General features: G+C 33.1%; 2 protein-coding genes, 1 long non-coding RNA gene and 7 other non-coding genes across 10 annotated transcripts; 4 read left to right on the forward strand and 6 right to left on the reverse strand.

The window, feature by feature from the left end:
• Positions 1-198: 198 nt before the first annotated feature.
• On the reverse strand, positions 199-270 carry TRNAQ-UUG (transfer RNA glutamine (anticodon UUG)). Its single transcript has one exon. It is a non-coding gene; the product is annotated as a tRNA-Gln (tRNA).
• Positions 271-929: 659 nt separating this feature from the next.
• TRNAQ-CUG (transfer RNA glutamine (anticodon CUG)) lies at positions 930-1001 on the forward strand. The gene has a single exon. It is a non-coding gene; the product is annotated as a tRNA-Gln (tRNA).
• A 338-nt stretch (positions 1002-1339) lies between these two features.
• On the reverse strand, positions 1340-1456 carry TRNAL-CAA (transfer RNA leucine (anticodon CAA)). The gene is made up of 2 exons: positions 1419-1456; positions 1340-1385 (listed from the first exon to the last, which is right to left on the reverse strand). It is a non-coding gene; the product is annotated as a tRNA-Leu (tRNA).
• Positions 1457-5489: 4033 nt separating this feature from the next.
• On the reverse strand, positions 5490-5561 carry TRNAQ-UUG (transfer RNA glutamine (anticodon UUG)). Its single transcript has one exon. It is a non-coding gene; the product is annotated as a tRNA-Gln (tRNA).
• A 659-nt stretch (positions 5562-6220) lies between these two features.
• TRNAQ-CUG (transfer RNA glutamine (anticodon CUG)) lies at positions 6221-6292 on the forward strand. The gene has a single exon. It is a non-coding gene; the product is annotated as a tRNA-Gln (tRNA).
• A 338-nt stretch (positions 6293-6630) lies between these two features.
• Positions 6631-6747, reverse strand: TRNAL-CAA (transfer RNA leucine (anticodon CAA)). Its single transcript has 2 exons — positions 6710-6747; positions 6631-6676 (listed from the first exon to the last, which is right to left on the reverse strand). It is a non-coding gene; the product is annotated as a tRNA-Leu (tRNA).
• A 9046-nt stretch (positions 6748-15793) lies between these two features.
• Positions 15794-16218, reverse strand: LOC136983151 (uncharacterized). Its single transcript, XR_010881988.1, has 3 exons — positions 16154-16218; positions 16022-16076; positions 15794-15901 (listed from the first exon to the last, which is right to left on the reverse strand). It is a non-coding gene; the product is annotated as an uncharacterized lncRNA (long non-coding RNA).
• A 2862-nt stretch (positions 16219-19080) lies between these two features.
• Positions 19081-37501, reverse strand: LOC136983264 (probable acyl-CoA dehydrogenase 6). Its single transcript, XM_067279972.1, has 8 exons — positions 37164-37501; positions 31109-31229; positions 25432-25561; positions 24940-25046; positions 24625-24792; positions 21732-21902; positions 20004-20165; positions 19081-19459 (listed from the first exon to the last, which is right to left on the reverse strand). Exons 1-8 carry the CDS (start codon positions 37344-37346, stop codon positions 19200-19202), a joined length of 1302 nt encoding a protein of 433 aa, XP_067136073.1. The 5' UTR covers positions 37347-37501; the 3' UTR covers positions 19081-19199.
• Positions 37502-42889: 5388 nt separating this feature from the next.
• On the forward strand, positions 42890-61154 carry LOC136983231 (beta-1,3-galactosyltransferase 1-like). The gene is made up of 3 exons (XM_067279919.1): positions 42890-43027; positions 53090-53233; positions 59374-61154. Exons 2-3 carry the CDS (start codon positions 53177-53179, stop codon positions 60379-60381), a joined length of 1065 nt encoding a protein of 354 aa, XP_067136020.1. The 5' UTR covers positions 42890-43027; positions 53090-53176; the 3' UTR covers positions 60382-61154.
• A 10793-nt stretch (positions 61155-71947) lies between these two features.
• Positions 71948-72064, forward strand: TRNAL-CAA (transfer RNA leucine (anticodon CAA)). The gene is made up of 2 exons: positions 71948-71985; positions 72019-72064. It is a non-coding gene; the product is annotated as a tRNA-Leu (tRNA).
• Positions 72065-72089: the final 25 nt, after the last annotated feature.

Below are 72089 nucleotides of genomic sequence, written 5' to 3' on the forward strand. Positions count from 1 at the left end.
TCATAATGAACAGTTTTGATTGCGTGCAATACGGTTGACATAGAGACAGACAGGCACTGTACGCTATCCTGCAGCAGGTTTTTCTGCATATGTTGCAAATGCCGCTTGTAAATGGCCAAAAAATTCCGGAAAATTCAAAACACGTTCAAGACGTCATAATCGCATAGGGCACGAGCTTCGACGACAGAAAAAGACAAAAGGTCTCACCGAGATTCGAACTCGGATCGCTTGATTCAAAGTCCAGAGTGCTTACCGTTACACCATGAGACCTCCGCACGAGGCACTTCTCAAAAGACTATTTAAAAGCCAATCAGCGTGCCAACAGACATTATTGCATGCAACGGAAATTTGAGCGTCGCAAAAGACTTATCGTCATCTGCGCAGGACGAAACAATCTCGCCTTTCTTCGCGTTATCTAATTTGATGGGCGTCGTTCAACGATTCGGCTGAAGTATTTTCGATCTCATGCTGTCTTTCGCTGCGGAAATCGCCGACTAACAATTGCATTGCACGATTTCGTGCAATCCAAGCGTCAGTTGGTGACAGTATCGTGCCTCTGTCGTGACCGCTTCCGATAAAAACACGTAGTACGCTCGAAACGAATAAATGATTCGATTATTTACACACCGATCGGACAGCCATCGACAATTTACTATTTATTTGCTAAACGGTCAATTTACGGTCTACATGACGAAACGAAACACGTTTCTTAAATTCTTTTTCACCCCGTTCAATGACAGTAACCTTCATTCTCTTCGCGACAGCATTCTTCTGACAGATTTGTGGCAACAGCTTCGCTTTTTAACGGAAAGTGCAGACGGAGAAATTTCCATTATCGGCAACAACAGATGCGGCGATATCTTTACGCGATAGTCGATAAGGCAATCTGCAATGCATTAAGGTGATATGCGACATGCGGGTCTGTGTGAGGTCCCATGGTGTAATGGTTAGCACTCTGGACTCTGAATCCAGTGATCCGAGTTCAAATCTCGGTGGGGCCTTTTTTTCTTCTTCGCCCCTGTCATCGTTTGTGCAAATGAAGGCAACAGCGACAGTAGAATTCGGAAACTTCTTTTGCTTTGAATTTAGAACAATAACTCTGCTTCGCGCGTGTGTGCGAAGCAGAGTTTCTGTTTGAGGCTTATAAATGTTTCAATAACTTTATTCTACTTTTGCCATGGCCTCAAAACGGAATTCAACATGTTGCACGCTTCTGACCAAATTATCATTAAAATTTCGAACCAAATGAATTACAAAATGTCTTCCAGGCGCTGAATCCAACTTCACACTAAAATAGACATTTTCGATCGACCGTACATAAAAATAGAAAAAAAGTACATGTCAGGAGTGGGATTCGAACCCACGCCCACTATCGTGGACCAGAATACACGGTCCTGCGTTATACAGGAAGAGTCTATCTTGAGTCTGGCGCCTTAGACCGCTCGGCCATCCTGACGTTAGTCACGGATCCCGATTGATGCCTAATCAATGGTGAATGTTCAATTCTCGTTACATTCAAGTAGTTTTATGACAGGCCAACGTTTAACTAACTAAATGATAAATGATGATTAGATTGCAATTGTTTAGATTAGAAATTCTCGCGTACGGAATTTCGAAAAAGTTATAACATGTTTTCTCTTACCAGAAATGAAATATCCTCTGACTGAGTGATGACGTCTACGTTAAATTACGAGTCGATTTTCCATTTTGACACCAGAGTATTGGAATTTCTTTCCTGTCTCTCAATGCAGTGGTCTTCAACTCTCAATCCGTAGATCAAATGGTACGGGTCCGCCCAAGGAACATTAAATTATTTCCATTTTATTTACTGTGGTGTATTTCTCTAGGGTTTGTGCGACATTCAATAAACAAGAAATTAACCCGGAGCTGAAAGACGTCACCTAAACCCGTGAGTTAAAATATTAAATTACTTTATATTCGTGTTTTGGTGTAACTGTCTTTTATTTTAAAGGCATGTCTAAATACAATTAAATTAAAATTATTAAATCAAAACAATTTAAAATATAAACAATCAACGTCCCGCCTCAGCGGGCCGCGGTAAAATTATCAAACGTTGATCGGTCCGAGGCGATAAAAAGGTTGGGGACCGCTGTCTTAATGTACAAACTGTTCGTCATTATTATTTGTTTATTTAATAATTTTCGGAATTCGTTTATGATAAACATCTGTATCCAATGAAATGAGTGACGAGTCAATTCTTTTTCCTATATCCTGAATGTTAATAAGTAAAGTTGTTTTGTGCTATGTTCTAAACATATATTGAATAAACGTGAGAAAATGATACGAAACGTGTCGGAGAACAAAAACATTGCATCGTCCCGCCGAATAAATTCATGTCATTTATTTTTAAAAAATTATAGTTTTCATTTAATTCGTTACCTTGTGTATAATTTCTGTTTCTTCGGCTGTTATTACCGAGGGAAAGTATCCGGCGGTCCGGGAAAATGACCCTCTCAGATTTTTATATTTTTGCACTCAAGACACCGTGAAACGTCGCGAAATGAAATATACTTGTATATATATATTTATATATTTGGGGTAATTTCAATATGTATAGATATTAGTTTATGTGCGAGGGGACACGAATTTGTTCACTCTATTTGAACCTTAATAACGCCTGTGACTTTAGTCGAAAATTCCTGAAATTTTGCAGGGAGGTTTGTTTGTTTATTCAGGGCCTTGATGTCATCAAATCTTGGTAGTTAGAGGTAGGTCGATGGGTGAGGAAATGTGTAACTCCAGTAGAATTAGCACTAATAACGGTCATACTCGTTATTAGAATTTCGATCTTCTTTAACTATAAAACTCATTCCTACTCTGAAAATTAAGCTCTATAATAGTTTAAAAATATTTTATTTTGAAAACTTATATATGATAAGAGATGGCGCCACTAAAATTTTAAATGTGACTGGAGAAAGTGCAGCTACTCGTTGTTGGTTTATTCTTTGTGTAAAAATATAAATAATAAAAATTTGAATAAATATAAATATTCGATTTTATATTGTAAACTTCAAAAGCACATTGAACATCTACAGTGTATTGTTATATTATCGCAGTAATTATTAAAAAAACAAATTATATTTTGAAAAATGGTCATTATTTTACATTTCTAGATAATATGGGCATTGTTACACTTTTACTCAAAAGAACATTTTTTAAATTCCCACCATTTACATTTGTATCCACTAAGGGGCGCTTCGAACGATTTTCATTTACACGCGCCAATCTTTACCGATAATATCGACCCCGCGTTGATCCGATCGATCTGCTAATATTTTACGTAGATTATAGAACATGACAAGTATTTATAAACATAGAAAAATCCGAGTATCGTTTACTAGATCACGTGATGGCTTATTTGCAGGGGCGTAGCAGTCGAAAATGGCGCCTAGGGCACGCATTAAAGTTGCGCCCCTTCGTAAATTATTTTAATATAAAAAACAGATGCACTAAATAAAACCGTCCGTTTGGCCAACTCCCCTTTTCCCACCAAAACTTTAAGCTTTTATACGGATTGAAGTTAAGTTTGATTAATTAACCAATTAGTGCTACCTAGCTCTGTCGTAGGTCTGGCTATGGTCCGATGATCCTCGGCCAATCAGCGATCGTGGATTCAAAACTACTGGTCGTTTTCCAACCGACTTCTGCAGCGTCGACTAATTTGAAATAAAATAAAAAAAAACAAGAAAAGGCGGGAATCGTACGTCCAGACGATTCTATCTCGACACTGACAATTAGGTAACAAATCAAGTAGCTTCAATAACTCTCGCTCGCTCGGGATTATTCAAATCAGAATCACAGATCACATGTAAACAAAATAAACAACTGCGCGAGAAGTGTCGAATTCGAACGAGCAAGTGCACTCATTTCCCTTCGCTCATTCGCAAAGCGCGTAAGTCGCGGACGAGATTGTTTGATATGAATTGGTTTATTTTGATTTTTGAATTTAATAATTGGCGATTTTGCGCGTCTCCCTTTGAAAGGCGCCCGGGGCACGTGCCCCACTTGCTCCACCCTAGCTACGCCACTGCCTATTTGTTGTTTGCGGTTTTGGCACGTGGAAAAGTTTCGTACCTTTAAAGATTTCAAGGCCGAATTTTACTAGTGTATAGCCTTTGAATACGTACTCACATAAGAACGAACTATATGATACTGATCAGAAACTTGTTTGTTTGTTTAGTTATGGCAACGCAACACTTGGGCGATCTGCCTAGGGAAATGCCTACCGAAAACTCTTTTTAAAAGAAACTGGGCCCTATCTACAGACGTGGAGAAAACCCGGAAAACTGCACGTGGCCGGGCGTCCACGTCCGAACGAGGTGCGAATCCACGACCGAAGTCCCAGTGTTCAGGGAACAAAGACCACTTGGCCACTGGTAAGCTCTGCAAGCAGGAACTAAAGAACTAAATTGAACTAAAAAACTAAAAATGTGAGCAGTTGTAAACTAGTTCACTCCGGTAACTTGAGAGAATCTTCTCGAACTGTTGTTTCTATATTGTTGTTGGGCTGCAATTTGAAACCATTGTAGATCTATAAAAGCCCACCGTCATCCGCCTTTCTGGCCTTCCTTATTCTCGAGAACGCAGTTAGATAGATGAAAGTCGAGATCAGATATAAAAAGATTAGGGGGCGGGAGGCCACGATTAACTATATATGAACCTGCGATGAAAGCCAGAAATCACTTTATTTCAATTCAAATCTATTTTTTTGAAAAGAGTTAAATAGATGACAGGCACGACTCTGTTGATAACGGAAAAGTATTATGTACCGGGGCGAGACACTACAGAACTGATTTGAGATTCAGAAGATCTATTCTAATTTAAATAAATTAAAAATTTTCGCCCGGCATTGTGACCGTGTCACCATCAATAATTGCTGGTTATTTTTTTAATTGCAACTCTAAGAATTTTGAAAACAAATGGCTTATAAATAAATAATATATATTTTTTTTCTCGTTTCTGTGCTGGTGATTTAAATATTTCTTCTACAAGAACTTACGATATTTGTCTTTCATGTGAACGAAACTTACAGATTTTTAATGTTTTTGCTTAACACGCCAACTGTAATTAAAATTACGAATCATCATCAGCATTAAAATCGAATAAATTCGCTACATTAAACTTTACGCGATTTTAACACTTATTTGATATGTACACGAAAAAAAGAAAGTATAAAACGTTTTTCTATTTTGGCAGCGACTACAACGATAAGGCTAGATATTTATTGGTCAAAAGTTCTTGGCTATTGTAACACGATTACACAATAAATATCATAATGAACAGTTTTGATTGCGTGCAATACGGTTGACATAGAGACAGACAGGCACTGTACGCTATCCTGCAGCAGGTTTTTCTGCATATGTTGCAAATGCCGCTTGTAAATGGCCAAAAAATTCCGGAAAATTCAAAACACGTTCAAGACGTCATAATCGCATAGGGCACGAGCTTCGACGACAGAAAAAGACAAAAGGTCTCACCGAGATTCGAACTCGGATCGCTGGATTCAAAGTCCAGAGTGCTTACCGTTACACCATGAGACCTCCGCACGAGGCACTTCTCAAAAGACTATTTAAAAGCCAATCAGCGTGCCAACAGACATTATTGCATGCAACGGAAATTTGAGCGTCGCAAAAGACTTATCGTCATCTGCGCAGGACGAAACAATCTCGCCTTTCTTCGCGTTATCTAATTTGATGGGCGTCGTTCAACGATTCGGCTGAAGTATTTTCGATCTCATGCTGTCTTTCGCTGCGGAAATCGCCGACTAACAATTGCATTGCACGATTTCGTGCAATCCAAGCGTCAGTTGGTGACAGTATCGTGCCTCTGTCGTGACCGCTTCCGATAAAAACACGTAGTACGCTCGAAACGAATAAATGATTCGATTATTTACACACCGATCGGACAGCCATCGACAATTTACTATTTATTTGCTAAACGGTCAATTTACGGTCTACATGACGAAACGAAACACGTTTCTTAAATTCTTTTTCACCCCGTTCAATGACAGTAACCTTCATTCTCTTCGCGACAGCATTCTTCTGACAGATTTGTGGCAACAGCTTCGCTTTTTAACGGAAAGTGCAGACGGAGAAATTTCCATTATCGGCAACAACAGATGCGGCGATATCTTTACGCGATAGTCGATAAGGCAATCTGCAATGCATTAAGGTGATATGCGACATGCGGGTCTGTGTGAGGTCCCATGGTGTAATGGTTAGCACTCTGGACTCTGAATCCAGTGATCCGAGTTCAAATCTCGGTGGGGCCTTTTTTTCTTCTTCGCCCCTGTCATCGTTTGTGCAAATGAAGGCAACAGCGACAGTAGAATTCGGAAACTTCTTTTGCTTTGAATTTAGAACAATAACTCTGCTTCGCGCGTGTGTGCGAAGCAGAGTTTCTGTTTGAGGCTTATAAATGTTTCAATAACTTTATTCTACTTTTGCCATGGCCTCAAAACGGAATTCAACATGTTGCACGCTTCTGACCAAATTATCATTAAAATTTCGAACCAAATGAATTACAAAATGTCTTCCAGGCGCTGAATCCAACTTCACACTAAAATAGACATTTTCGATCGACCGTACATAAAAATAGAAAAAAAGTACATGTCAGGAGTGGGATTCGAACCCACGCCCACTATCGTGGACCAGAATACACGGTCCTGCGTTATACAGGAAGAGTCTATCTTGAGTCTGGCGCCTTAGACCGCTCGGCCATCCTGACGTTAGTCACGGATCCCGATTGATGCCTAATCAATGGTGAATGTTCAATTCTCGTTACATTCAAGCAGTTTTATGACAGGCCAACGTTTAACTAACTAAATGATAAATGATGATTAGATTGCAATTGTTTAGATTAGAAATTCTCGCGTACGGAATTTCGAAAAAGTTATAACATGTTTTCTCTTACCAGAAATGAAATATCCTCTGACTGAGTGATGACGTCTACGTTAAATTACGAGTCGATTTTCCATTTTGACACCAGAGTATTGGAATTTCTTTCCTGTCTCTCAATGCAGTGGTCTTCAACTCTCAATCCGTAGATCAAATGGTACGGGTCCGCCCAAGGAACATTAAATTATTTCCATTTTATTTACTGTGGTGTATTTCTCTAGGGTTTGTGCGACATTCAATAAACAAGAAATTAACCCGGAGCTGAAAGACGTCACCTAAACCCGTGAGTTAAAATATTAAATTACTTTATATTCGTGTTTTGGTGTAACTGTCTTTTATTTTAAAGGCATGTCTAAATACAATTAAATTAAAATTATTAAATCAAAACAATTTAAAATATAAACAATCAACGTCCCGCCTCAGCGGGCCGCGGTAAAATTATCAAACGTTGATCGGTCCGAGGCGATAAAAAGGTTGGGGACCGCTGTCTTAATGTACAAACTGTTCGTCATTATTATTTGTTTATTTAATAATTTTCGGAATTCGTTTATGATAAACATCTGTATCCAATGAAATGAGTGACGAGTCAATTCTTTTTCCTATATCCTGAATGTTAATAAGTAAAGTTGTTTTGTGCTATGTTCTAAACATATATTGAATAAACGTGAGAAAATGATACGAAACGTGTCGGAGAACAAAAACATTGCATCGTCCCGCCGAATAAATTCATGTCATTTATTTTTAAAAAATTATAGTTTTCATTTAATTCGTTACCTTGTGTATAATTTCTGTTTCTTCGGCTGTTATTACCGAGGGAAAGTATCCGGCGGTCCGGGAAAATGACCCTCTCAGATTTTTATATTTTTGCACTCAAGACACCGTGAAACGTCGCGAAATGAAATATACTTGTATATATATATTTATATATTTGGGGTAATTTCAATATGTATAGATATTAGTTTATGTGCGAGGGGACACGAATTTGTTCACTCTATTTGAACCTTAATAACGCCTGTGACTTTAGTCGAAAATTCCTGAAATTTTGCAGGGAGGTTTGTTTGTTTATTCAGGGCCTTGATGTCATCAAATCTTGGTAGTTAGAGGTAGGTCGATGGGTGAGGAAATGTGTAACTCCAGTAGAATTAGCACTAATAACGGTCATACTCGTTATTAGAATTTCGATCTTCTTTAACTATAAAACTCATTCCTACTCTGAAAATTAAGCTCTATAATAGTTTAAAAATATTTTATTTTGAAAACTTATATATGATAAGAGATGGCGCCACTAAAATTTTAAATGTGACTGGAGAAAGTGCAGCTACTCGTTGTTGGTTTATTCTTTGTGTAAAAATATAAATAATAAAAATTTGAATAAATATAAATATTCGATTTTATATTGTAAACTTCAAAAGCACATTGAACGTCTACAGTGTATAGTTATATTATCGCAGTAATTATTAAAAAAACAAATTATATTTTGAAAAATGGTCATTATTTTACATTTCTAGATAATATGGGCATTGTTACACTTTTACTCAAAAGAACATTTTTTAAATTCCCACCATTTACATTTGTATCCACTAAGGGGCGCTTCGAACGATTTTCATTTACACGCGCCAATCTTTACCGATAATATCGACCCCGCGTTGATCCGATCGATCTGCTAATATTTTACGTAGATTATAGAACATGACAAGTATTTATAAACATAGAAAAATCCGAGTATCGTTTACTAGATCACGTGATGGCTTATTTGCAGGGGCGTAGCAGTCGAAAATGGCGCCTAGGGCACGCATTAAAGTTGCGCCCCTTCGTAAATTATTTTAATATAAAAAACAGATGCACTAAATAAAACCGTCCGTTTGGCCAACTCCCCTTTTCCCACCAAAACTTTAAGCTTTTATACGGATTGAAGTTAAGTTTGATTAATTAACCAATTAGTGCTACCTAGCTCTGTCGTAGGTCTGGCTATGGTCCGATGATCCTCGGCCAATCAGCGATCGTGGATTCAAAACTACTGGTCGTTTTCCAACCGACTTCTGCAGCGTCGACTAATTTGAAATAAAATAAAAAAAAACAAGAAAAGGCGGGAATCGTACGTCCAGACGATTCTATCTCGACACTGACAATTAGGTAACAAATCAAGTAGCTTCAATAACTCTCGCTCGCTCGGGATTATTCAAATCAGAATCACAGATCACATGTAAACAAAATAAACAACTGCGCGAGAAGTGTCGAATTCGAACGAGCAAGTGCACTCATTTCCCTTCGCTCATTCGCAAAGCGCGTAAGTCGCGGACGAGATTGTTTGATATGAATTGGTTTATTTTGATTTTTGAATTTAATAATTGGCGATTTTGCGCGTCTCCCTTTGAAAGGCGCCCGGGGCACGTGCCCCACTTGCTCCACCCTAGCTACGCCACTGCCTATTTGTTGTTTGCGGTTTTGGCACGTGGAAAAGTTTCGTACCTTTAAAGATTTCAAGGCCGAATTTTACTAGTGTATAGCCTTTGAATACGTACTCACATAAGAACGAACTATATGATACTGATCAGAAACTTGTTTGTTTGTTTAGTTATGGCAACGCAACACTTGGGCGATCTGCCTAGGGAAATGCCTACCGAAAACTCTTTTTAAAAGAAACTGGGCCCTATCTACAGACGTGGAGAAAACCCGGAAAACTGCACGTGGCCGGGCGTCCACGTCCGAACGAGGTGCGAATCCACGACCGAAGTCCCAGTGTTCAGGGAACAAAGACCACTTGGCCATGAAACGTGAAGCTTAAAAGAATGTAATTGAGTAGAAAACAAATAGTCTTGGATACGTGTTCGTCTATAAATAAATTACTAATTTGAAATATTGTTTCTATTAATTCGGCAAAAATAATATTCTCTGGGTATGAATAGTTCATTTATCGAACTCAGAGTGTAATATTATTCCTGTTTAAATTTTATAGTAGGTTCTCATACTGTTAATATATACTTTTTATATTAATAAGTAGTATTTTATTATCTTTTAGTGTGTTAATGTTCATAAATATATCATCATTTAAAGTATATAGAATGCAGTATATAGAAATAAATACCGATTGATCGATACATTATCTGTTAGCGAAATTATTACGCTTAAATACAGATTGATGTAACATTAATTAGCGAATATTTGGAGAAAACGATAATCTGATAACTGAGTAATCTGTTAGCACAATAAAAGAAGTCAATGATATCCAAAGATGATCACGATCAGGCTGATAAGAGTCGTAAGAAATGTCCAGATGTCCAAACATACTAACAAGACTGCAGCCAAGAAGAGGTAAGAATGGTGCTGGAACCAGCAATGGGTGGCAATGGTGAAAGTTCAACTTAGCTTTCGCTTAGTTCGACTTCTACCATTGCCACCTGAAAAGAAAAATATTTGAATTTTAACAAAAAAGCATGCATATTAAAATAATTCAGCTTTAAAATTAATGAAATTATATAATTTAATTTATTATTAATATATTTTTTTAAATTGAAATTTGCTTTTGTTTGCTAATTAAAAGATGTAAGCAGTTATTTAACAGTTCTTGACAGTCCTGTAGATCAGTGGTTTTCCAACTGCAGATTACTGATACTCCATGAAGACATACATAGTCCTTTACAAACCATTGCTCAGTAGAAAGTTTTTGTAAAATTGTTCTCATAATTTATATGCTTTTCATTAATGTAGACAGAGGCTTACCTAATTATATACCTATACACTTACATGCATATATTGTTGCTCTACAGAAGTGAGAAAACACCAAAAGTGCTCTGTCACTAACGAAACTAGCGGCATCTCGTGGTAAAAACCAGAACTACGGCTACGGAATCGTTCTGTAATTAGACGCCATTTTGAGATCGAAGGTTCGGAAGATCAGATGGTAAGTTGGAATGCGATAAGATAATTAGTCCCATTATGCATTAGCCTTTATAGTACAAGATGGCGACTTACCCGCACTTTTAAATTATATAGTTTAATTAATCAAGCGTTAAGCTTAATTTCAGCCCAAAAATCCGTCATTCATATTTTTCGATAAAAATGCCAGGCTTGATTATGTCTTGTGTACATATATAATGTGTGTTTCTTCTCGAACGTCGATTGAATTGAACGTTTAATAAAGACAGAAAAGATTTTCTTCAGTTTCTTGTCTTTTCTATAATTTAAAAATTCGATTTAGCGATTAACAAACGGAATGGCTATTTTCGGAATTATTTGAATTTTTAGAGTTCTTAGCGATTTTTCATAGCCGACAGTTGACACTGGTGAAGCGAAAATTATTAAATTGTGTGAATCGATAAATATTACGGAAAACGACGTTGTCCGTTACAAGACAAAGTCCATTAAGTTTACATAGAACTTTGTTAACTTCAGTTTCATCAACACTCAATTTTTTGCTGATTTTAAAATTCGTTTATTTTTACAAACGTTTTCAACCTATTTATATAGGCCATCGTCAGGTTTACTATAAATGTTCCAATATGGAACGTATTGGAACGTATTTTTTAAATGTTTTCGAACATTTAAAAAAAAATTGATAGAAGTGTGTATATTAAATAAATAAACAAATAAATAAACAAACATAGTAAACAAAGCTAACTATGAAGAAACATGATTTAAGGGTTTTTGTTCAATTATTCATATGTTTTCACGCTGTTGGAAGCGCATTAGCATTCCTAGCATTTAGGCAACGGTCTTTCATTTTACTTTTATAAATTTCCAGCTTTTCCATCGCCAACGCAATGGATGGAGAGTGCACCGTTTTAATGACTTTCGCCTCTTCCCATTTTACATCCGCTCTTGCAGTCAACCATAATCGCTACTATCGTATTGTGTCCTTTTTTTCAACGTTGTATCTATGCTTTCGCAGACGTACCGCCAGGTTTCTTCTAGTCACACCCACATAATCTTTTTCGATTCCTAATTGTTGATTTTCAAATGATATTTTATATACTCCAGCTTTCTCTTCCTTTTTTACTCCATCTTTATCGTTCCGCAGTAAGCTATAGATATTGGGTACTCTTTTATAGACCATTCTCGAATTTTTATAAGAAACTAACTTATTCGCCACACCTCCTAAATGCCTATTGTATGTGAATTTGTTAATTCCTTCTGAGCTATTATCTTTTTTTGCCTTTATTTTCTGTTACCTTTGACCAGCCCTTCAATTGTTGCGGTTTTGTAACCCAAAGTTTTGCAAGACTTTTAATTTTATTAATCTTTTTGAGACGGCCCTGCACGTTGATACAACATAAAAATGCTCTTCTGATAAGTGCTTTAAATGCTGATAATTTATATTTATACGAGTCGTTGGACCAAGATGGCATGTAGAGAGGAGCATGTGTGGGTTTTAGATACACACCCGTGTTTATATTTCCTTGTTTAAATCTTGTATCAATGTCCAAAAAATGAAGATGAGTATAGCTTTTTTGTTCTAGTTTTAGTTTTAAACCAAGATCATTATTATTGATTGCAAGTAAAAATTCTTGAATTTGTCGGTTATTATTTCAAATTATAAAAATGTCATCGACATATCGTTTGTAAATTATAATGTCCTCGACGAAATCTTTGACGATGTCTTTTTCCAGCTCACGTAGCACTAGTTCGCACAGGAGTCCTGATAGAACTTTCCATTGGGACACCTTTCTTTTGTTTGCATGTCATCTCGCTGAATCTAAAAAAAAGGATTGGTAGCGCATCAAGTCTGCTAGATTCAGCAGGGTGACATTGATTGAAAAGTTGAATATTTTATTAGAAAATCTTGATTATCAGCAAATTTTATTCATGTTTTTCTTTCTCTGTTTTACAGGAAAATGAGTGATGGCTGGCGAAACTGTGAAACGAAATTTGCATCTGCCTCCGAGTATCAGCCCCGCGATCGTTGCCAAACTCATCATTCAGATTTTAGAATGTAAGAGATCATCCTGTAAATGTGAAACCAGCAAAGAAATATTGCATTTTGCAATGAAAATACTTCTGAGCGAAGACGACTCTTCTCTTTATTCGGACCATAATTTTCGAACGATCACCAAATTTTTTTCGTGCGCAGGCACGAAGAACGTTGCCACACAAACAAGAAGTTGGAAACGTAATTCTTGTACCATTCAGACTGACTTAGAAACTGTGATACCAAAGAAATCTATTTCTGTACATACCGAAAAGACTCGATTCAAGCTCCTTCAGAGCAAAATCAAACAGCGAATTTCGAATGGTTCTACAAAATCAGTTTCCACGCAAGCTAATTTATTAGAATTTGTAAATGTTGCTAATGAAAAAATTATCGAAAACATATCCAAACTGCAAGATGATAAGCAAACTGCAAGTCACGAAGTGAAAGCAAAAATGCTAGACGAAGAGTTCTACGTAGTTAATTTTAACAAAAAAAATCTGTGTAAAGATTTACGACTTAAGGGGGAAAATTGCCTTTATAACAGTAGCAACAGCAATAGTAATGTTTTGGCAGCAACGAATAAATCGAGCAGAGTCACAATTACAGAAGGAATGCCATTACAAGAAATCTCTTCAGAAGCTCAAAAGATTCAATATCTCGACGAATGTTTTTGCAACTGGGCACCTAGACAATCTTGTCCGAGTGATCCGAGAATTAAGCTTCAGTGTGGAAACGTGAATTTAGATTATCGAAATCCGAAAAGGGACATCTCTTCACAATAATGCAGAATTACCTCTTAAGAAACAGAAAATCGACTATTATCCAATGGAGAACGAACTATTTTCGAGTAGAAAAGCCGAAGAAATTCGAACGCCTCAGAGCGCCACTCCAGAATACTCGACTGCAAGTATCGAAAGTATGTACGATTCTATAAAACTCCAAGAAAATAATATCAATAGAAAATTGGAGAAAAACTCGTGTTTTTACGAGACTGTTTCAGAAGCTAGTTACGCTTACAACGAAAAGACGAATCATATACTAAGCAACAAAGTTTTTGATTCGACAGAGCGCCAGAATCTGAAGCTCTCTCCTGAACGTTTTAATAGTCCACCAGTCTCTACAATAAGTTCTATACCCCTCAATCAACAATCAGAAAATTTAAATAAATTTAAGGAGTTTGATTCTAAATGTTCAAATTTTCACAAAAACGAAAGTTCTTTCAATGAAACAGCATTCTCTTTAAAAGAAGCTAACTTTATAAATGTCGAGAATGGTGAAAAGACTCAATCCATGCTGCCATACATAATGGAATATTGCGTTAATTTGTGCAAATTAGATAAAAACACAGCAAAAGTCCAGAAAGAAGTTACCAAAGATGCCAGTTCTGATGATTATTCGCAACGTGGCATCTATTTAAATGAAAAGCACGAATCTGAGCAAACTTTACAAAAGGAATGCAGTCCGAAAGATGTAAACAAAGTTTCGTATCAGAAACCCAACAATCTTAATTGCAAAAGAAATTCTCACGATTTTGGAATATCAGAACACAACGTTCTGGATAAAGAAAGCATCGAAGTGTACTCACCAACTGACGAACTGAGTATGTGTAGCGACATGGAAGTGTCGTATACTCCACCGGTCCATCCGTCATCGCCGGATAGACCACCTTTATTGAACTTAAATTTTGATAAAAATGCTGCCGCTGATGCTGAAAAGCATCAGCGGCACTCTACGGTCTCGAGTAAAGAATTACACAATTTTGATAAAATTTCTGAATATACCACTCAAGATATCATCGAATCTGCAAATGCGAAACCGGATCAACAGAAAGAATCCGAAATGATTCAGAATTACGCGTTTATGAACAACTGGATGAAGACGGTAGCGAGATGTCTACAATGCACTACCAGACATTTTACCTGTTTTACTCAAGCAATTACTTATCGGAAACCTTGGTGGAATGGAAATGCAGCCGGATGGCATTGACGAAGATCCGTACACTTTATAATGAGGCTCATATTTCACATTCGTGGCACACTGTGACATTTGTACAAATCATTTTACTTTGCTCAATCATTTATTGTGATATAGCTTAGATATCATCGAGATCATAAGAATTGTTAAAAGGTATCAACAAATTATTCTGTACGAAAAAATATTTAAAGAGGGGTGTACAGAAACTTTTTATATTTTGCTACATGAAGGAGTTAGAAGAATTTTATCAGACAAGAACAGGCACTCTTAGCTTCTTTATTAAAAATGTTTTTAAGAAAAATATTTCAAGAAAAATTACTTTCTGTAGTTGTAGTTTAGGAGTAATTTCACCTTCGTTCGTTTCGTTCGTTTTTGTAATCCAGTTTCTTATCCTAATGTATAGGCCTACATAACAGCAGATATTGTATTCATTTGTACTAGTCATCAATTTCGCAACTCTACCCATCAGATTTTCATATGCAATGTCGTAAATTCGATATTTAAAGTAACATTGATCAAAATTAGATAACTAATTGATTTTAAAATGATTTTCTTTTATTAAAGGTATAATATGCTTATTAAATTATTTTATATTATTTGGACTTGTTGTCAAATACTTTTCTATTATTACACGACGAAGAATATGAACAACAAAGCTCAAAACGTACCTGTGCAAGACAAAAGCTCTTCCTCTCGACAACTTTCAAAGCCATTTTTTCGTCAGAGTTTTTTAGAGCGAGCCAAATAAACAGTTCCAAAAGTGCCCTTTCCAATTTTTTGAAATTCGTAGTCATTAAATAATTTCTTTATTATGTTTAGAAGTGTCAACTCCGAATTGAGAATTTTCCGATTGACAATTCTAAAATCGCAGAATCATTTAATTGTAAACTTGGTGAGTGAAGCATTAAGTGTATACGAAGAACGAGAACTTACCCGTGAATCGGAAATATCTGCCAAATTACAACGACAACAACAGAGTTTATAGAATACGTTTCTACAGAATGCGATAAATTTTCCTGTTTTCTTTAAGATTCTTGCCTCGGAACTGCGAATTCTCTTTCTTTACGGGGAGACACTTTGTTCCATGCAAAGTTTCGTCATTCTAAAAAAAGTCAATAATAAAAATCATCTATTATCAGAAAAAATATTTTTAAAAATCGCTAATAACTGAATATTAGTGACAAATAACTTCGATTTCTCTAGAAAAATAGCAATATCTTACCTTTATGAGATATTCATTATCTCGCTGACCATCCGGTTCAGCGTTATTCTCTCTCCTGGAAAAAAATTCGATTATTTTCGAATGAACATTAAATAAGTGTTAATAACAGATATAATTAATGAGGATATTTACTTCTTTCGCTTCTCCTTATCACTCAACATTTGCAAAAATATCTTTCTTACGCTTCGCATCATTTTCGCTCAGCAATTTTCAACAATAGAATATTGTTAAAAGCAGCTTATTGTTGTAATTTATTATTATGAAATTACATTTCATATTGAATCACGTAATTAAATATCTAAAATTCTCTTAGCGGATATATTTCGGAATTAATATAGAAATTTGTAATTGTCACTTTTATTTTCCTGTAATGTTAGCTTTTATTAGAACGTATTGCACTTAGATGGCTCCACTCAAAGATCTGTTTAGGTTGTCTGGAGGAGCAGACATCTCCGGAAGTAGTAATGTTGTAACACCAGGAAGCGCGAATAAACAGTAAATCCACGAAAAAACAAATTCAATCGTTCTTAACGACCTGGGAGTGAGCAACACAACCAATGAAGATCGCTTTGATTGTCACGATTAAACAAGAACCAACAGTTGTTTCGCACTTATAATAGCTTAGAGATTCATTAAGTACTTTTTAAAGTATTGTTTTTATTCTAATAACTTATTTTCTAAAATTATTGTAAATGCTTAATTGAGAAAATACAGCATTCTGTATTTGTCTAGTTATGTTAAAAAATGACTATTAATCAGTTATAGTCATTTGCTATAAATTTATTCGATATTTAAATACAAAGAAAATAGATTATTTGCCGCTCTCTTGGTTTATCTATAAACTTTCATAAATTTCATAACCATTCTCGCCTTTTTTCAATGCAAAATTGTTCATTTTGTCTCGAAAAGGGGCGAGTATGGTCAATTTGGTTATCAATAATTATATCATCAACCCAAAGATCAACTCTATTTGCACCGATTATCCACAAGTTTCCAGAAAAAGTTCGTGTATTTTCCGGTACTGTCGTGCCGCCATTAAGATTCTGCAAGAACTAGGGAACTTCAGAACTGTAGGTTTGAGAATATAATTGATTTTGAAATTCCTAATAGAAATTCGTTCGTAGCGGCCACTTTGTAATTGTAAGGGTTTTTATATTTTAAATTATAAAGAGAATATTTTCAATCGTTTTTACACGAGTTTAAATTTTTTTTATAACGAACAGAAAATTTACGGAATTCTGTAGAAAAACATATAAATTCTGTTGTTTTCGCTGTACTTTAGGCGAAATTGTAATTTCTCATTCATCATATAATCATTCAATTAATTTACCGATGTTAACAATTAAATGATTCTGCGATTTTAGAATTTTCAATCGGAAAATAAATTCTCGCATTCTAGTGGAATTGATTCATCAAAACATAAACAAAGCATTATTAACAGTCTTCTTCTCTGTGGATTATTTTTACACTTTTTTTCATTGATCGTGCATCCAAACCTGCTGCAGTGATTTGTTACATTCAAGTCTAATTGCTGCTTCGTGTTCTTTTATTCTGGTTCTGAATTGCCTTCCTGTTTCTCAAACGTATATTGCTGATTTTTTACACGTACATTTTATCTCATATACCACTCCTGCTTCGTTTAGTATTTCGTTATTTTCAATTTTATTGCTATTGAGGTTGTTTTTAATTTTATTTTTTAGTTTGGCTGATAGTATAACGCCATGTTTTCTGAAAACTTTTCTATATTTTTCAAATGTTTCTTTAATATAGGGGAATGACGTATATGTAATAGTCTCATTTTTATCTTTAACATTGAATCTGTTTTTTATAAATGTAGTTATCCATTTTTTTAGTAATCCGTTTGGGTAATTGTTAAAGATAAAAGTATTAACACCACCGTGTCCTAGCTGACACGGAAACCGTAGCGGTAACTCTCGCAGAGACCTCGTTAACCAAACAACATTTATTTATACAGGATGTCGTTAACCAAACATTTATTTATACATTTAATTGAAAAGGGTAGATAAGCCTAACGTCGCGATTCTCAAAAGAGAGAGAATTTACATAAGATTCGCGTGGCGATAAATAACTGAAGTTAGGTTGATTCTCTTGTAAGTCTTTAGTTCGTAACGCGAAGTTAGTCCAATTAGGTCGGTCGGCGATAAGTCCGATGGACGACAGAATTATTCGAATAGAAGCGCTACGGAACCAGAGATCATGGTGATTGTAGATCTGGGCTACAACTAACTAAATTTGTTGTTCTGTTCTACATTCAACTGATGAAATCGAGACATTGGTCGAGAGGTGATGAGAAAGCGTCGTTCTTGTGTCTGAGAACCGAACAGATGTTTCGCTCTCAGGTGTAAAAGTTGACAGAAGGTTGATGTGACGCTGTGACGTTATGAAATAACAAGGAAGACATACTGAAGGCCAATGTTTCGGATCCTCGCACATAGATTTCAATATTTGATACAATATATGAATTTATTGAGTTCGTGCTGTATCGTGGTGTAACACACGGTGCAGTACATCACTTTTTCACACCTGCTTTAACATTGGTATGCGTTGGTTTGGTTTTCCCCCCTTCCCCATCTGTTAAAAAATCCTCCGGAGAGTCATGTAGCTGTAGGCCTGTTGTTTATCGTTTATTATTTTTTATTTTTGTAATTTCTAAATGTTCGAATAGTTTTCTTTTAAACATATTTTCTTTGTGTTTCTGGATAGACCTCTCTGATATGAGTTGTCCAACTAGAAGTTTATCCTACCACAAGGTTTTCGCCTATGGTATTGAAAATATTGAACTCTCTCACCTTGACAAGGTGGTGACTAGTGAGAGAGTTGTTATTAATTTGTATTAAATTTGAAATATAAATAAATTACAAAATTGCTTGTACTTTAAAAAAAATAACAAAATAGAATACTTGTGTTAAATTAAATTCAAGCAGCCAGATACTGATAAAGTATTCCAATATACAGATCCAAGTAATGTTTATTAAAAAATATAAGCACAAGGATACTCATCACATAAAATATAATTTGAAGAATGTATATAATCGTATTTTTAAAAGTTCATGTAAAATATCATATAAATTACAATAGGTTTATACAAAAATTAATAATTTGGTTCATTTGGAAATATAGCTTTTGTTATATATTTTATAAATTATAAAAATTACTATTAATTTGCCTTTTTCTTTGATTTACCAGGCAATATATCCATAAATTTACAAATAATAGCCAGCATAATTTCGTCTGCTCCTGCTCCTATAGACAAAAGACGGCTATCGCGTAAGAATCTACTGACTTCGGCTTCTTTGGTGTAGCCCATTCCTCCCCAGAACTGTAAGCAGGTATCTGCTGCCTCTCTTAAAAGTCTGCCGCTTTTTAATTTCAACATGGATGTAAGAAGAACTGCATTTTCTCCATTCATTACTTGAACTAAAATTTTAAAACAAAAGAATTACAGTCTATTTTTAAAATTTCTTTCAAATATACAAAACAAAAACATTAAAAATATAAAATAAAATTATAACAAAATTTTAATAGAGTAAAAATGTCATTCATTGCTACTGAATTCAAAAATTCTTGTTTCTAATAAATTCAGGTTATGAAAGACTTCTTTAATAATGTGCAAAACGGTTAATTTCACAAGAGAAGAACCTACTTCAGATGTCAAGTTAAGAATTCTTAATATTGTTCTATGACTTTCAATTTGCATTTAATTGAGGATATCCTGATTAGAAGTCAAAAGTGTTTCTGTATAAAATTTTTTCTTGAATCAAGCGGTTTTATCTTTACCATATTTATTCCTTGATAAATTACTTGTTAATGTATATATGAAGGTATTGCTTATTTTTTTTATTAATTAAAAATAAACAAATAAATATTATATTTTTTCATAATGTGAAAATCTTTATATGATATTTGAACTTGTAAAATCGCGAATAAGAAAAACATCAAACTATAATTTCACGTACAGTACCTGAAGCCCTGTAAATTAAAGAACGAAGAGCTTCTACTTCTGTTTGTAATTCGGCTAGTCGATAATGAATGTATTGGTTATCCAAGATAGACTGTCCAAATGCCTTTCTTTGTCGACAATATTCTATTGTAGCTTGTATTATCCTTTCCAATGAAACAGGAACTGAATATATTTGATAATAAATTACAATTATAAAATGTATATATGTATTCAAAACTATTTAAATATTAATGACAGATTAAGTAATATAAAAGTATTTATGTTAAAATTTTAAAATATACCAGCAGATGAGCCCTGCATTGCTTGGACAAAAAATAACAACAATAAAGATTAAGATTTTAGATTATTTCGTACTTCTAATCCTTCTAATTATATTATAGTATAGTATTTGATTTATATTTACAAAGGTTATCTTGTGTAAGAGTATCGTGCCAAGTGCCCAATCTAACACATTTAAATAAATTGTGTACAAAAGAATTTTTTAAATGTGTTAGATTGGTTACTTGGTGTGATAAAACCTTATGTAAGATAACCTTCTTAGTCTGCACTGACCGACCCTCATTTTGTTTTTATGTAACACTTCCAATAATTTCTGGGCTTCGAAAAAACAGACTTACAAGCAGAGCCATAACTAGGGTATGGCCAACGTGGCTCCCGCCATAGGCGCCGATTTTATAAAGGTGCCAATGAGAAGGTTTCGGAATAATATGTATTCAAAATTAATAACAAAAAACTTTTATAATTATATTTATATAGTATTTATTATCTGTAATTTCTATGAACATATATTTCAGAAATAAACCACCATTTTTGTTTTTTATTTAATAACAAAAATTAAAAAGGCGCCATTTTTATCCTTGGCCGTAGGCATCCAAAATCCTAGTTACGACACTGCTTACAAAACATTCATTTATATGCATCTATGTCCTTATTTTCAATTTGTTGTATATTTTGTCCATGAGGACTTAGCCTATTAATAGGATGTACTGCACTGGTGTTATGGGCTTTAGCAATCTAGGAAAACCTTATTCAGAGAGAAACACAATCTTTATTGATCACCTTGTATTAGTAATTTCTAGAATTAGTACTCTAAAGTCGATTTCGATATAGTTGATATTCATTATTCTCCCAACAAAATAATGTTAATTCTTGTGTTCTTTAATTGCAGAAAAACAATCCAAAATATCATTTCTATGATTTGTTCTTGTATATAATCTAGTTTGTGACATAGCAAGAGAGAATTTTTCATTTATATTTAGGTTTACTTACAGGTATAATACAAGGTGATCAATAAAGATTGTTTTCTCTGAATAAGGTTTTCCTAGATTGCTAAAGCCATAACATCAGTGCAGTACATCCTATTAATAGGCTAAGTCCTCGTAGACAAAATATATAACAAATTATAAGACACTCATTTACATGTCTTTAGTGGTTTCTGAAAAAACTGCACTACTAGAGAAATGTCTGTAGCATGCAAAGGATTTTTCACATCTTTTAAAGATGCTCTACATGAGTTTAGATAAAATAAAAAGCTACTTGATGATTTTTAAATTGGAAGTTAAAATTATCAGACAGCCCATATCATCCATAACCTGCAGCCATTTTCAAATTGACTTTTAAATACACATAAGTGTAGGTTAGCTGAATGAAATTATGATATTATTCATATATCAGAATTATATTTTAGAATGTAACAAGAGATTACTTTTATAATAAATATATACATACCTCCTATACAACCTGCCAATCTCTCATATTGAAACTGTAACATTTGATATGTGAAACCCATTCCTTCCTCACCAATAATATTTTTTGCTGGAACTCTAACATCTTCAAAGAAAAACTGTGCTGTGTCTGAAGAAAACATACCAATCTTCTCTATTTTATTTCTACTTATACCTAAAAAAATTAACATAATACATATTTTAAATTATTTCAATATGTTAAAAAATATCTATAACTTATATTTAACAGTTATTATTTTATATTTAAATTTAAATATTTTAAAGTCATGAAGAAAAATATTTTGAACAAATAACAATAGACAGGGTTATTCTAAATTATTGTCAGTGTTTCTATGTTCTATTATTTTCCAACCGGAAATAACAAAATAAAACTGCTTGCGGAATACAAAAGAGTAACTCAAAAGTTTTATTTGGCATTGCCGCACTCGCTACATTGATATCTGGGAGATAATATGATATTACACTTTAAAATAACAACTGTTTAAGAGAAAGAAATGTGTAAATTTTGATTTTTCAAAGCAAAGTTTGTTATCACAATGCAATGTCATCATAATCAGTATGGAAAATATCAACTTTCAAATAATGTATCTGACATTTTTTAAAGTAATTTCATGAGACAAGTAGTGTTCAGCTTCAAAAAGAAACAGGAAGACTGAACATGTCACTGGAAGCCCACAAAAATCACTTACAGCATACTTTACTGCAAAAAAATTTGTCTATCACAAACGATTGTTTGGAGATGTGACAAGTAAGAAAGTACAAAAACTTATATCCATTTACATGTTACTATAATTATAAACTAAGGCTATGGTAAAACCAGGGCCGGATTAACCCACTTTGGGGGCCATAGACATTTTCTTCTTACCGGGCCCCCTCCCTCTTCCACAAGAAGAAACATAAGAACACATTTTCTTTAGATTTTAGAATTCACAATAACCATATAAAAAGCAATATATTTTTGTTTATTGTTTATTATACAGTTGTCCAACAGAAAAGTAAACTATCTTATTTATAAATTTTTTCAAAATAGACAGTTTGACCAGGCCCTTCAAAAAACTGGGCCCTAGACATTTGTCCGATTTGTCTATGCGATGATCCGGCCCTGGGTAAAACTATCTTAAAAATTAAAACATGAAAATATGGAAGAAGACACATGAAGAGGATAAAAATAGAATAAGGATAAAAATGCCCATGATATTTTTTCTTTGTGTTTGAATGATGTAGTTCCTTTCCAATGGAAAGGGAAGTCTTCCCTTTGAAAGTCCACTGGGAAGTCTTCGTATAAAGTTCCACTTCTTTCTTTAGGCAAAAAACTCTTTGATGCCTTCCTTTTTTTCCTTTTCTTTTCTACTCGTCACAAGAGTTCACTACGCAATCCAGGGACAAAACTTGGATCACCTGTTGCACCCTTTGGCCACTATGCAAGACATTGCTTCTTCTCATTCGACTCTGCTCCTAGAACCGCCGATCCTTTTCTCAGCTTGAGCATTTTAACCTCAAAAACTACACAAACTTTTTTGGTCATTTTATGATAAAACTTTTTCAGTTATATTTTCATATTTTGTAAACAGTTTTATTTTGTTGTTTTGTTGTTGTAAACAGTTTTATATTTATGAGATTAACTTTATAAGTATAAATATAAATTCAACTTTACTCTTCTTTTCTTATTAGATCTTTATTAACAGACAATAATACTACTTATTAGAAATAATTTAAATGAATAAAACCTTAAAATTTATAATCCCTATAAAATTTATTAAATAATTTAATAAATTTTATAGGGATTATAAATTTAATTGAAATGCTAAAGTAATAATTGGAAAAATGAATATAACAGAGAAAATAATATAATAATAAATATAATAGGAAAGTAATTATATAAAATATGAGTAAAATATAATATAAATATAATAAGGAAGTAATTATAATAAGGAAAACATTTAATTATCTATCAGATAAATGTGAAAAAACATGTCAAAATTTCATAATGCAATAGGTATTAAGTAAAATTGGATGCATCATGTTAAAAATAAAAAAAACATTTCAAATGTATAAATACAATAGATTACATTTATGTGTAAAACATAAATCCTTTATTTTACACAGATAAGTGTAAATAGTCTATAAAAATTATTCATAAGAACAATATTTGTTCAACTGTAATTATTGCAGATACAGATCTAGAGGAAAAGTGATAAGGAAAATTGCCTAAGATACTTTATTGCTAACAGGAAATTTATAATATCATTAAAATATTTATACTTTAAATAATTTATAATTACTTTTGAGTTTTAGATTTTTGTATTCTTTAAGCTTATATAGTTTAAGTAATTATTACAGTGACAAAACTTTTATATATTGTTTATTTCATTATACAAATTATAAATTGCCATTTATTCCTGGACCCATCTTTGGATTACTGTTACAACTTTTCAGCTTTTTTCGAATTTTATTTATATTATAATCAATGAAATTTACATTTAAAATTATTACACATGGAATTCTTTGTAAAAATTTTAAATTATTAACTTACAATAATGAGTTTGATTCAATAAAACATATAATTTTTAAGTGCACAAATAGTAGATAACAATGCATAGGTACTTCAAAATAGAATATTAAATCTTAAATAATTAAAAAATTTTCATATTAACTCAGAAAGTATGGTATTTATATACCATATATGTGTATGGTACAATATGAATATCAATATTCTAATAAATTACATATTTAAAGTCAAATTATAGCCATATTTCTTCCTCAATGTTTCAATTAAAATTTAATTAGAAAATTTGTTTATGCGATTAGAATCATTCAAAAACAAATATCAATAAAATAAAAACAAGATTCACAACAACAACACCTTATACAAATACCTGGTAAATTTAAAGGAATACATATAAGTGATTTGTTTCTGTGTGGGTGACCATCACTAGTGTTTGCCAAAAGACACATCCAATCTGCTTGCAGTCCATTTGAAATCCACATCTTACTTCCGTTAATAATTAAATCATCTCCTTTTCTAACTGCCGTAGTTTTTATACCTACATAATTTCATATTTAATTAAATTAATGCGTTCAATTTGGTCAAAGAAAAATCATTGCAGAAATAAATGTTTTTACACTAAATAAATGAGATTTTATAAATATACAACAGATATAACATAAAAATTAAATTAAATAATATCTACCAGCAACGTCTGAACCTGCCCCAGGTTCACTTACTCCCAAGCATGATACTTTATCTCCAGAAATGGATGGGACTAGAAATTCCTGTTTTAATTCTTCACTTCCGAAGCTGATTGGAATATAACAACAAATGAAATAAGTGACCAATTATGAAAATTATTTTATAATTTAAAATACTTAAAAATATACATGTATATATTATGTATATATCCATTAATAAGAGAAATGATAAATAAATCTATCTTTTAACTATTTTAAAAGTGCAAATATAATACTTTAATACATATAAAAATTGCTTTATTAGAGCATACTTCAATACAATTCTGAATAGTTATAGTGATAAAGACCTAACCTCAGAAAAATATAATTGCATTCAGAAACTTCATTGATATATTTTATATTTGTTGAAGTTTAAAAGGAGCAGTTTTGTTCATTTGAGAAATATAACACTTAATTATCACTTCATAAATTATTAAATTAAATAAAACACATACTTTACTAATGCTGGCATTGTTATATCTGTATGAACTATAATTGACATAGGAACACCACCACAGTTTATATGTGATAATTCTTCAAGGAAAGCAACAGTAAAAGAATAATCAAGTCCAAGTCCTCCATATTCTTAAAATTGAAAAAAAATATATAAATATGACAAACATATAATCATGTGTTAAAATATATGTTAATACTCAACAGAATAGTTTCATAACTTTAGGCATTTTAGTTTTTGTTTCATAGATTAATTTGTTTTCAATATATGAAATTAGACTATCGTTATTTCATTTTAATATTAATCAGTAAATCAATATAAATGCAAAATTAATTACAAGTAGGAACATATATCAAATGATCTGCTGAATTTTATCATGCTATAATATAGCATGTACTGTACATTGTGGCCATAATACAGTCCGACAATCCAGTAGATCATTTGGTATTAATCAAGAATTGAATTATTTGATATTTATATTTAGAATTTATATCTTAAATAAAATGAATGAAATAATTTGATTGAAAATATGAAAAATGATTAGTTAGCATTGAGAATTTTTTCAATGTTAAAGTTTAATCATAATTTAATAAAACAATCCAATATGAACTTCTTTTCTCAGAACAAAAACATTGAAAATAATACTGAATTAGCTTTACTTTTAAAAGCTTTTCCAACAAGTTTATTGTAATAATTCAAATCTTTCTTCAGAAACTACTATGAAAGTAAGGTGACCAACTATTTTTTGTTCAAAAAGAGTACACTTTGCCGTACATACTACGCATGCGTCAAGACTGTCAAGCATGCCGTACATACTGCACATCAAAGATCAGCCTGGGGATTACGTACACAAATATTGGAGAGATAGATATATCCATCTCTTTTCACAAATGTAATTTTGATGTTGTTAGAAAAAGAGGTCTGTAGTATCTATCTATCTCTCCAGGTACATAAAACGGCCTCTCAATTGTGCCGGAAACGGCAGCCATATGTGCGCACGAAATTCAAATCACTGTCAAACTCGTGTCTGGTGTTTGCCCTGTCCTCTGACGTGCCGGAAACGGCAAGCAATATGCGCGCGTGAAATTCAAATCACTGTCAAAATAATTTTAAATATTTAATTAATAAAATTGAAATAAAATAATCTAAAAAAATGTTTTAGAAATACAAATGAGTATAAAATTATACAAATGAGTACTTTCAGAGTACAGGATTTGAAAAGAGTACGGTTTGCAAAAAAAGAGTACAAAACTCAGTAAATGAGTACAGTTGGTCACCTTAATGAAAGTGTTTAATTGGGATAGCCAGATGGCTGAGACACTAATTGCAACAGTGTACTGCTTTAGGAACACTGAAATTTCTAATTTGAAATTGAACAAAAATTTTCCTTGGTCTTCATATGTACTGTATATGTCAGATTCTGTCCTTTAACATTTCGGTTCTCTATTGATGACCTGGTCAAACTTATAATGGGCATAGAAAATAGATCCTCTTAGTACTCATGGAGCAGAAAATGACAAAAATTTATTTATTTAATACTACCACTCAAAATTAGGTATACTTGAATTAAAACCACTAAGTAAACCTAAAACCCAGCAATTTTTTAATAAGTGCTAGTGTTTTCACCTGTGTTGAATGGGCATCATCAGGCAAACTAATCCCCCAGCTGCAGAAACAATGAGGGATTGCTGTATCCCTGTGGAGAGGGAAAATGAGGAAGTCTTTCTTTAAACTATAAATCTTACCATCCTCCCCCTCCCCTTTCTTCTTATGTCACCTCCTCTCTTCACATGTGAACAGCAGCTGTGGGATTAGTTTGTTCCCATTGTTTCTGTAGCTAGAGAATTAGTTTGACCCTTTGAACATGGCTAAAACATTAGCACTTATTAAAAATTGCTGGGTTTTAGTTTTTTTTAGTGGTTTTAATTAATTTATTTATTTACTTAAGTACAAAAATAATGCTTTTGAGTACAAGATTACTATCCATCAATTGAGCCATTATAAATGAAAGCGGTATAAATCCATTTTTGAAAAAAAATAAGTTAGTAATGGTTTAGTGAGGCATAGTGAGACATAGATGTCTATTTTTATACATTTAATAACACAGTCAATGGTGTATAATATCCACATAAATTAATCAACAGAATATTAACTGTAAAATGTTATCAAAAGAACGTTTTTTGTTTGAAAGTGGAGTAAGTCCATTTGTAATAATCAATAATAATTATTGATACAATTAATACAATTAGTAAGTCAACTAAACACAATGTTTTGAGATCAACAGACATTGTTTCTTTCATCAAAATGAAGACAGGCAACCAGCTCAAGGAGAAACACAAACAACTTTGATTACAGTTTGCCAGAAACAACTTTGAAAGAGGGGAAGGATGGCAAAAAGTAATTTTCTTGGATGAGAAAAAGTGGAATCTAGATGGACCTGATGGTTTTAAGTATTATTGGGCAGACAAAAGACTAGATCAAAAGCAGTACTCAAAAAGAGTAGCTGGTGGTGGTACACTCATGATTTGGGTGGGAATTAAATGGAATGAAAAGACAGATCTAGTATTTATTGAAGGTTGAAACAACTCTCAAACTTATTAGGAGCTTGTCTGGAGGCAGCTCCAAACTTATGGACAGAAAATTTCTGGGCAGGACTGAATTCATGCAGGATAATGCAAGCTTCCTCGTATCAGAATCAACATCATCCTTTCTTCAAAGCAAGAACAATGCGACTTTTGGACTGGCCACCCCTCAGTGCAGATTTAAACCCAATTGGGGTGACTTAGTTTTCCAAATGCATAGCTGCGGAAAGCAATACAAGACCATCACTGAACTAAAGGCTGCTCTCACTGAGGCAAGGGAAAATATTCCACAAGAATGACTACAACCTTTCATTAATTCAATGCACAATCATATTTTTCAGCTTGTTTCCAAAAATGGTAGCAAAATAAGCTATTAATTTTAATTTAAAGATATCATAAGTCAAGATGTTCTATTAATGTTGGACATTCTATTTTTGTTAATAGTATCTAGCTCTTTTGTTAATAATCATTTTTATCCAAACTTGTGCAATAATTGTTGATATCTTAGTAAAAAATGTACAAGAAAATTTAATTAAAGTTACATGAAAATAATAGAGTTTCTAGGCAAGCACTGTATGTTCTATTACTGTTGGAAGGACTGTACCCCTTCAATTTATCATAACTACTTTACTACATTAAATGTAAAAGATAAATAACATTGAAATCTAAATAAGTTTGTTATTACTAGGTAACTTAACAAAGTAATTTACTTTTTATACTTGTTTGTTTATATTGGGTTGTTCGGAAAGTTCGTAGCGATTTTTAAGAGAAATAAAAGAAATTGTTTTAATACTAAAAATATACTTTTATTCCATTATGTATGCGCCATTGTTTTTAATGACGTGTTGCCATCTATGGGGCAGCTTCATGATACCCTCTTCGTAGAACTTTCCAGTTTTTTCCGCGAAAAACTGATCCACGTGGTTTTTGCAAGCTTCCAAACTATCAAAGTTTTTATCATGAAGGGAATTTTGTAGAGAACGGAACAAATGGTAGTCCGACGGGGCAAGGTCGGGTGAGTAAGGGGGGTGGGGTAAAACATCCCAGCCTAGTTCCAATAATTTTTGGCGTGTTCGTAAAGACGTGTGAGGTCTGGCATTATCTTGGTGAAACACAATGCCTTTTCTATTGGCCAGTTCCGGACGTTTTTCTTTAATTGCCATGTTCAGCTTATCCAATTGGGAACAATACTTATCAGAATCAATTGTTTGATTCTGTGGAAGCAGCTCATAGTACAGGATTCCTTTCCAATCCCACCAGACAGTGAGCATGACCTTCTTTGGATGAAGACCGGCCTTTGGAGTTTTTAATGGTGATTCATTTTTCTTACCCCACGATCGTTTTCGGCTGATGTTGTTATAAATGATCCACTTTTCATCACCTGTCACTAAACGCTTCAAAAAAGGGTCATTTTCATTTCGTTTTTCAAGAGAATCACAAATGGAGATGCGATCCAGTAAGTTTTTTTCCGTTAAGTCGTGAGGTATCCAAATGTCATAACGATTCACGTATCCGAGCTTCTTTAGATGTTGAAATACAGTACTGTTTGATGACTTCACTATGTCTGCAATCTCTCGAGTTGTGTAATGAGGGTTTTCATCCAATAATGCTTTGATTTGGTCCTCTTCAATAACAGGAGGTCTTCCTGAGCGAGGAGCATCTTCAAGGCTGAAATTACCCGTTTTAAATTTTGCAAACCACTTTCGAACAGTTGATTCTGATACAGCACTCTCACCATAAACATCACATATCTTTTTTGCTGTTTGTACAGCATTTTTGCGTTTACGAAAAAAGAAAAGAAACAAGTGTCGATAATGCACGTTGTTCGCATCCATTTTTGCAATGAGCCAAATTAAACGCTATTTGAATAATCTTAACGGTTTTTTTGTAACGGACGCGTCTCAAGGTCATTTATCGTAATATTCATTGGTTTGTACAATTCTAATCATTTTCGCGTCAATCGGTGTCTCAACTGTCGGCTATCAAAAATCGCTACGAACTTTCCGAACAACCCAATACATTCTTATATAATATTTCTTAATAATGTTGATTATTTGTCTACTTACATGTTTCTCATTTTTATTATTATTTTTTACATTAAAACAAGAACTTATTTATTGTGACATTGTCACAATGCCAGGCTGCAGTTTTACACAAATCATATTTTTAGTTTAATTTAAAATATATGCTCTCCATTTCAAATTAGTAATGTATTGCCCTGTATATTATACTTATCCTGTTAACAATAGAGTCGTGCAGTCATCTATCTAATACTTTCAAGGAAAACTTTTGAATTGAAATAACACAAATTCCAGTTTGCACCGGAAAATCGTATTATAGTTAATCGGGGCCTCCTACCTCTAAGCTTTCCATATCTAGCATTGGGCTTTCATCCATCCATCGAAATTCAAAAGAAGAAAGAAAGAAAGAAAGAAAGAATAAACAGAGATCTTAAGACAAAAATTAAAGAAAAAAGATATTGCCCTATTATCATACAATTCAAAAAAATATGTTCCTAAATATTGTCAGACACATACAAACTTACGGCTGAAAATTTTCAAAAATATATTTTAATAGTTAACTGTTCATAAGCATATTTGAAATTTTATGTAAAGTTTGAATTATAATCTTTACAGTTACTACTACATCTGACTAATTTTATCTGCAAGTAAAGATAAAAATAAATTTTCTGCCCAGTAAATAAGTTCCTATCATTTACTGTCGAAAAGTTAAAATTTAAAAACTGTTTTGAATACTTATTTATTTTTTATAATTATTAAAATAATACATTATAAGGGCTGGATGGATGAGGTGGATAGAGCCTACTGCTTTGGGGTCCTGGAATTAAATCTCAGCAGAAGAATTTTTCAGGGATAGTTTAACCCAGATAAGTCGAGCCCTGTCTCTTACCACCCAGCTATTCCATTATGGATGGACCTGACTGAATCCATAATAAATCTAAAATAAAGGCCCACTTAGTGTCAACAGAGAAAAAATTTGTAATAAATCTATAATTAAAATTAAAATAATTTAATTAAAATTTAATAAATAATAGTAACAATATTATTAAAATTATGAGTTATTAATATTTTACACCTGTAGGACGTGTAATTCCTAAGACACCAATTTCTGCTAATTTTTTGAAAATTTTGTGAGCTGGATAAATTCTTTCTTCCTCCCATTGATCCACGTATGGATTAATGTCATTATCAATAATCTGAAATATTTGTTTGAAATTTTAATAAATTTCATTTGGTTTTTACTATATGAAATTAAATAAAAGTTTAATTTAATTATTACTCTGATTCTAAAAAAAAAAATCTTGAGACAGGCAAAATTTATATTTACATAAAGTAATACATAGAAAAATACATGCATCCTCTACTTACCGTTAGTCATTCATTCCTAAATGATATTGTTTTTATTTTGTGTATAAAATCCAGTTTTAGTTTAATTTTCAAGTCAAAAATAAGATTCATCATCTTAATGTAAAAAATTAAATTTTACAGCAGCTTTGCAGCCATGATTTTCAAAAAACATTTTACATTTGTCACTCTTATTGTTTATCTGTTGATTTTGAAGAATCAACTTGATGATATTTTCTGATTTCATAACTTTTCATGAATAAGAAGAAGAAATTTCATACTTCTGAGCAAGTCTTATGCTAGATTTTTTCCATGTTTTCAAAAAAAACACATTACTTTATGCTTACTCCAGCACTTGAATTTAATATAATCACACAAATGTTTCTGGTTCCATTTAGGGGCCTTCATCAGCTAAGTGAGCCATTCTATAAATCAAAAAGTTATAAGACTTTCAAAAATAGAAAATTCCATACATGCTATGACTCAGTTAAAAATTTTGGTTAATGTTACCTATGGTTCCAAAATGGCGGCTTGTCTCTGATTCCAGCAAATAGAAGAAAGGAAACAGTGGGGATGCACGTTCTAACCTAACCTAACCTAACCTATTCTAATAAATTACCATAATTATTACCAACAAAATTATTAGAATAGGTTAAGTTAGGTTAGGTTAGGTTAGGTTAGAACGTGCGTCCCCACTGTTTCCTTTCTTCTATTTGCTGGAATCAGAGACGAGCCGCCATTTTGGAACCGTAGGTAACATTAACCAAAATTTTTAATTATTACATACTTTAATCATTTATAATTCATAATTTTAAAACTGCATCTGATTAAGTAAGGAATAATTTAAAATTTTTAATGTGTGTCATAGCATATATGGAGTGTTGTTTTTGAAAGTGTTGTAATTTATTTTATTTATAGAATGGCTCTGCTACCTGATGAAGGCCCCTAAATGTGGCTGAAAACATTTGTATTTATATTAAAATTTGAGTGCTGGAGTGAATATGAATGGCGTGTTTTTGTTTTGATCAACAGTTCCAGCTGTTGTGTGAGTTTAGATGTTTTCAAAAAATGTGTTATTTTTTATGAGTATCTTTTTGTTAATTCTACTAGATCCTGGAATTCTATTCATTGTTTGGCCATTCTTCAGTTTTTTCACATCATAAATGATTTGACAACCAATTCTGAAATTTTTCACAGTAATAAAAATCTGGTTTACCGGAGTATTTACAGGGGCGAATTCTCTGGGCTTGCTTAGCATGCGCCGCATGCTTAAGAGAAAGTTTTGACTATCAATATATTTTTTATGAGAACAAATATGCCAATGATAATTTATTCTAAAGTGTAAACTCTTTTATCATTTGTGTTTCCTTTTACATTGGCAGCTAATGGCTAGCCATTTTAAGTCAGTGCCATGCTTGCAGGAACTCTATCGCTTGCTCGTGTGAAGGCTTTCCACAGCAAACAAGTGTGCATGACATCATTCGAAGCATTTAACACAACCAGATTATATCAAAAGCTTGCGATACCCAGTCAGCACACATGTATTGTGTACAGAGGCAGATCTACAGAAGGACTAATAGGGCTTAAGCCCTGAGCCCCCCATGTCAAGGGCCCACAAAATTTGAATTATCATAAATTTTTAATACTTTTTCATTATAATATATTTTCATGTATTTCATGTGTAGATACAATGGGCTTTGTAATAGTCCATACTTTTTTATTCACACCAAATAATGTTTCTGCTATTGTTTAGTACTAGATATAGGCCTATTATTCTTATTAGAACTTTCAGCATGCCCAAAATTTTGGTCAGGATTCACCCCTGAGTAGTGTTACCACCCGTCCAGTTTTCACCTGGACAGTCCGGGAGTTGACTCACTGTTTGGGTGAACTATTATCAGGTCAGTCCATAAGTCCATGCGCATTTTTATGACCTTGAAAAAAATCTTGTTTTGCTGTTAAACATGTCAGTCTAATGTGATAATTTTTACACTGAAGTGTTAAATTGGATCTCATTCATATAATACTGTTCAGAATTGTGAATATTTCAGTTGTTTATTTTCGTTAAAATGGAAGTAACCGATGAATATAAAAGACATGTTTTATACCTTTTATTCTTAAGTGGTGAGAATGCTACAAATGCAGCCAAAAAAATAAATACTGTACATAATCAAATTGTAATTAGTGCAAGGACTGCGCAGAAGTGGTTTGAAAGATTTAGAAACAATGATTTTAGTGTGGAGGATAAGGCTCGTACTGGAAGACCCGTTGACTTTGATGATGATGCTCTCTCTGCACTAGTTGAAGCAGAACCATCTTTAACAGTTGATGAAATTGTGGAACGTTTAAATTCATCCCATGGAACTGTTCATAGACACCTACAACAAATCGGAAAAGTTTCAAAGCTAGGAAAATGGATACCACATGAACTGTCAATAGCTAACAGACAACGTGTAAACATTTGCACGTCTCTTTTATCCTGTATTGCTTTAGAACCTTTTCTTGGTAGGCTGGTTACTGGAGACGAAAAATGGATCCTCTATAATAATGTGACGAGAAAAAGACAATGGATGGATCGCGACAAGCAGCCAAAACCGACTGCAAAAGGTGGGTTGCATCCAAAAAAAATTCTTTTGTCTGTTTGGTGGGATATGTCAGGTGTAATTCACTTTGAGCTGTTAGAACCTAATCAAACAATTACAGCTCAAATGTATTGTGAGCAATTAGAGCGTTTAAATGAAAAATTGAAAAAAATCGACCGTCGTTAGTGAACAGAAAGCAGGTTCTCTTGCAGCATAACAATGCCAGACCACACACTGCAAAAATAACTGTACAGAAACATGAAAACTACAACTGAGAAATTTTACCTCATCCATCGTATTCGCCAGATATTGCTCCCAGTGATTATCATCTTTTTCGCAGTTTGCAGAATTTTTTAAAAGGGAAAACTTTTGAGGATGAGAACAATGTAAAAAAGGCTATTTCTGAATATTTTGATTCAAAACCGAAATCATTTTATGAAGACGGGATTAAAAAGCTACCATCAAGATGGCAAGAAATTGTACAAAATAATGGTGAATACATTATAGATTGAAATAAAATTTAATTAAAATTTTTTGCTGCTTTTTTTGTAGATAAAAATACGCATGAACTTATGAACTGACCCGAAAATTTTTTTCTGGGAAATCGTAGAAATTGTGAAATTACGATGAAACAAAGTTCTTGCAAGTATTGTTATAAATTTACACCATTTGAACAACGAAAGACCTCGCACTCACTGAAACTCAACTCCCATTCCGCCATGTTACTCTGTTTATGCTGACGTGTGACTCGAATAAACAGACCTCTGCCTCCAGACTTTTTTTTTCTTTTCGTGTGTATGTTACTCCTATGCAAGACCCTAGTCCCTAACTGTAACTGACTTAGAACCAGCATGCACGTTATTCTTTGCATTATAAAATGACAATTGCGCATGCATCAAAAACTTCTGTTTGAACAAACCTGACCTGCCGTCCGGGTCAGCGATTTTGTAAAGGTGGCAACACTACCCCTGAGCATTTATATTAGTGTTATAAACCTGAGCTATCAAGTTTCAATATTATTCTTTGTGTGCAGATTATCTTCACTTAGCAATTTTCTACTGGTTATTTCAAAACATTCCCAGTGCTATAGTACTTCAAACTTCAAGTACAGGTTTTTAATAGTTGAAAATTCTTTTGCAAACAGTAACCATATTATACCTTCTTACAATGACTTTTGGAATGAGTCATAATAATTGTAGCATTTTTATTGAGTTGGTAAACCAAGCTAATATTGATATTACTGTATATGAAATTTTGTATACAATACTCTGTATTTTTTTATTTTTCTATCAATAATCATTATCTTTATAAACAGCAAGCAAATCAAAAAATTATCTTTTAAATAGTTTATCTATTTGGAATAACTTATCAGAAATAGGCAAATGTTTTCTTTTCAGAATGTAATGATTTTATTAATTAATTTGTGATATAATCTTTAAAAGAAAACAGTTTGGTTTGATTTAAATCTGCCGAATTTGTATCTGTTGCAAATTGAAAAATCCATAAACTGTTAAAAAGATAAGTTTTTTGATTTGCTGGCTGTTTATAAAGATAATAATTATTGATAGAAAAATAAAAAAACACAGATATTAAAAATACAGAGTATAGTATACAAAACTTCATATAATATGGCCCAAGCACAAAAATAGCAGAAGAGAATCATTTTAAGAAGATCTAGCATAACATACAAAATATCTAATACAAAAAACATCTTAATTCTAAAGGATAAAAACTGATATTGCATTAATTAATACAAAAACAGTTAGCTTTATTTTGCTAGAGTACATGGTTAAAATGTCTTGGTCTTAGTTCAACATTTGTGTAATCTATGTGCATGCTTCTAGTGCATTTTGTCTCATTTTCCCATAAACTATAATCACTTTACATCTTCACACATGAATACAAGTGTTCGTGAGTGTGCCTTCATTGTCATAGTGCAGGGATGGCAAACCTTTTTGAGTCCGCATGCCATATTGTAAGCACACTTAGCTTTAAAGATTTTAATGCGTGCTAGTCTTAGACTTCGAATAATGATATTTAAAGAAATTAAACGAATACGCTTTAATTCAAATAAATGTAAAATATCTGATTGAAAAAAGGATGATTGAAAAGAACAGAAATCATATGATACATTATGTGCCAGATGATTTCTCTTACGTGCCACTTTGGGCACGTGTGCCATAGGTTCGCCACTCCTGTCATAGTGTAACAATTAGCAGACTGTGTAATGTTGACTTTTTTTATAAGGACATTAGCATTATGTGTTATCATGTGATTTGTGAAGTTCACTTCACAGTTTTAATTTGCATTTTGTTTGAAATTTTTATTTGAAAAATTTATTGTGCACAGAACTTCTGCACAATTTACACCTGTTTCTTGTTTAATTAATTTATTTATACATATTATCATGAAATACTGAAAAGTTTAGACCAATACTCCAGTTCTTTTTCTGTTGGTTTGCCAAATTTTAATGACATAAATTTGAATTTTGCAGATGTTCCATTTGAAACATTCCATTATAAATCTTGTATCTTTAAACCTGATGCAAACCTCAGGAGGTGAAAAATGTTCACATTTCATTAAAACGTTACGTAAGAAGAACTTTGGTTTATGTAGTGTATTTAGTAGTGTGTAGTAAAACCTGGTTAACTCAAATCTGAATAACAAAGTCACATTTACTCGAAGTCATTTTCTTTCCCCGATCATCTAATATAATACGTTAAATCAAATTGGTTAACTCAAATTCCTCGAAATTTTTTAATTTAAATTCTGAATTTTTTTCCCCCAACCAATTCAAGTTAACTAGGTTCTACCATATCAACTACAAATCTTTAAATTACAAAATAGTTTCTATAAAACCCTACAAATTACAACTTCAAAATAATTAGCTAGAGGAAAAAATTGCTAGAGAGGTTGAGAGGAAAAACCTTAATTGCTTAATCTAGATATATCTGAAAACATTATGCAATGTACGAAATTAATTTTGATTTTCTACATTTTATCCAATAAGTAACAGATATTTATTTCATAAAATTAAATACTGCATTTAACCAATATGTATATTACTGTATGTATACCAGTAACATTTAAAAAATTGTTATCCTGAATCATTTCAAATACTTAATCACAGAGTACCTATACCTAGATATATAATTAAAGAATATAATAACAAATTTTGTATTCTGTTTTGTTTTATTTTATTACCTTCCTAACGCTTTTCCTCATTTCTTCGTGTTCTTGAGTGAAGTTAATGCCGACTCCATACTCACTATTTCTACTTGACGGGCTTATAGAAAGAAATCTTCTACTTTCGTTCCTCGTAACTTTTGCAGATAAACACTGTAAAAATCTAGCAGACTGCCTTTGCACAGATCGATATTTAAACATCGCTTTAAGAATTAACGGAGCTTTAATTAATAAAAATAACAACAACAGATGACTTACGACTAATCGTTTCTTAATCAAGTAACAAGTAAAATTATCATACTCCTATCGATAACAACGTTTTAAAAGTTCAACCACGTGATTTTAACCTTGTAAACAACTAAACAGTTCGACCACGTGGTTTTCAAGATAACGTTTGCTGATTGGACGATTTAAAATTTAAATAAATTTCTTAAAGTAATTGATATACTATATATATATATATTTAACCGATATAAATTTTAGTATTTTATATAATTTTAGAATTTTTCTTTTTTGTAAATATAAATAATTATTTTTTTATTCTGAGTTTGATAACCGTTCAATGAACTGTGATTGTAATCACATGTCTTGATTGTAATTATATAATCACGAAGATTAAGCCAATATAAATTAGCTCACTGGCTTAAAGCGTTTACGGAAATATATTTATCAACACTTAATAATTTCCTTTGTTAATCAATGCATTGTAGATTGCTCTATCAACTATTGCGCAAAGTTGTCGCGAAAATACGAAGAATGCGCTTGTTGAACGTGGTAAACGTAAATTTAAGAAATGTGTGTCGTTTCGTCGTATGAAAAGTAAATAGATCGTAAATTTTATATGGCTGTTCGTGATTCGGTGTGTAAATAATCGAAATTATTAATTCGTTTTGAGCTTACTACTGTGTTTTTATCAGAAGCGGTCACACCGCTCGCACGAGAGAGACGCTATGGTTAAATCGTGCAATACAAGTGTCAATTGGCGAGCGTCGCGATTTCCAATTTCCACAGAGAAAGACAGCATGCTTCGAATCGCGCCCGAAAACACCTAACGAGTCTCAGCCGAAACGTTAAACCACGCTTATCAAATCAGTTAACGCGAAAGAACTCGCAGGTTGTGTCGTCCAGCGCATGGTTCACGATATATGACGGAAGACGACGAATTTTGCGACACGCGAATTTCGGTTATGCGTGACGAACAATCTCAAATAACGTCGTTGATACGCTTTATTCGTTTTTAAATGGGCTTTTGAGAAGCGGCTTTCGCAGAGGTTTCATGGTGTAATGGTAAGCACTCTGGACTTTGAATCCAGCGATCCGAGTTCAAATCTCGGCAGGGCCGGCCATCGGGGGGGTGCGGCGGATGCTACGCACCGGGGCCCCGCGATTGAGGGGGCCCCAACATTATCAAGAATGCAGTATTTTTAGTAATTTTTCTGAAGTAATTAATGTATTAGCAAGAACAAAATCACGCTTTAAATAAACATGCATTAATATATGTTCGTGTTTGTAATTTTTTTTATTTTAGAAAAACATTTGGGCCCAAATAGTTTCTTGCACCCGGGCCCCTTTATCGAGAAGGCCGGCCCTGAATCTCGGTGAAACCTTTCATTTTTTTTCTGTCGTCGAAGGTTGTGCCCTTTTCGATTATGACCCCTTTAAAGCATGTTTTAAATCGGCGAGAATTTTTCTGATTATTTTACGTGCGCCTGTCGAAAAAAGTTTTTGGCGTTCTGCGGGCTCGCGTAACGACGCGAAATCATCGCTTAGATATGGTATAGTCGATAATTCTTGTGGAATTGTTTGCTACGAAATGTTCAACAGCCGACAACAATGTCCGAGACAAACCTATTTTGTTGCGGTCACGGGTATTCATTCAGGACTTCCGAAGTGTTAGAGGTAAATGTGACGCTTTTAACTACTGTATAAGCTTACAGTATACGGCGAGTTACGGTGAATTTATTGTGTTCTTTCCGACGGTTACAAGACAACGTTTGTGTGAGGCCCGAAAATAGCACTAAAAAGAGAAAAATATAAAATTTGTTAAGGTCCACCGTAAAGGAAACACGTTATATAAGTGTCGAGTCGACAACACCTGACTTAGACGTCGATGCTCATAAAGTTTAAGGACCCAGATGTGGTCCGAAATCGCAAAAATGCAGAATTCTGTTGTGGAAAAAATAGCGATAAATTGTATGAGAGAGAGAGAAAAACACTTGATCAAAAACGTAACGAAAAATGTAAACAACGAGTCTCGGGACGACGCCAACGCGTGTTAAACGACCTGTTAATGATCAACTCAAAGATGGAACTCTGACACACGCGCTCATAAATAGGTATAAGTTTGACACAAGTACTCAAAGAAAAAATTTTAACTTAGGAAAACAATTCCAGAAAAAGGAAAAATTGGAGAGGTAGAAAAATATCGCGTGATCGTTAGAATTCCAAAATGACATCAATTATAAACAACGGATTAAATTATGAGTGCAGGTGTTGTGGTTCTATCAACAATCTCCGAGCATAGTCGACAAAGGGTGTCAAATAGACACCTCGAATCGGACCTCTCCCGCGACCCGACATGGTCTCGTTTTGCGCTTGAAAACAAAGGGGAGACCAATCGGGAAGCGAGGAAAGGGACGAGGGACCAATCCGAAAGGTGGATAATACACGAGAAAAATGTATAAAAACTGGGACTTCAAGGTCGAACAGAATCTTTCTTCCGAATTAAGAATTGTCTCCTATGGATTAAGCCGACGGTGTGTGTAGTGCCATCGCCCGGAACATCTCAGTGTATCTCCGCTCGTCCCCATCGCTCGAGACATCTCAGGGTATCTACGATCATCCCCATCGCCCAACGGACTGGATTACGACCAATCACCGAACTCTCACGTTTCGGAAGATCGCCGAGATTTGGAATAGTCTACTCGATGTAAGCATGAATTCGTCCAAATAAACGGTTTTTCGCATGTAAACACTTGTTTTCATTTGCCTCCTTCGCAACCGCCCACATACGCGGGTTCCCTTAGGCTCATTCTGACGCGGGATTAATTGTAACCCCCTTGAAAGTCGGCAAATCTTACAAAAGAATAGCGGGAAAAACAAAATTTTGGATAAAGAAAATTTAAAAAGAGAAATATTTAAAACTTAAGACGCAGTTTAGTAAAGCAAAACTAAACCAGAAAAATATTAGAATGAGCGTGGGTGTCATAGTCATCGATATAAACGCGATCAGAGTCTAAAAGATGGTGTCGGATAGACGATCTCTAGCCGACCTTTCCCGCGACCTAAACGGAGCTTCATTTACACCTGGAGACAGTGGGAGATCAATTGGGAAAGTAGGAGAGAAAGGTTTATCCAATTAGCAATGAACCGAGTCAAGAACTTGGTCGTAGAGGACGACAGAGCTCTTTCCTCGCATGTGGCATGCACCGTCCTCAGTCCCTTGTGAAATCCGTTTGTATCTTGTGCTGCGACGTCCAATATCGACGAAGGCCGATTTGCCAATGCCCCGGGAAATCCATCCACCGACACAGAAAGAAAAAGGAAAGAACTCGTGAAGACTTGTGAAACAAAGCTTTAGACCTCCGGACATTGACCATATTATGTAAGCATTATCGTCTAAAATAAACGGTTTCTTTTTGAAACACTTGTGTTTTTCTGCCTGCAAAAACCGTCACCCACATACGGGTAGACCTTAGAATGTACCGACAAAAATGAATAAACTCCCCCCCAGTGGGCAAGCTTACATTTGTCAGAACACAAAGCTAAGCGTTTCTCTAACACACGTAGCATGGAATGTGTAAACGACGAAGGCTAACGCAATGCTATCAAGGAACGAACACAAACAGTTTCTTATTGTAAGAGACGTTAAAGATATTCCTATATCCTGTCCGGAAATAGAAAAACGACACGAGATTCAACGTCCCAGTCACCAGTTAGATTAATTCCTGTTAGTAAAAAATTCCATTATTTATAATTCACTGTAAACTCCATCTTTCGTTTAGAAACAAGAATATGCGATAACTTATTTCGAAAATCCATATGCGAAACTTTCATTACGCGAATATTTTCGGTCGCTACTTTGGAAATTTCTCCATGTAAACATTTTGCGCGGTTGTGGAAGCAGCGATTTGCTTTGCTCTGCTAACGTCAGTGTTTGTTACGTCATAATAAAAACCTGAGTGAATGTTTCCACCAGGACGACAGTATCGCTTCACAACTGCGATCGAATCTATGTTATAGATCCGGAGGTTGGCCCATCGTATAGCTTGCATAAAGTGCCACGGAAATACCATGCGCCATTGATTAAGCAGCAATCGCGTCTGCTTAGTCGTGTCAGGATGGCCGAGCGGTCTAAGACGCCAGACTCAAGGCAGACCTTTCCTGTAAATGCATTCTGGTCCACGATAGTGGTCCTGGGTTCGAATACCACTCCTGACATGAGTTATTTTTACGTGTGATTGATTGAAAATGTTTCTGTTAGTGAGTGTGACGTATGTTGGCTCCGGAAGACATTTTTGTAATTCTTTTTGTCCTAAACTCTAATGATGATTGTGTCGGGTTTTCAACGTGTCGAATTTCGTTTTTCAGTGATCGCGAAAGTAGATTCAACTGATGGAGACATTGCAAAGATTCCAACAGAAATGCTTCTTTGCTCACGCATGTGTATCTAGATTCAAAGCAAAAGATATTTCAGTATTCAACTGTCACTGTGCTCTTCAACTGCATCAATGATTACGAGGGCGAAAAAGAAAAAAAAGGTCTCACCGCGATTTGAACTCAGATCTCTGGATTCAGAGTGTAGAGTGCTAACGGGACCTCACGTAGAGTTTTGTGTCGCGTATCACCTTAAGTATACCTAACAGTCTGGAAAGTAAAACCTTATAACCTTGAAATCCTTATAAAATAAAACTCGAAAATTTCGTTAACTTTTACTATATCATGAACGTTTAAGATGTTAATGGAAAATTGCGGGTATTTTTTTTCTTCTATTTTTTAGTGTTTCCGTCTTGTGGGAACGAAAAGATTCTTACAGTCATGCTCATTACGGGTTCGGACAGTGAATGAGGGCAGCCGGATGAAGGATGCAGCCGATATACTTCGACAAATTCATTCACGTAAATGTCCGAAACTCGAACCCAATTCCTCCAGAATGGCTAGTTGGGGCTAGAGTACCTAGATATCAGAGTAGCGACACACGAGTCATCGCCGCCATGTTCTGTCGACTGTCATCACGTGGTCTATGGGTTTACATTAAGAAATGACGATTTTTTTAGTTTAATAAAGCATTTTATTCGTAAAAATGATTTATTAAACTAAAAAAATCGTCATTTCTTAATGTAAACCCATAGAACACGTGATGACAGAACATGGCGGCGATGACTCGTGTGTCACTACTCTGATATCTAGGTACAGTACTGTACATACTCTGGTTGGGGCTACAACAAAGCTCTATCTATCGGGCCTTCAAATTGAATAATTGGAATGTAAAACCACATTTCTATTACTTTAATAACAATTCATTCGACCACGAGGGATTCGAATCAGGAACTGCGAGAACAAAGTTCGATGTGTACTGTACTTCAAGTATTTAAAAAATTTTATTTTTAGATTAAAATAATTATAATTTCTAAGTAACAAAGTTAAATTTTTAATTTTTATTTTAACTTAGAGAACATATACATTTTTAATTTTAAATTTATATGTTTAAAATCAATATTTTCATTTCTTCCACCAGAGGGAGAAGTATATTTCCTGTTAGTCCGATCTTCACATTTCACAATCAAGTAATATGGAAATGACGATTAACCCTATTATGCCATAAAGTCTCATTCACGAATATGGCAAGGATTAGCTTAAAAAGAGATATAATCGTCGTTTCGGTGAGTATTCGTTTCTAATAACTTAGACAATTAAATCTTATGGAGAAAACTGAATATGAAATCATAGTTGATTCGTCAAAGCTTATTTATGTAACGTGATTCAATCCCCACAATTGTAGACTTCTAAGAGCAAATCTTAGTTAATATCCCAACTGTCTCATTCAGAGATGTAATTGTACAGTACGTACACAAGTCATTTGATACAATTACAATACAAATAAACATTAACTATTAAGCTTTTGCATGGCATTAACAGTTTACTGAATTAACCTTCATTTTTTTATGCAAATATTAATGAATTTGCGGTCTATAGATTCTTTGGACGTTTAGTTGTGTGCTAAAAATATATTAGCTCGTTTCGGCTTTGAGGTGCAAGAATTGAAAAAACTGTTGCAATTCCTCTTCGATGTAAATATTGCAATATAATTGTAATATTTCGGTCTTGTTATTTAAAGAAATGAAATGTACAGTGATTAATATATATATATATGTATTACTTTATTAATAAACTAAGTGGAATTGCATCGTATTGAATTTTTTTTGTTTTGGCAAATTTCTGTTTTATTTTTGAACAAGTTTTAGGGGGTTTTTATTTTTAAATTATACACAGATAAATGTCATACTGTTAGATTTTTTTAATGGTAAAATCTCACTTTTATGTAGGTAAAATTTTTTTATTAAATGGAATCATTTTGGATAGTTTGGATTAAAAGTGAAAGTATTTGAATGTAAGAGATTAGAACTTGTGCAATGTATTCAGATATTGAAAGTTTTAGGTTTCCTATTGTACAAGCTCACACAATAGCAAACAAGCCAATTTGAGAACAGATCTATTGTCTTGTTCTGCCATCTGCAATTATGATTACGTTACAGTAATATAGAGACCAAGTTATTCTGTGATCTGATTTCTCAATGAATTTTAATATAGGAGAAGGTGGCATTATGGATTCCCATTTACATTATAGTGAATTGTAAACAAGGTATCATAACTACCCCTACATTTTTTGTGCAAAAAGTACTGGTAACTATTAAACTAAATGTTACTAATTGGATTTTTTGCTAGCATAACTATAAGTATGGTTTTTGAAGGCTTTTGTATAAAAAGTCAAAAACTAGTTTTTGGGAAGTCCGGGTGGTAATATGGAACCCCATTGAATATTTTCAAAAAAATGCTTGGGGATACGATAGATTACCACCTATGGAATTTTGGGACTTTGAGTATATATCTGAACTGAGGGACTGAGATGAGTTCAACAATATCCTACTTTTGGACCGGAGACGAAAAATAAGAAAGTTATCATAGTTTTTAAGTTTATCATACTTTTTTAATGCTTTCATGCAGATGGCATTGTGGTTGCTAGTGCTGCCATCTTGCGGTAAAGTCTGCAAACAAATTAAAGAAAAGCACTCTGAAAGACAAGAAATTGCACGAACAATCGAATGCCACTTCCTTTTTTTCCCTTTTGTTCAAACATTGTGACTCCCAATTGCGATAGTGCGGTCTGCTCGTAGTACTAGCCAACCACGAGCGATAGCGAGACTGAGGGCTGTAGCCCCCGAGATCGACGAGTGCGAGGGTGTGCGAAAAGTACTTAACTCGAACTGCAGACAATCAGTGTGCTCATGGATCAACACCTGCCTCTGTTGAAGGTATATATGGCCGACTTGCCTGACTGCCTGTTAAACATGCGATAGGCTTAGCGGAGAGAGTGATGCGACTCCCAATCATCACACGATTGCCAAAAAAGTATGATAACTTTCTTATTTTTTGCCTCCGGCTCAAAAGTAGCGTATCGTTGAACTTGTCTTGGTCCCCTGAGTACAAATATATACTCAGTCCTGAAATTCCATAGGTGGTAATCTATAGTACACCCAAATTCTTTAATGTATTCAAAAACAAATAGAAAAGTACAAAAAAGTTAATTAATTACAAAATCATTTACTTCAATGTATTTTATTGGAAAATGCTATAATATAAAAAAAATATGACCTCCATTAACAATATATATTTCACCAGCTCTTTTTTAATATTCTCAGGAAGAATTGGCTTTCTAACTAGTGTCCTTTTTACAAATTGCTCTGGACGAATGTCTGCTTGCAAAAGGAGAGTTTGCAAAGTAGTTTTTGGCACCTCATAAAATTTTGCAGCTTTCTTCAGCTCCATTTTCTTCTCTCTTATCGTACTCACTGCCTCTGCCATCTTTTCCTGGCTCCATGTTTGTCTCTCGGGTTTTTCTTTGGCTTGTTCAGATAGGCTTGAAGCATCTTAAAATTAAAAAAAATCAATTTGAAAAAATACATGATTTATATTTTAGAAATAATTAAATTCACTTACCATTCAAAAGTTTGGAATTGTGAAAAACACAAACGTCCTGTTTCATTGAGCACAACCGCATAACAAGTGGGAGGCATCCTTCTCTTGCTATGGATGTCTGCCTAGTGCAGTTCAGCCACAATTTGCTAGAGTTTGCATCCAGTCTGAAATGTGGGTTCCATAATACCACCTTCTCCTCTACTCTATTTATTAATAGAAAACAATCCACATACCGGTACATCTAATATCCAATGTAACTTCTTAAGCCTTTTAAATTTCCGGTACTCAATACGAACATAAACAACCATTTACTAATGTTTTCGATCGCCTCCGCGATCTTTGTCAGGTTTTCTTTCGACGGTTTTGAAATAGAATGCAAATAGAACTCTTTCAAACTTCAAACGATCGAACCCCTCCCGCGTGCAATAATTGTGAACGATCGAACATGCATTTAATCTCCATGAAACAATAATAAAAATGACTCTGTCCATTCCGTACAGGAATACCACACTACTCTGAGATGCTACCATTGCGGGTGCACTTCGGAGACATATCGCCACGCATATGATAAAACGTTGCCATCCTTGCCATCATTCGACACGGACCGCATCAGGGCCTTGGAGACCCTTGAGATTTATAAGGCGTTCAAAATCGGTGGAAATGTATTCAATTTCAAGGATGGCAACGTTTTATCATATGCGTGGTGATATGTTGGAATCGTTCGCAATTATTGCACGCGGGAGGGGTTCGATCGTTTGAAGTTTGAAAGAGTTCTATTTGCATTCTCTATTTCAAAACCGTCGGAAGAAAACCTGACGAAGATCGCGGAGGCGATCGAAAACGTTAGTAAATGGTTGTTTATGTTTGTATTGAGTACCGGAAATTTAAAAGACTTAAGAAGTTATATTGGCTATTTATTAATACTTCAGTCTCTGTAATTAAACAACCACTGTTATCCAAAGTAAAGATTTCCTCTTCTAATAATGAAACTAGTGATTTTTATCACATCTTTCTTAATTATCTTCAATAAACAGAAACCAAGATTAAAACAATTCACTTTATTCACCCATTTAACAATGCATTTTGGATTGGTATTTTCCAATCTTTCTTTAGTCAGTGTTCAAGGTTGTTGTGTCTCATCTACCTGACTTCACATTTGTGACACCTTTTATGGTTTTTAATGTAATAAAAGATGTTGCAAATGTGAAGCTGGGTAGAGAGATGCCAAAACCTTGGACATTGAAGCTAGGAGCCTGAAGAGGGATTTGGAAAATACTTACCAATACTTACTACTTAACAAAGACTAATTGCATTATTCTATCAAATGAGGAATTTAAAACATGTTAAAATGAAAATCTAAGAATTATTTGTTCCTAAAATTATAAAAATTTATTTTTGGTTTTGTTTTTAATATTAGCATTAATTTTATTTTTAAGAAAAAGCTATTTTGCAAATAATCCACTGTTACCTGATGACATACAAATTTGTCCATTTTGTTTGACTTTTCATGTTAGACATACTATTGAGGAGAATGATGTATATTTGTTTACTATATTCAATTCATATTCTGCAGAAATATAGTGTGTTACATTTCCAATGCTTTCAAGAAAGGTAATAAAATGCAGTTATGCTAAATGTATTAAATGTAAGTTGGAATTGATTAGTATTGTACTCTAAAATTCATTTACAATGATTATGAAATGCCAAGTAAAACATATCATTGAAATGAAAACATATAAAAGATACAATAGTATTTCAATTTCTCAAATTGATTCAGTCTACAGCTGCAGATGATTCAGACAATCAAAAATTCAGATAAGTGGATTTACATGTAAGGAATGAAATTACAGGATACCAGTACAGTATTGTACATGTACTGTATTTATTTATTCATCAATGTATAAGTAACATCTTATGGATTATTCGGATCTGTCATAGCAAGCTGCTTTCTGTGGTATAAGCAAAGTGCAGTATTAAATCACCATTTTTCTTAATATCTGAAATAGTAGTGCTTCCACACCAAATTTTTCAGCAATACATTTTTCCAGATTCTCCTTTTTTTTTTTGAATGCATTGATGATTTTAATTTTTTCTGTTATGGTAAAAACAACTCATTACCATGAAACTAACTTCTCACACAATCCCTGGGAAGGATAAATCAATACACTAAATACCTTTTTTTTTATATCCCAGTATGAACAGCTTTAGATAAAAACTAACGTTTTCGACCAAAAACTTGGTCTTCGTCAGACTATTGACCAGTATAAAATTTCAAACTGGAATTCAAACGTGTTTAAAATTATTTTAAATTCCAAATTATTTAAAAATTGGAAACTAACTTTCACCATACATATTACTGAAGTGATAAAAATATTGCTACACCTCCGCAAATAAATAATATGATGTATTTGCTGGTGTAGAAACGTTAGCAACATGCTATTGGTGTTCACGCTTTTTTCTCATAGCATCACCTCCGTGCATATGAAATATTGGCGGCACCTTTTGCATTAATACAGTTGCTGGCCAGGCCGGCTTTGTATATTTCCAACACTTCCAGGTTGCGAAGGCGTTGAACATGATTTGACATTTTTACCAAGTTGGCCCTATGGAGATGGGCTTGTATTTCAGGGTCTGTGGCGTAGGCAGATAGAATGGTGGTATGCCTTTGGTTGGCGATATCATAGGGGCCGTTCATAAATTACGTAAGGGCTATTTCGGTCATTCTAGACCCTCACCCACCCCTGTGTAAGAAACCGTAATATAATCTTTGATTCCCCTTCCTTATCTTACGTAATATTTAGGCATAATTTTATAAAAAGATTTTAACAAAAAAAAATTTTTATTTCAAAGTTGAGGTCCAAAATATATAATTATTAATTAGTTAATTAATATGTACTATTATTTATAAAAGACTATGTGAACAAATTTAAAAATAAAAAAATGTAATGAATTCAAATAAACAATTTATTTTAAGAACTTTAATTTTTAATTATCAACAATCTTTTTATTATCATCATCATTATCATTATGTAATATTATCATTTTTATATTAATTTTAATTTTCACAAAAAGACGGAAAAACTTCATACAAAATAAAACAAGAGAGAATAGAGACAAACCACATCCATTACCATATTGATTACATCTTGGCTAAGGCCAAGAAAATAAACTACATGCTGATAAAATGTGCTAGGTGTACACCTGGGGACTAAATCATAAAGCTTGTGAAACTCTATATAATGGGGCAATACAACCAATGCTACTTTATGCGGCTCTAGCTGGAATCATGTATGTCACTAGTAAAAATTCAGAAGCAAGTAAATTAATTAAATTACTTTTCAAAGACAGTTTGCCATCAGAATTTCAAAGTGCTACAGAACTGTTTCTACTAATGCCTCTCTGATATTAGTAGAGCTCCTTCCTTTGCCACAATGTATCGTAGAAAGATTATAAACTACTACGTCAGAACTACAAGCATCAAGGCTCAACAATGGTCTCTATTCCTATCTATGGCTGTTCATATGCTACCACATTGCAATTACCCTACTATCTCTGATCATCACTCTGTAAACAAGGTTATCCCCAGGGTACATTTGGTGTCATCTGCATCCTCCATGGATAACCATGCAGACATTAAAATGTACACAGACATATCTATATCTGTGTAGATATTAAGCCCCCTTCATGTTGGCTCAAGTATCTGTATATTCCTTCAAACTGTCATATTTTGCCCAAAATATGTTAGAAGATAGAGGTATGTGGGGGTATCTGTATCTATCAAACTAAAGATGCAGTCTACCAAGCTGTTCAGTGGGCCACTTCAATATCAAACAAAACTGTCTATCAACATTTACAGTGATTCTCAGTCAGTGATTCTATTAAATCCCAATTGCAATAAAGTCACATATATCCAGCACCATATTAAAAATCTTGTAAATAAGATAACTTTTATATTTGTTCCTGGCCGTAGTTGCATACTAGGAAATAAAAAAGCCAACTTTGAGGCTAGATCATCTGCAAAGGACACTGGACTACTCACATCCCTCTCTCACATCAGCCTTAAACATTATATTTGTGACAACGCTATGCAAAAGTGAAATCAACAATGGTTGAGGGTAAAACTGACAGAATAACAAGACTTTATTTTCCTACTGTTGAATGCAGGTTCTCATCACCATTTAAAGATTTAACGTTTGCTACTGCTCAACTTCTTACTAATCATGGTAATTTTAGAAGCTACCTGGCGATGTCTAACCGGGCAGAAACTGTCTCTTGCTTTTGCTCTGCAGAAAACCTAGACACCGTCGACCATATGATCTATCATTGTCCAATTTACAATCCAGATAGATTTATTCTGAAATTAGAAATCTTTACGCTTGGTTTCAGGAGGCCATATCCACTTGAAATGCTTGTTCAGAAGCCACTGTTTGATGCTTTTTACAATTATGTTTAAAATATATGGAAGAAAAGACTATTTATAATTTCTAATTTCTAGTTTTACATTTTAGTTTTCACTAAAAAGCCGAATACTAATTTTATGTTTAATTTGTATCATGTATTTTGGTTTACATATTCTTAGTGTTATACACCCATAGGAGTGATGCACTTATTCAAATAAAAACAAGAGAGAGAAACCACTACACAGCCTTTCTCCCATGATAAAAAATGTGTAGAGCTTGAGTCTGCTAGTGTTATTATTGTATCACGTCACAGGAGATGGCGTTAGTAGAACAAGCATTCTTAATAGAAACCGCCAAATTAAAGCTAAATTCAAAATTCCATCACTCAACAAGATTAAAAAATAAGAATATTACGTAAGATGAGATTTATTACCCCCTACCCCTGAGTAAGAAATCTTTGACCCCCCACCCACCCCAAAATACCTTACGTAATTTATGGACAGCCCCATACCTCTGTTCCTGTATTCTTTTGCTTAGTGAGTGCTTCGTGGATCCGATGTATACTAGATCTCACTGGAATCTGTGGTCTCTGAGAGAAACCAAATAGACACCTGGTGCTCGACTTTCCTCTGTCCTGTCTTTGTCATTGCGCAACAGCCCATATACTATGTTAGATCTCTTATATGCAATCTTTGTGCCTTTATGAGTAGCAATTTCTTTATAAATAGAACTTAGGTGTTGGTTGCATTGCATCACTGAGCGTGATTCGTTGCTACTATGATTATGGGTGTTGTTGGGCATTACCTGTGTGCTCTGGGTGGCGTGCCATTAGTAGGTTGGCATACCTGTGCAATAAATTATGTATCATGCTTTGACCATACCCATGCTTTCAATGCACTTTAGTTCTGCCACAGTATCCTCCCATCTAGTGTAGTGCATGTACGCCCTTCTAGTTAGCACACGGAATGCAGAGATGTTGTAAGAAAAAGGATCTGCAAAGTTCAATGGAATAAATATTGGTATTAGCAAGGTTTGTAATGTGCACTGGTTAGCGTACTGTCTGCATCAAGGCAGAAGTTGACATCTAGGAAATGTGCATTTTTGTCACTCTTCTGCTCCAGTTTGACAGTAAGTCCATACGGGTTGTTGTTCATGTATTCCATGAAATCATTTATGTTGGGCTCAGTCTTCCAAAGAATGCAGATGTCATCTACATATCTTTTATAAACTAGGATGTTGGGTAGGAATAGAGGTATGACCTTTTTCTCCAATTGTTGAACAACTAATTCACACAAGTCCCCTGAGATGGGGCTGCCCATAGGTATGCCCTGTTTTTGTAAATATGTAGAGTTGTTGAAGTGGAAGAATGAAGTATAGCATAAGAGGTGCGTTAGCTCTAATACATGCGTATGATGCATACCCGTCCTTTTGTGGCTTAGTAACAGATCCCTGAGTGCACAGAAGCACGGTTGTGTTTTAATCGAGAGGTATAGAGAGACAAAATCAAAGACAGTAATGCATGCAACATCTGTTGCCTTAAGTTGTTGTAAACTATCAATTAGATCATTAGAATTCTTGACATTCCAATCATACCCCTGTAAGCGCTCTGATATAAAGTTGTGTACTGCATTGTCAAACAACTTAGTAGGAGATCTGGATTTATCCAGAATGGGTCTCAGGGAAGGTATTGGTTTGTGTGTCTTTGCGAAAGCAAGTAGCATAGGAATATCCGGCAAGGCAACCACTGCCCTGTTCAACTTCCACGCCCGGGCCAAGGGAGTTTGTGTGAATTGTTTCACTCGAGCCTGTAACCTGTTTAGGTATGTATCATTGACAGGTTCACAGTCATTGTCCACTGTCCACGATGTACTGCTGCATTAGTGATTTGTAGGTATCTTCCTTCAGTAAGACAAGAAATCTGCTTTAATCCGCCTTGAGCATGATATGTTATTCATCAACCGTTTCCTGGATTTTCTTAGAAGACGCCAGAACTCATCTTCTCGGGTCCTGGTTAGAAATACTAGCATGTTGCTAACATTTCTACACCAGCAAATACATCATATTATTTATTTGTGGGAATGTAACAATATTTTTATCACTTCAATAGCTTGTACAGCAAAAATTAGTTTCCAATTTTTAAATAATTTGGAATTTAAAATAATTTTTAAATGATAATTTTAAACCCCAGTGTGTATGAGGAGGATATAAATTTTAAACATGTTCGAATTCCAGTTTCAAATTTTATACTGGTCAATAGCCTGACGAAGACCAAGTTTTTGGTTGAAAACATTAGTTTTTATCTAAAGCTGTTCATACTGGGATATAAAAAAGGTTTTTAGTGTGTTCATTACCGTGAGTTTGCAAACACAATTGTGTTTGCAAACTCAGTCTTTTTCACAGCAAATGTAAGAGAGTTGTAGTGTGATGTCAGTGGGAGAGAGAAAAAGGAAGGCAAGTGGTAGTTTAGATCAGTGGTACACAAACTATTTTCATTTCTAATCCCCCCCCATTTTGTGTAAAATTTTGTCACAACCCATGGATAGACATTTTTTTAATCGTCCCAGTAGACTTTTTTTAATTGTCAATGTAGTTAAAGTGAAATTCTTTTTGGGATTTGCACATATGTTTCTGCCTTATTAGACGTCTGAATAAAATATAATTTTATGAAACAATGGCTTTATTTATGGGTATAAATATTTATTTAATCAAAAATACTTTTAAAAAAACTTTACATCATAAGAATTCAATGTGAGGTATGAGTTCATGATTGCTTCTATGTTCAGATCTGTATTGGAAATCACAAATTGTAAGTCAGACAATTCTTTTCATAAAACAATATAGTTCTATTTTTATAAATAATATAATTTCATTTCATATTTGCCTGGTACCTGATATTTGTTTAAGAAAAGTGTTATATTTTTTATTGTCAAATAAATTTTTTTGAATTTGATGACCCCAAAAATTTTCTTGCAACCCCTTTGGGGTCAAGACCCACAGTTTGTGCACCACTAGTTTAGATTATTGGACATTTGGTTAATTGGAATTCTACTGTATATAAATAAATTTAGTTGATGCACAGAAAGAAGTGATATTGAGTGAATAGCATTGCTGTGGCTATGAAGATAAAAACATCATAGATAATAAATTTAATTAATTCAATAGTTCTGATATATTTACATGAAATCTCTATCTGTATCAATGTCATTCAGTCAAACTATTCTCCATTGTGCCTGAAGATGGTAAATATAAATATATATCATTATATTGCGTAAAATGTAATATGATAAAATTATTTTATTTGTATGTAGCTAATTTTTAAGTTTCTAATAAGATTTTCATTTTTTACAGTTAACTGAGAATCTATGGATTCACACAACATTTTGTTTATTGATTCAAGACAAAAATAAATTATATGAAATTTAGTAAGAAAGGAAGATGACAAAGTTTCTACATTTTTTTGTCATTCTAGTATCTTTAAACAATTCCTTCCAGGTATGAAAAACATGATTATTTAAATATGGTTTAGTAAAAGTTATATTTACAAATTAAATCATATACTTTTTTTGATACCAATGAAACTGTGTTGTGATTTATGTTGCTTTATGCTGACACAATGAAGTGACTTCTTTCAAACACTTGGCAGATTATTCATCTTTATTTGGTTAGAACGCAAAGGTACAAATTGCATTTCGGGCATTCGCTCCTGCTAGTTAGCTGAGGAGGAGCAAATGCCCGAAACGCAATTTGTACCTTTGCATTCTAACTAAATAAAAATGAATAACCTGCTAAGTGTTTAAAAGAAGTCACTTCATTGTGTCAGCATAAAGTAAATGATATACTTTTAAATGTTTAGAATTTGAATATCCTTGATGATTTCATTTTTTGATCATACTTTTTAATTCATTAATAAATTACTACATAACTAACATTCTTCATAAAAATTTTAACTTTGCAATTAGTTTATCATTGATTTTAATCTTGTTTTTGAAGATAAAACAATTAAACTTAATGTTTACTTTATTTTATTTTTCAAACCACATAAAAGACTAGAATAAATTTAAAAAATTAAATTTGTTCAAGAATACAACTTATTTTTTAAAAAATACATTATATTGGTTATTACAATTCTAACAGATATGATGATTGATGAATTAATAACTTGGATCAAATCATAAATAAAATCCATTTATGAAATGTGGAATTTATTTTTTATAATTCAAGGATTAGATTAGATCAATACTAAAGTCCTGTTTGAAAAACATTTGTATGTCTTGTTTTCAGATTTTTGATTCTTTCGAAATCAGTTTTCTAATCTGATTATTTTAATTATCATTAATTAGTAATGTTTTATTATAATAATCTGTTCCTTTTAGATAATTTAGAGAGAGAGAAAATTTTATAAAAATATTTATTTATAGAATTTAAAACTTTTGTTAATTTTGTTTTATATGATTCATTAATATTTAAAGTCCAATTAATAAATTTAACATCATTAAAATAATAAATCCTAAATTATTCATTTAAAAATTCTTCTCTTTTTCCAATAGGTTTTTGTTAATTATTTTTATTTTTCAATGTATTTCAAAGTTTAAATATAAGGAACTTATCTCTGTAAACAATAAATCACTTATAAGAGAACTAGCAAAATAATAAGTACTCATTTGTATACTAATAAAAACAATAATAATTTAAAAAATATATATAAGCGTAATCCTTATAAATCACATTTGGATAGTGATTATTTTGCTAGTTCTTACTATTTTCTAGTTCTATCAATAACTTGTTTACTGTATATATTAAATTTTAACATTCTGTATATTATAATGTATATATCTTTTGGTTGTTTTGTCTGCATATCAGGTGCTTCACTTCATGACATCAACAAAATTTTGCTCGCATTTTGGATTTTTTTTTTCATTTTATTTTTACATTTATGTACTAAACAAAAGTAGATTTGTGCTCATTTTTGTATGGTCTATAACTTTCTAATTGACATTTTTGGTCTCACGTGTATGCTTTTAAAGATACTTTTTGAATGACCTTGAAAGTGCAAGATCAACTTTATGGTCATTGGATTTGACATACATCATAACATATACCGGAGGTTTGTAAGCAAGAGTTCAGTGGGAGGCAAAATGTAGGTTTTGCAAAATGCATGGGAGCCGCAGTCCTGTACTGTTGTGGCAGATAGTATGGTAAGGGAGGGAAGGATAGGGTGTCCCCCATCTGGGTCGAGAAGTTGTTTTAAAAGAGTAGATTTGAAATGTCAGTTTAATTTATTGCACCGACTTGGAAATAAATTACTAAATATTACATATATATAATTACATATTGTCACAAAATTGTGGAAATAAAATTGTAAAAATAATAATAAAAAGCAGAAATTAACACTTTCAACAAGAGCTGCATGTAACTCAAAAAGAGCCTCATTTGCCCATGTCTGACATATACTGTTATTGTTTATTTTGGTCTGCCATCATCTGTAAAGGCATTACATGTATCCAGATTTTCAGGACACCTTGTATATCATATTTCAGTTCTTTCCTCATCAGATGAATTTACAGCTGTTATATTTTAAATATTGAAAGATGTCCTGAATTCATTGAGTACAACACTTAAAGTTTATAATTGTCTCTAGAAAGAGAGAGCTTTTTTGACATTGGTATATATTAAAATCGACATGTTGAAAATTACATAAATTATAGTATAAAATGCTTCTTATTTGGATAATTATATTAAATTTTCAATTGGCTATTAATATTCCTCAAAATCAAACTTATCATAACGGCCAAATTGACTAAGGTGACTGTTTTATCATTTCAATTTTATTGACTCCAAGATGCATTTCAGACGTATATATTCATCCCTTTTCAGTTGGGTACAATATTATCTACATAGACATATCAACAAAAGAATAAGCATCATCATAACACTTACAACCAATGTAATCTATGCCAAGTTTTTACTTACATTGCCAATGTTAAGAACTAAAATGGGGTATGCATAGTACAACAGTCATAGGGTAAAGACATAAATGCCTCCGTAACATATTAAAATTAGAACAACCTTGGAGATCTAATGCTGAGACAGTTGGTCTTGAAAACATTTCATCTAAAAATAAAAATGCTTGTTAGCATTTATTTAATTTACTCTATACAACTGCTATTACAAAGTTTTTTGAAAATTTTTGGAATGATAATTCAGTCATTTCAAAAATACCTTAAAGATTGCATTAAACACTTTAATATCTAATGTTTTTGACCATATTTAATTGACCTTCTTCAGGATGAACTTACAAAATATTCTGGAATATTTTAAATTTTTAGTTCTATTATTCAAACACAATTATCATTCTTATTGTAAGTTTATTCTGAAGAACATTGCTAAAAACATTAGAGATTAAAGTGTTAAGTGTTTAATACAATCCTTAAGATATTTTTGGAGTATTTTACTATTCAGTTTTGCATTTCTCAGTAGTTGATGAAGATTAAGTTTGAAATTCAAATTTGCTATCTTGGAATTGTATCTTTTAAGGTTTAATCATTTAATTCATAAAGCATAAATAAGTGAAGGTATTTGATTAAATTTGTATACTGTCATATGTATAAAATTAAATTTTTTTGTAAACTCCGAAAAATTAATTAAATTAACAACTACGTACACAATTTTTTTCTATAATAGAATATTAAATATATATATATTTGTGAGATCCAGGGCCCCCCTATTCTCTTCCCTTATATTTCTTTAAGGTTAATGTTAAATTTTACTTTATAAAATAATTTATCTTGCCAAAACGCGTTAAAATCTAGAAGGAAGTGTTGACAGAAATTGACTGATAGCATCATGTCGTCATTTTGCCCCCCTTTACATAGTAGCTGTTAACATTGAGTATAAAAAGTCCTAATTTTTATACTATTTGTTGTTAGATGATGTTCCTAACTTAATTATTATATCAATGTAACTTAGAAAGGACCAGATATACCTAAAATGCATAAATTTGGGAAGGAGAGGAGTCTCACCTCCTTCCATTAAAAAGGAAGTTGGCTTCCTTCAAAGAGATCACTTATCACCAACTTTGTTATGATGATGTCAAGCGATTCTACCCCTTTTCAACCTCAAAATGATGTAAGATTGTGATGTTTTGATTGGGTAAAGCAGAGGAATATTATCGGAATTCGCACCCAAATCAAGGAGCTCGCCATAAGTTTTTGTTGCAAAGACACAGCGAAAGGGGCCTCCAAATACATGAGATAGAGGAGTCTGCTTGGAAGCTTCATCCCATGAAGAAGTGAACTAAGATTCTCCAATAAATAGTTAGTCTCCACATAGAGTAAAATGTGAAATAAGTGCCCATCATAAATATTTATCAGTCGTTAAGTGGAAGATAAAGATTAAAGATTTAATATTGTACCATATAAATGTCTAGTTTCATCAATTATTGAGGTATCATGATTCATAGAATATTATTGCAAGCTCTCTCTCTCTCTGTGAAGAATTGATATAAGTAGTTTAAGATCCAACTAAGTATTACGTTGCATTTATTCTGGTATTGTATTTCATTTTTATTTCGTTAGATTAAATATATATTTATTATTGTTAAGAATTAATTCTCCTCTGACTCAAATTCATTCAGTGCCTTCCAAACTTACTCGCATCCCTCCCACTTGTTATTCTGCAAGATAGATTCAAATATGCGTGGTTATCCGCGTATAATAAAACTGATAACCTGGTGTCAGGAGAAACAACCCACAGGGGATCTTTGCAGACCCTTGTTCAATTAAAATATATCTTAAGGAAGCCATCCTGGACTTTGGAGAGGCCGATCTAGGTCGGAGCCCGGTAAGCGGTGGACGGATTTCATTATAAATCTCGGTTACCACCCGAATGGATCTCACACATTATAAGGAAGAAGCATAAAAAAATGTCACCACATAGCCAATCAGAGTTAATCTGCGTGTTATCTATATTTTACCAATCATACAAGTCTTACATTGCACTCCAGCAAACCAGAAGTGGTGTCATTATTTGTCACTTGTATCAAAAATTTAATTGCCGCTTTCAAGTTTTTACAGTACATTTTGATGTAAAAAGTTTGTCATAATCTGCATATATTTTGATTTAGTTAAATATTTTCTTAATTACTTTAATGTTTATAGTTATTTGAGGTAAAAATGATTACTATTCTGGATGATGATAATGGCAGCACATCTGGTTTTGTTACAGTATTTTACCTTCTAATTTTTTCATTTTATAATTTTTTCCTAAACATGATTTATTTAAAATTATTCTGTGTTATAAATATAGGGCTGTCAATAAATTATGTAATGCAGACAGCGCCGGATTAAGCCTCTAGCGGGCCCTAGACAAAATTTAAATTGGGGCCCCATTTAAATAAGTTGCATCTAAACAAATCTTATATAATGTGACATTAGCGTAGGTAGCATGGGTGACACCCGGTGCAGATATCATGGTGTCACCCATAACTTTTTAACTCTTTTATAAAACACTATTGAATTGTAATATCTTCGCACTCGAGCAACTTGAACGCTATATTGAATATGCGATGTCGCGACGTATAAGTGTAGATTTAGAAAATAAATCATAACTATCCATACATCAGTACTACCACGAGACGCGGCCCTAGGAATATTACTAGATGGCGCGAGAGATCCCGTGGCATACATTACTTCTGACGCACGGGTGGCTGTTGACCTTTTTTTTTTTTTTTTTTTTATTTAAGGTAATGGCTAGTTGAGCGGAGCTTAGTAAGAATTGTTAAATACAGCCTTTTCTGTCCTATCGAATTTCGATTCGAGTTTCGAAATCGAAACAGAGAAATCTTCTGCACTGAAGCCAGGCCCCTCCGGATTACGGGCCCTAGACATTTGTCTACTTTGCCTATTCGATAATCCGGCCCTGATATGGCTGAATGCAGATATGGCTGAGCATGTTGATAATCATTACAATGGTATGAAGGTGTATGTGAAGGTATTAAGTATGCTATATCTTAACCCTTGAGTAACAGAATGATTCATTTTTGTTTCCAAAGAGTTGAATTGTTTGTTTCCAAGCAGTGACAAACTATACTGTTTGTCACTGCTTTGTATGTAATTAATAAAATAGTATGGGATACCTAACATTATTCTATGTATTATAGCTTAGTACAACTAAGAGACTTGATTGAGGATATGTATTACATAATTCTGCAGATAGGTGTGTGCAATGTGTCATGAGGCAGTAAAGGACTGTTGGTTGGTGGTTGAAAAGTATAAAAATAGTATTACATAATTATGTACAATCTCATATACAGATTCTTAAAGATCTTCATAATTATTTAACTGTAACAAAAACTAATACAACCCATATTGAAACATAAAAGGAATTTAATACAGACTATGTTATTTGTATATTAGTGGTGTGATTGTACCATACACCTGCTAGTTGTATCATACTTCATTATACTTAAGTTTTTGAAGTGTCTCTTTTCTAATGTAATTTTCTGAAATTACATTATGAAAGTATATAAATTTTATTTCACAAACTATATAATAATTAACAAGTAACAGTCAAACATAGTTTTATATATGTTTAACAGATAGAAATTTTATATATGTAATTTTTATTTTTAACAGAAAGAAGAAATGAATTTGAAGACGACAAAAATATTTTTCAGACCTTTATTTATAATAGTCAGTTTTGTCATCATCTGGTGTGTAATTTATCTTCCAATAAACAGCTCCCGTTCTCATCCACCAGATACTAGGTGGATGTTATATAATAGAGATTTACACCAGTATGTGATTCCAGAAAATGTTACAACAATATTAGAACCTAAATTAAATTGTAGAAATAGTTCTTCCAAAAATTTATTTTTACTTGTAATTGTATGTTCTTCCGTAACAAATTTTGCATCTCGTCAAGCCATTAGAGAAACTTGGGCCACTGCTAATGTTCCCGAGACCACAAAAATTCTATTTCTTTTGGGTAAGTCAGAAAATGACACACAGAATGCTGCTGTAATGGAAGAAAATGCAAATTATTCTGACATAATTCAAGAAAACTTTTTAGATACTTATAATAATTTAACTGTGAAGTCAACAATGCTGTTAAAATGGGTGAACGATAGTTGTCGCCAAGCCAAATACGTAATGAAGACAGATGATGATATGTTCGTTCATTTGCCAAATCTAGTTAAATTTTTAAAAAATAGTACTCAAAAACATTTGTTAGTTGGTTGTCTCATAAGTGGTGCCGTTCCCATTAAAGACTGGCATTCCAAGTGGTATGTTCCAGATAATGTATATTCTGAATACACGTATCCAAATTACTTATCTGGGACAGGTTATGTAATGTCAGATAATATTGTATCTACATTATATAATACTGCTTTAAATACTCCTTTGTTTTACTTAGAAGATATTTTCATTACAGGAATATGTGCTCGTAAAGCCGGCATCAAACCGGTAAATAACAATGGATTTAAATTCTATAAACGTAAAAACGATCCATGTATTTTTCAGAAAATAATTACAAGTCACAAAATGACGCCGTCTGAACTTCACGAGATATGGAAGAAAGTCAACAGTCCGTCCATTAAGTGTGTCCGAAAACGTTTAGCCACATTAAAACACCATACTTAGGGCTTTCCATTTTTATCTTGCCAAAATAGAAAGGACTTTTATAATTGTTATTATGGATCTATATTGTGTCTGGATTAAAAAGTAATTACAGCTATGATTAAATATATCAAAAAATTAATAACATATTTTTGAGAATGTTAAATATAACGAAGCTTATAATATTGATAGATTGTTAAAGGAATTTTTCTATGCAAAAGCATTTATCTTGCAAAAATAATCTTTTAAATAGCAAAGAAAGTATATTATAAAAGTGTTCATCAAATAGTCTTTCCAATAATAATCTAATGAATTAAATACCCTAACTGTAAATTCAATTTACAGAATTTTCTTTTTAAATGTAATAAATATTGCTTATTTTACTTGATTTTAAAATATTTACACTCATATATAATATATCCTAAAAATCAAGTAAAATAAACAAAAACAAATGACAAAATAATTTCTATATTATGACTATTTTAATTGTCCAATTAACATTTAAAGAGAAACACTCTTTAAATTTAATGTCTGAGCTTAATAATAATACAAATTGGCTTGTTAATGTTATATAACAAATGCTCCTAATGGCCTACACTTAAAGTGTTTTAAGTATATTTAAGAATTTGGCTCATTTTGTCACTTAATAATTACAACTTCATATACTTATTTTATGAAATATTGTAAAAATTAACTAGTACTTAATTTTGTATGAAAATATATCCTTTGTAAATAGCCTATTTAATTTTTTTAATAATTCAGTGGACTGGTTTTTGGACAGATATTTGTTACTTAATTTAGCATTGAATATATAAAACACTGCTCATAAAACCTTTAACAGGTGTGAAGCACAATCTATCAGTTAATGTTTCAGATTCCTCCTGGAAAGATCCAGGAGGGGTCTGAAAATGTTTGCATTGACTGATAGGTTGTGTTTCGCACCTGTTAAAGGTTTTATGAGCAGTGTTTTATATATTATACTCTGTGTGGTGATTCATTATTATTAGCATTGAATATTTGTTTGTGGTTAATTTAATGTGAACCTGTGATAAAATATCATTGTTAATATGTAGGATTTTGTCTGTTCAGTTTTATATGTATAGAAGCTCAATTTCTAAGCTTATATGCCATAATATACTGTGTGTGTATATGTGTATATATATATATATATACATACACGCACACAATTCTTAATGCATGATAATATAATCCTGAAATTAATATATTAAGTAAAACACTGTAATATAGCATTGTACTATATAAAATACTGCAAAAGAAAGTACTAGTGCAGTATTATTATAATTCAGGGTTTAAATTTGTTTTTTTAATTGTATTTTTTTTCTTTTTAGTAATATTGTGTTGTACTTTTTAAAATATCAAAAGTTATCTAGGAATGCATGTTATAAATTATTGTCTGTCAGTATAAGTCATAAATCATGTTATAATGTTAAATAGGAATTGGACATGAGGAATGGTGAGTAACATTTCCAATTGTCAATCTCATAATTTGTAGAAATGTTTGAGTCCAAAGTTTTATTTGCTTAACTACATTTTAAATTTTCAATAAATTCACTATCAGAAACTTGAAAGGAACAAATTATCTCAATGTTCAATATTAGAATGAACTTCTGATTATGGGGATGTGAAAATATTTGTATGTACATATCTTAGATTTAGTGATTTAGTTGTTTATTCTTTCTTTACATTAAAGATATATATCTTAATATAACAATAAAGTGATATAACATATCAAAATTTTAAAAATTAATTTAATATAAAAGTAAAATATGCTTTAATGCTTTTGATTTATAAATGTTTTAATGCATTTATATATATATATATATATGTTGACTCAGTTATTCTGTATTACAACTGTATAACCGAGAATGTTATTTTCTCTCGCTTTTCTCCATCATACTTTGAAATTTTGTGTTAAAATAAAATTTAATGCATTAATTGAGGAAAAATTACAAAAAAAAAAGGAAAAAAAACTAGAAATAGCAAGCATTCAAGCCCTTTCAAGTTGTCATGAGACATCATCAGGAATGCTTATAAATGTTCAAGTAGAATGCTTTCATCAAGGAGGTGATCAGGTACTTATAAACTGATAGCAGTTATGTTAAAAAGAAAATAATGTTTTATGATTTATTTGTAATCATAGTAACTTGCTATTGGTTTATATTTACTAGCTCTCACCTTTCTGACAATAAAATTCTATTTGGACATTCATAGCTGAGTTGTGATAACAAGTGCTCAAACACTTCCAAGTTATTTCTAGTTTATTGTAATATTTTTCTTATTTTTTTCAGCATTAAAACATTACTTTTCATTTTATCTATGGAGTTCTGCATTAATTTTATCTTTTATACTTAAATAAAATAAAGAAATCATTTTACTTTTTTTTATGTTATCTAATCTGATTTTATAATAAATTGGTTTAAAAATCTCTAAAATAAGCGTATTTGAATATCATTTAAGATTTTATAATATTTATTTGGATATTGTAATGGTTTCCCGTCAGACTTTGTAAACAGATACAATTTTTATGCTCATTTTTCACTTTAGTAAGCTGTAAATTTTGCATGTAACGGTTTCCATATAGCCAATAAACCATTCAGTTTCATAGAACGTGTGATAGCATCATATTCATTAAATATATTAATCATTTGGTCTGTTTACGAAATTATGATTGGGACATAATAATATACACGTATTTAATTAATATCATAAACTGTATGTTATGTTTCATAAACCAGATAGAATGTAAGCATTGAAAAATAATAATAATTGTTTCATGAGTAATAAAATATTTAAATATTATTTCCATAATTATTTATGGAATATATATTTTCATATGTATTAAGTTACTTAGCAGTTTCCTGTTCCAGTTTCCTGTTCCATGCTGATTTACAGATACATAAAACAATTTTGATTTATCTTGGATCCCTGTGCTTTAAAGAAAATTTTTGCCTCTGTCCATTAACATAGTCCTAGCAAGTCATTGTCTTGTTAATAAATTCTATTTTTGATACTTTACTGGTGATTGAAAATTGAATTCTTATTAACTGAGAAATATGAAAATTGTGTGTAGATTTTTATTTATAAGTAAATATTTATTGAGTATTATACAAGTAATCTGTTTTTTTTCCAACTTCACATTGATATATCTTAATGCTATTGTTTAATTGCCAAACAATAATATATCCTAGTAATTTATAAGTTAATTTTGTGCATTTATTAAATTCACACATTCCTATAAGCATAAGTGTAAATTTATACGTAAACTTTAGATAACAATTAAGGGCCAGATACATAAAAATATTAATTAAAATTAACAATTGGTAAAACTGCAAGGATGATAATATACGGTTTATCAAACATCAATAATAGTCTTAGGAAACTTTTGAATGACGAGGCACCGTTTCTCAATTTACGTTAATTGCAAAGAAGTTTCGATAAACGATACAGATTATCATACGTGCAACTTTACCATTCATTAATATTTTTAGGAATTTTCCCTAAATTGTTTAATGGGAGTTTTATAAACTGTATATCATACATTCTAATCTCAGTTATGTAAAAATTTATTTGCTACTTAATTTTACTTTATAAGTAAGGTTCTTGGCATAATTTCCTAATCATTACTGTATTTAATAAGTTATTAGATATATTAATCTAAGCATTGTCAGCTTATATATATGTGTGTTACTTTTTAAGCATCGTGAAAGTACTTATATAATTTAAGTGATCATTTTAACTTTCTTACTTTGCATATCCAGTTTCATATTATTGATGTAACTTACTGCTTATAAGAAAAACAAAATTCATTGGTTTAAAGTCGATAAAATGCCAAGAACCCTACAGTAGGCCATAATGAAATTTCCATCCAAACTGTAGGCCGAAATTTGTTTATGTAGAAAATTCGTTAATGATATTATCTATTTGTGTTGAATAATTTTGTAAATGTTTTTTGTATGGTATGCCATATATCTAAAGATACATGCTGTAAGTATATGAGAAAAGATCAATATTTCAATCTTTATGTTTACAGAAAAGAAACTCGAAATGGAATTTTTCCATTAATTTATTGTTTGTCAGCCATATTTTAAATGTGAAATTTTATGTTATGTTTCTTATTCTGTAGGAAGAATGTTTATAAATAAATGATCTCATATTTTAGTTGAAAAGATTGTAATTTGTATGATACATAATTTACATTTATAGACCATAAATTTTATTGTTAGATTTAAGCTGTTTTGAAGTTAAGTTAATGATAATAAATACTGAAAAATTATTTATTTATTGTAAAATTTATTAAAACGAATTAAAAGCATTTATGAATTAGACAGTGATTATATGCATATGGATTTTTTTCATTTTGAACACAATTAGTGACGTAGGTAGGTTTGTGCCGCCCGAAATTCTCAAGTTTGCCACTCCACGGAAAATACAATACAATACACATCAGACAAAAGAGAGAGAAAATGCTGCTTCCAAAGCTAAAAGATTCCCCTAAATAATGACACGTTCAATATATAAATATGTATTCGATAATTCTTACTTTCCCGGCTTTTTTACATAACAGGGAAAGTGTAGCGATCGGTCGAAAAATAACCCCTCCCAAATTTTTACTTTTTGGACTCAGGACACTTTGAAATGTCGAAAAATGCAAATGATTCCGTTTTTTCTGTATGTATGGATGTTAGACTGTGTACGGGGGCACAATTTTCTTCATGCTGTTTGAAGCCTAATAACTTCTGTGACTTTTAAATTGGAGTCGGATGGATTAACACGAGTTAAGTTGAATTAAATCGTGTTAGAATGTCTACGGGAGCAGCTCAGGCGAGAACATCTTAACGGGTTTTACTGTACTATTATAAAATAACAAAAAGCTTAATTTTGAGGGTACACACGAGTTTCATTTAAAAAAAAAATTGTAAATGCTAATAACGAGTAAAATATTAACTTCGACAGCACTTGAGATATGACACATGACCCCTTCCACGTCTCCACCCTGTCGACCTTTAATTCAGAAAAAATTTAATAGCATTAATGTCCCTTTACACACAAGCTAAGGTTCCAAATTTCATTTCTTAAACTTTACCCATTCTGAAATCTAGCCTACCCGTTGTAGTCGCTGCCAAAATAGAAAAACGTTTTATACTTTCTTTTTTTCGTGTACATATCAAATAAGTGTTAAAATCGCGTAAAGTTTAATGTAGCAAATTTATTCGATTTTAATGCTGATGATGATTCGTAATTTTAATTACAGTTGGCGTGTTAAGCAAAAACATTAAAAATCTGTAAGTTTCGTTCACATGAAAGACAAATATCGTAAGTTCTTGTAGAAGAAATATTTAAATCACCAGCACAGAAACGAGAAAAAAAATATATATTATTTATTTATAAGCCATTTGTTTTCAAAATTCTTAGAGTTGCAATTAAAAAAATAACCAGCAATTATTGATGGTGACACGGTCACAATGCCGGGCGAAAATTTTTAATTTATTTAAATTAGAATAGATCTTCTGAATCTCAAATCAGTTCTGTAGTGTCTCGCCCCGGTACATCATACTTTTCCGTTATCAACAGAGTCGTGCCTGTCATCTATTTAACTCTCTTTCAAAAAAATAGATTTGAATTGAAATAAAGTGATTTCTGGCTTTCATCGCAGGTTCATATATAGTTAATCGTGGCCTCCCGCCCCCTAATCTTTTTATATCTGATCTCGACTTTCATCTATCTAACTGCGTTCTCGAGAATAAGGAAGGCCAGAAAGGCGGATGACGGTGGGCTTTTATAGATCTACAATGGTTTCAAATTGCAGCCCAACAACAATATAGAAACAACAGTTCGAGAAGATTCTCTCAAGTTACCGGAGTGAACTAGTTTACAACTGCTCACATTTTTAGTTTTTTAGTTCAATTTAGTTCTTTAGTTCCTGCTTGCAGAGCTTACCAGTGGCCAAGTGGTCTTTGTTCCCTGAACACTGGGACTTCGGTCGTGGATTCGCACCTCGTTCGGACGTGGACGCCCGGCCACGTGCAGTTTTCCGGGTTTTCTCCACGTCTGTAGATAGGGCCCAGTTTCTTTTAAAAAGAGTTTTCGGTAGGCATTCCCCTAGGCAGATCGCCCAAGTGTTGCGTTGCCATAACTAAACAAACAAACAAGTTCCTGATCAGTATCATATAGTTCGTTCTTATGTGAGTACGTATTCAAAGGCTATACACTAGTAAAATTCGGCCTTGAAATCTTTAAAGGTACGAAACTTTTCCACGTGCCAAAACCGCAAACAACAAATAGGCAGTGGCGTAGCTAGGGTGGAGCAAGTGGGGCACGTGCCCCGGGCGCCTTTCAAAGGGAGACGCGCAAAATCGCCAATTATTAAATTCAAAAATCAAAATAAACCAATTCATATCAAACAATCTCGTCCGCGACTTACGCGCTTTGCGAATGAGCGAAGGGAAATGAGTAACGTGACCATTTATTTTTTGACTCAAAACGGGACATTGGTTTATTTAGGTTAATTAACAGGTAGTCAATAAAAAAACACTTTTTTAAAGTTATTTATTCAGAAAAAGTCAGTTAGCTTAAAAGTTACGAATTAAAAAATATATATACCCGAAACGTTTAGTTATATTTATATTTATCAGAGGAACAAATTTGCTTTAATATAGCTGGTGATGATTTTAAGTAAGAATGAAACTTTTGGCACGTTTTTTTTATATTCACCTTAATTATCAACATCGCCTTTAGAACTGAAATTTGTAACTGGGTCTTCTCAGATGGCCACAATTTGTTCATCATAGAAAATACTCTTTCTACTGGAGCATTTGTAGCAGGCAAACATAAAATATATTCAAATAAAATAGAAAAGTTTTCATGCTGAAGATTGTTGGCTCGAAAGCGTTTGAATACTTCCACTCAACGAGTTTCCGTGGAAACATTTAGATTATTCCATTCGGTTACTTTATCCGATGTAATGTAGTTACAAATTAACGAAAATTCGTCAAAAACTTCTGCATCTTTATTACAGTCAATATATTCCTTTTCAATTAATACATCCAGAGATTTTTGAACGTCTTCCCATGCGGGGACCTTTTTTAAATCTGCCCAATAAAATATCTCCATTTCTTTGGTAAGAAAGCAAGTCCACTGCTCCAGATATTCACGGCTTGTTTGATAAAATTCTGTAGCCGCCCTTTTCACAAACTCTTCATCTATGTCAGTAACATTATCTTTCGATTTCACTATTAATTGACGGACCATAAATGGAAGAAACTGATTGGTCTGTTTCTGAGTCAAATTGTCTTTTAGTTGATTGATTTCTTTTGCAGCTTCAATTGCCGATACAGTCTGACCTTCCAGTTTCAATACAGCTTGATGAAAACTTGCTGACAAAGCGTGTAAAAAATAAAGCCACAATTCGGATGTGGGATCTTCAAAAAAGTTTTTTAGTAACAGGGGACATTTTTCAATACTCAAAAAGTAGTTTTTTAATGGCTGATACATTTTTAAAACCCTTTCCAAGGCAGGCATAAGAGCAAGCCATCTAGTTTTGCTATAGCCAAGCATTTGTTGATATTCCGTTTCAGTTTCGGCGCAAAACTCCTTTAGAGCTTCAACTCGAATCGTGTAAACATAAAAAAATGAATATATCTTCACAATAATGCTTTCGTAATCTAAGGGTAGCCTGTCTGCAGCAGATTTTATTGCATTGTGAATTACATGGGCTCCACATCCAATACCTATCAATGGCTTTTTCAGTGATGATTGCAATTTCGTTAACACATTGTTAGTTCCTCGCCTAGCCGCACCTCCGAAATTGACGTTGGCATTGTCTCTGCAAAATGCCACGACTTTTGCTGTCAAATTATTATCTGTCAACACTTGGTTTAAATAATCGACAATGATGTCAGAAGTCTCACCCGGTTGGTCTTGGAGATCTAAAATTTTTACTTGCACACCTACGTAAGGTTGAAAAAAGCGTACTAGAATAGGGTATATTTTCTTGTTACCGTGGTTTGAAGCGTCGTTTAGTATTGTAATACAATTGGACTTATCAAGATCATCATTTAATTCTTTCATTGCTGTAGGCGTCAAAACATTTACTACAATAGTTTCTGATTTCGTACGCGCGCATGTAAATTTGGGATCAAAACATGATTGAATTAATTTCGACGCACAATCATTAGAGCGAAAACTGTGGTTTTCTTGTATCGTGTGATAAGCCCAGACGCCTTCTGCCGCGGCGATATCCAAATCCTTTAAGGTTGGTGCGTCCGATTTCTTGAAAAAGGTTAACATCGAAGAACTCGAAGCGGCGGTACCATCGGCATTTTTATGTTTTTCAGACTTTAAATGCTGTTCAATATCACTGGCACCACCATGGAAAACGCTAAATTTTGTACGACACTTTTCACATCTGACATCTGAGGGAGTATTTATTTGCTTGATAAACGGATATTTTGCTTGTAAGTTAACATTGAACGTACACTTGCGTTTCGGCATTTTAACTTATGATTCCAAAACAAAAGAAGTTTAAGTTATTTACTAGGTACACGAGCATCAAACAACAACAAAACAAATATCGAGAAGTGGGCGAACGAAAAATCTGCCAAACAATGTCAACAAAACGCGAGCGATGACGTCTTCGCCACTCTCGGCTATCGTCGCGTCAACCGACGACGCGGTTTGCTCTCGCACACCGATCGCGTCCGGCCGGCTCGACTACTCAAAGATTCGCGCGGTTTCAGAAAACGGGACAATTTTGCGTTCAAGAGTTCATTTCAAGGACACCGGGATTCGTAAGTCTAAAAAGGGACAGTCCCGTTCAAAATGGGACGTCTGGTCACGTTCGGAATGAGTGCACTTGCTCGTTCGAATTCGACACTTCTCGCGCAGTTGTTTATTTTGTTTACATGTGATCTGTGATTCTGATTTAAATAATCCCGAGCGAGCGAGAGTTATTGAAGCTACTTGTTTTGTTACCTAATTGTCAGTGTCGGGATAGAATCGTCTGAACATACGATTCCCGCCTTTTCTTGTTTTTTTAATTTATTTCAAATTAGTCGACGCTGCAGAAGTCGGTTGGAAAACGACCAGTAGTTTTGAATTTACGATCGCTGATTGGCCGCGGATCATCGGACCATAGCCGGACCTACGACAGAGCTAGGTTTTTTTTTATTTATTTTTTATTTTTTTGTAACTCTTTCCGCCCAGTGGGCACTAAGAGGGCCTCTTATAGCAAGCCCATTATGGGTTCGGCCAGGCCCACAATAGGGCGGACGGGTGGTGAAGGACGGGGACCGACATATCCGGACGGACCACCCCCCGAAAAATTCCTGAAGATTTCTCGACCCGTCCGGATGCGATCCCGGGTCCCCGAGGGCTGTAGGCTGCTAACCTTGACCGCTCGGCCATCCGGCCGCTGACAGAGCTAGGTACCACTAATTAGTTAATTAATCAAACTTAACTTCAATCCGTATAAAATATTAAAGTTTTGGTCGGAAAAGGAGAGTTGGCCAAACGGACTGTTTTATTTAGTGCATCTGTTTTTTATATTAAAATAATTTACGAAGGGGCGCAACTTTAATGCGTGCCCTAGACGCCATTTTCGACTGCTACGCCCCTGCAAATAAGCCATCACGTGATCTAGTAAACGATACTCGGATTTTTCTATGTTTATAAATACTTGTCATGTTTATAATATTACGTACGTAATATTATAAAACATAAAAAATATTACCTACGTAAAATATTAGCAGATCGATCGGATCAACGCGGGATCGATATTATCGGTAAAGATTCGCGCGTGTAAATGAAAATCGTTCGAAGCGCCCCTTAGTGGATACAAATGTAAATGGTGGGAATTTAAAAAATGTTCTTTTGAGTAAAAGTGTAACAATGCCCATATTATCTAGAAATGTAAAATAATGACCATTTTTCAAAATATAATTTGTTTTTTTAATAATTACTGCGATAATATAACTATACACTGTAGATGTTCAATGTGCTTTTGAAGTTTACAATATAAAATCGAATATTTATATTTATTCAAATTTTTATTATTTATATTTTTACACAAATAATAAACCAACAACGAGTAGCTGCACTTTCCCCAGTCACATTTAAAATTTTAGTGGCGCCATCTCTTATCATATATAAGTTTTCAAAATAAAATATTTTTAAACTATTATAGAGCTTAATTTTCAGAGTAGGAATGAGTTTTATAGTTAAAGAAGATCGAAATGCTAATAACGAGTATGACCGTTATTAGTGCTAATTCTACTGGAGTTACACATTTCCTCACCCATCGACCTACCTCTAACTACCAAGATTTGATGACATCAAGGCCCTGAATAAACAAACAAACCTCCCTGCAAAATTTCAGGAATTTTCGACTAAAGTCACAGGCGTTATTAAGGTTCAAATAGAGTGAACAAATTCGTGTCCCCTCGCACATAAACTAATATCTATACATATTGAAATTACCCCAAATATATAAATATATATATACAAGTATATTTCATTTCGCGACGTTTCACGGTGTCTTGAGTGCAAAAATATAAAAATCTGAGAGGGTCATTTTCCCGGACCGCCGGATACTTTCCCTCGGTAATAACAGCCGAAGAAACAGAAATTATACACAAGGTAACGAATTAAATGAAAACTATAATTTTTTAAAAATAAATGACATGAATTTATTCGGCGGGACGATGCAATGTTTTTGTTCTCCGACACGTTTCGTATCATTTTCTCACGTTTATTCAATATATGTTTAGAACATAGCACAAAACAACTTTACTTATTAACATTCAGGATATAGGAAAAAGAATTGACTCGTCACTCATTTCATTGGATACAGATGTTTATCATAAACAAATTCCGAAAATTATTAAATAAACAAATAATAATGACGAACAGTTTGTACATTAAGACAGCGGTCCCCAACCTTTTTATCGCCTCGGACCGATCAACGTTTGATAATTTTACCGCGGCCCGCTGAGGCGGGACGTTGATTGTTTATATTTTAAATTGTTTTGATTTAATAATTTTAATTTAATTGTATTTAGACATGCCTTTAAAATAAAAGACAGTTACACCAAAACACGAATATAAAGTAATTTAATATTTTAACTCACGGGTTTAGGTGACGTCTTTCAGCTCCGGGTTAATTTCTTGTTTATTGAATGTCGCACAAACCCTAGAGAAATACACCACAGTAAATAAAATGGAAATAATTTAATGTTCCTTGGGCGGACCCGTACCATTTGATCTACGGATTGAGAGTTGAAGACCACTGCATTGAGAGACAGGAAAGAAATTCCAATACTCTGGTGTCAAAATGGAAAATCGACTCGTAATTTAACGTAGACGTCATCACTCAGTCAGAGGATATTTCATTTCTGGTAAGAGAAAACATGTTATAACTTTTTCGAAATTCCGTACGCGAGAATTTCTAATCTAAACAATTGCAATCTAATCATCATTTAGTTAGTTAAACGTTGGCCTGTCATAAAACTGCTTGAATGTAACGAGAATTGAACATTCACCATTGATTAGGCATCAATCGGGATCCGTGACTAACGTCAGGATGGCCGAGCGGTCTAAGGCGCCAGACTCAAGATAGACTCTTCCTGTATAACGCAGGACCGTGTATTCTGGTCCACGATAGTGGGCGTGGGTTCGAATCCCACTCCTGACATGTGCTTTTTTTCTATTTTTATGTA

This window comes from Centruroides vittatus, unplaced genomic scaffold (assembly GCF_030686945.1).
Source record: "Centruroides vittatus isolate TY-2023 unplaced genomic scaffold, ASM3068694v2 contig_12, whole genome shotgun sequence".
NCBI classification, from domain to species: domain Eukaryota; kingdom Metazoa; phylum Arthropoda; class Arachnida; order Scorpiones; family Buthidae; genus Centruroides; species Centruroides vittatus.

Bases quoted from the DNA above. Each gene is read 5' to 3' on its own strand.
- LOC136983264 (XM_067279972.1), bottom strand. From the start codon at position 37,346: ATGTTTAAATATCGATCTGTGCAAAGGCAGTCTGCTAGATTTTTACAG. The intron at 25,562-31,108 runs GTGTAAAATATT...TTCAATTTTAAG, and splicing joins AGGAATTACACGTCCTACAG to AATATGGAGGACTTGGACTT. The intron at 25,047-25,431 runs GTATGTGTTTTA...TATTCCAATCAG, and splicing joins ACAATGCCAGCATTAGTAAA to CTTCGGAAGTGAAGAATTAA.
- LOC136983231 (XM_067279919.1), top strand. From the start codon at position 53,177: ATGACAAAGTTTCTACATTTTTTTGTCATTCTAGTATCTTTAAACAAT. The intron at 53,234-59,373 runs GTATGAAAAACA...TATTTTTAACAG, and splicing joins CTTTAAACAATTCCTTCCAG to AAAGAAGAAATGAATTTGAA.